This window comes from Magallana gigas, chromosome 6 (genome assembly GCF_963853765.1).
Source record: "Magallana gigas chromosome 6, xbMagGiga1.1, whole genome shotgun sequence".
Taxonomy (NCBI): Eukaryota; Metazoa; Mollusca; class Bivalvia; order Ostreida; family Ostreidae; genus Magallana; species Magallana gigas.
Genome location: NC_088858.1, coordinates 34,295,357 through 34,367,445, shown reverse-complemented (window position 1 = coordinate 34,367,445; position 72,089 = coordinate 34,295,357). Strand labels below are relative to the sequence as shown.

The window sequence follows — 72,089 nt, the reverse complement described above, 5'->3', positions numbered from 1 at the left end:
TTAAAAACTCTAGCATGTGTAACAGTACATAGGGTGGTATATACAAATTAAGTTCACTCATTTGTTTACTAGACTGTTGTTCTGGTATCAGTTCATGAATATAACACTTTTTATTGTCAAGTATAACATTCTTTGCTACAGCCTGTCTCTTCTTTGTAGACCAGGACTGTCCCCCTACAGCCTCAGTATACCTCTCTCTGTCTACATGGCTCTCGTACATCAGATATGGCTGTGCTAACTTGACCTTTGTAATCTCTATAACAGATAAAGCTTCCCTGTATCTGTGTGTCTTGTAATAATACATTGCAATGTAAAACATGTCAGAAACATACCCAAACTTAGCTGTTAATTTTAGCAAATGACAGGATATTTTGTCTGCAATATACATTTGTTTGTTGACATTCGTGTTTATGTACATGTTGTATTCGGATAATGTAAAAGCAATGTACTGAAAGAGGGTGGCTGTGTATTTTTGTAAACTTACAACTTGATACCGTGTCAAGGGAGAACCTATCAACTGTTCTACTGTTTGTAGGTACTCTATACAATACTGTAAGTCTGATGTATGTAATGAATCAGTAGCATTTATGTCAGCAAATAATTCTATATCAAACTTGGCCTCAGAGATCAGAGTGTGTTCATCAGTACACACCGTGAGTCTGGGATTACAGAGGACATCTATGATACAGGACCTGATGGAGGGACTGTGTAACAGCAATGTTATACCCTTCTCATACAACTCATACAGTCGCCTGAATAAACTTGTTTGTGAGTGGCCTTGGATTTTGCTTAGAAACATGTTGTTTTCTGGAATGAAAAAGTTTGGACAGATTCCGTCATACACCCATTTAAGAAGAAGTTTAAAGCAGACCCAGAAACCGGCCAGAAGATTTCGTGGACACCAGTGAGGTAGTGTTTTTTGCTGAATGACCCAAAAAACAGCTGTTTTCATGTGATAAGAACACAGTAGTTTATCTTCATTTCTTAATTCATTGTTAATTATTTCCTTCAAGAACAATTTCAGCATTCCATAAGTTAAGAATTGTGTGTGATTCATTGAGTACACAAGTTTGTATTCAGCCTGAGAGAAAGAAATTCTCCATTCGATTTCTTCATGGTTTCCCAGTTTGTGTCCAATTGCTACAAAGTGACATCCATTTCTTACAATGTCATTGACAACATGAGGTGAAGGCCATGAGTGACATCTGTCTATCCATGAGGAGGCAGAGGGGGGCCAAAAATCACTGATAAAACAATAAGCATTATCATTTTCTAATGGACCATTTGGGTTACTAATACATGGACCATGTATTGTAGAACCAGGTGTACATGAAGAATAATTCATCTCTCTGTACATGGAACTTGATATATAGAGTCTCCCATTCATCTTCACACAAGATAACCACACTTTCTGTTCAGCTCTTTCCAATGGTAACCAAAGTAATGTAAATCCTGGTGGACATTCAGAACTGTCACAGAGAATCAGTGCCTGTCTGTGTATGTTGTAAAACTCAGACTGTGAGAAGTCCCAGATTACTCGATGGTTAGTTGGCCACAACATATAATCTATGTCTGATCCACACAATCTGAATCCTTCTTTCATACTTCCACTCAAACTTAATATCACTAGCTCATATCGATTATCCAAAAACTCGATCATGTCCTTTATATCTCTCCTATAGGTCACCTGTTGAGGAGTCCCTATCTTGTTACACATCCCCACATACACTGACTCGGACATATTCTGGACTGCCATACCGCTTTAAAAATGTCTGAAGTCTGTGAATATATCAGTATTATAGATTTGTACAACATCTACAAGGCTGTTTTTGACTCCATTTTATAAAGAACATTTTTAAGGTGCTAAAAAAAGACCATTGAATTCCCAACTTTTTTGTTTCATTTTAAAACACTGTGGAATTTAAATCCTATAGTAATCGATTTTATCAACCGCCAAGATAGCTACGTTGAGATCATGCACTCATGTATTCAGGAGTCTTTGATAAAAATCCAGGTCTAAGTAGAGGACATCGCTGACCCCCATGTTTTATTATGTCAAAATGATACTGCATAATATCTCAGCAAACTGGATTAATCTTATAAAATTCTTGATATTCAAAATGTTTTTATTCCAAATCCAATTGTAACTATTATAGAAATTGTCTATTTTAAATGCAAAAAGGTCACAATAAGTTAGAGCAGCTTCGTACACAATATTTTTGTAATCCCTCTAGTATTCAGTGTGACCACTGTGTATAATTAAAAACAATATTTGAAGAAATAGGTTTGCTTCATCAAAAATACTGACAACAAATCCTAATCAGGCTGAAATTGCATTTTAGATGCAAAAAGGTCAAATTAAACGGGAATGAATACAGACCCCCCCCCCCCATTATCTTTGTATATTTTTTTGTATGTTTTGTCTACAGAATTCAATGATACACTGTCTTCTCAAGAAATTCTTGATACAATGTACAACATTGAGGAATGGAATACCTTAACGACACACTCCTTTTTTTTTTTACTTATCTAGATAATATTTATTTTAATCAAAAATATTTCGATATTTGATATCTGATACTGAATGCATTTTTTTTTTATAAAAACGTTTTAATCTGGTATATATCGATATTAATCTTTTTATTTGTTTCACTCAAACTCTTGAGTAGGATGTGAAGCGCTCTGAAAGTGCAGTTTTAATTACATTTAATATAACAATAATTCATTTCTTTCAAAACCACATCTTTCACATCTACAAAATAAAATTACAAATTTTAGACAGTGCATACATCTATATATTATATAATACGATCGAATCAATGGGCGGGTGGGTTGGACTTATATGACTGCACGAAAAAGAGCCTCGAATGGTTTTACTAGTACACAATAACTTTCACGGTCATTCATAGCTCGGGCTATGAATATCAATGTCACCTGACTAGGTGACATTAATAACAACCAACAGATGTAAAGAATAATAAACAAACACTACCACGTGTTTAAGTAACATTAATTTTACTAATTCTTCTTTAGCTTCGTACTCCCATGCTTGGACAGTTTTTAAAGATTTTGCCGAGAAATATGAGTTTCCAGTGAAGCAACACATATTGGTATATTATGTTGCCTACCTATTTTCAAAGGACTATGCTGCAACAACTATTTCATCATATCTCTCAGCTATTATTATAGTTACATCCATAAGCTCAACAGTTTTGGGGATCCATGCTCGTCCTTTTTAATACAAAAATTGCTCTTATCAACACGCAAACACCTTCACAAGATGTTAGAATACCTATTACAAAAAATATTTTGCATCAAATTTGTGTCTTTTTACCAGTTACAGTTTCCAATGCATTTGAAAAGGCCTTATTTAAAGCAATGTTTTTGTTGGCCTTTTATGGATTCTTGAGAGTTGGGGAACTAACATCATGTCAAAAGGTAATTAACAAAAATTTAATTCGGTTTAATCAAATTTCCAGGCAGCAAGTTCATTTAATTATCAAATTTGTTACATATAAACATCACATGGGCAAACCATTTTTTCTCACTATTCACTCTGCAACATGTAACAAAAACTATTGTCCAGTTCAATGCCTAGAAGACTACATTAAGTTAAGAGGAGTACAAAATGGGCCACTTTTTTGTTATGTACCAAATATTCCAGTTTCCAGGGGTAAACTTTCGGCGGTATTAAAAAACTGTCTATCATTTGCAAAGTTGGATATGAGTCGCATTACTAGCCATTCTTTCCGGATAGGCATGGCGTCGCACTGTGCTGACATTGGCATGAGTGACAGCAAAATTAGACTAGCTGTTAGGTCGATGGAAATCAGATGCATTCAAAAGTTATATTAGACCAGTTAATCTAGTATAGAGAGAGCAAAGACTGACTGTGAACTTATGGATATACACTGTTATTCAGGAACATATGTATATTTCTTGATAACTTATAATGCGTTAAAATAATTTGAAATAGGCTATAAGTTGTTATTTTCATGTCAAAGCTTTGAATGGGCTGGACATATGTATGTTCCTACCTATGATTACTATATATTACAAGTATTAGGTTACATTGTACATCTTTATGGGTGGGGCATATGTATATCCTTACCCATGCATGAATAGTATTTGTATGTGTTTGCATGTATATGGGACTAAGGTTTGTAAGGCATATGTATATATATCCTGGCAAATATTAGTCCATTTTAAAGGTATAGGAATGCACTTTGCCACTTAAAATTTTCTCCCTCCCTCCTTGGGGTCTGAACTTGATTTAATTAGAATTAATCAAGTACATGGCGCTTTCAGACCACAAGGATTATGTTTTTCATAAATTATCTAATCAATCACATCATTGATTACATCAGTAATTGGAGTTATGGATTATTTCAGTTGTAAAATATTATGGGTAAAGAATTAAATATTCATAATTTTATGATTAATTTCATGAACTTATTAATTTTTGTTATATAATCATCTATTGTCATTTTCCTGATTATTTCAAACCAAATTTGGTTAACAATAAAGTCACAAAAGTGGCAGAGTGCAACATACCTATGTGTTATGTGATGTTTTACTGTACAAAGATGAAGGGCTCAGGTGGTTCAATTTCGAGCGGATAGAGGTTAATTATTTCATGAGTGAGAAATAATGCTATATGCAGTAATGGTCTATTTTGAAAATTATCAATTATGGATAAATGATTTTTAAGATTTCTTAAAATATTTTATGCATATTGATGATTTCTGTTAAGTTCGCGAGAGTTATCTTTCCTGCGGTATTGTCAAAGTTATACAGCATCTTCATATATGGACACAAAATCAACGTCGCCGGGGGTAACCAATGAATTTATTCCGCGGTAAAATCTTGGGAGCGTCATTTTAATAGCGTGGGTTCTCACTTCTTTCAGGACGCCGATAGCTAAGCATCGAACATTTTCAAAGCGATCTATAAACCACCTCCACCCCTCCACCTTCCTTTTTTATGAACATGTTTGAAAAACGAAAAATTCTTGTGTATTTTCTTTTTTCTTTATTAAGCATGGCGCTTTCAGACCACAAGGATTATGTTTTTCATAAATTATCTAATCAATCACATCATTGATTACATCAGTAATTGGAGTTATGGATTATTTCAGTTGTAAAATATTATGGGTAAAGAATTAAATATTCATAATTTTATGATTAATTTCATGAACTTATTAATTATTGTTATATAATCATCTATTGTCATTTTCCTGATTATTTCAAACCAAATTTGGTTAACAATAAAGTCACAGAAGTGGCAGAGTGCAACATACCTATGTGTTATGTGATGTTTTACTGTACAAAGATGAAGGGCTCAGGTGGTTCAATTTCGAGCGGATAGAGGTTAATTATTTCATGAGTGAGAAATAATGCTATATGCAGTAATGGTCTATTTTGAAAATTATCAATTATGGATAAATACATTTATGTTTTTATTCGTTTCACTCAAGCGAACATTAAATATTTATAAAATAAACACAAACTCGTGATTAGGATATGAAGCGCTCTGAAAGTGCAGTTTTAATTAATTCGAAGATAAAGAAGATAAAAAAAAACCTCGCTAAATGCCAAGATTTTTTTGTGACTGACAGTTTCTAAGATAAATTTTCTTTGACGTGCATATAGCCATCTTTTGCCCTATCCGACCTCCACCGCCCATGCTTTTTAAACAGTCTATCACAAACCCCTGCAGATGCTGCAGAAGTAGCACCGCCCGATCTTAAACTACGATATGTACTCGTATGTACACCAAAGTTGGACTTGTCTAAACCAATCTTTTATATTTTTTGAATTTTCAAAAATATTATATGTTATAACTTGTAAATGGTGCTTCATGCTACCAGAATGTACTATTTTCTCACAAACTTTGGTTATCAGTAAACCACTCCACTGTCGTTTCTTGTGATTCATATTTTCTTAAAAGATGCCATGACTCTCTCCATGTCGAACTCATATTTTCCTCATCATCTTTCCTCATCAGATGGAACACCTCATAATTAACTTTAACTGTATATGCACTTGATGCTGAGTTGCTTGCATCTGAATAAATGATAACATTTGTTTTTCTTAACTAACAGAATGTAGAAATCTTGTATTATTACAAGGAATACATTTTACCCAGAAATTCAATTCTTCAAAAACTAGATCTCTATGTTGAATAACAATTTTGAATCCCATAATTCTTTTGTAGCTATTTCCATAGGAGAAAATCGTGTCATTATATTACACCCATTACTGGTGTCATGGAAATGATTTTTCCAACTACTTGTGCCAATTCTCTCGCTGTTATATCTGGGAAACGATCAATTACTTTCTTCAAACAACAAACAGCGTCTTCTATTCGTCTCACCGGAACTGAAATGAAAATGAATTTGAATTCCATGTTAAATCTAACCATTCAATAATTTGCGTTGGAATAAACTGTGATATGTCTATATTGACCACCTGTCCAGTTTCTGACAATGTTCTCTGAATGAAATTAGAATCTAACATACATTGACCCTCAGTTGAAGCAAATGCTAACCCATCATCTAGACAAAATACAATCATTATACATAAATAAGGCACAGAAGAACTAAGCTGGGCTGCCGAGCCTGTCGCCGCCGCTGGGGAGACTTGCAGGTGCCATGTGGGTGAAAACGCCTGTTCTGCCATTGTTTTTTTTTGTCGGAGGGTGCGATTTTCCGCACTTCGAATTTTCTTCTCGTCATCTAGTGTAGCGGATAGTGGATGAAATATTTCACTTGTGGAGACAAGCACCAAATTTTGCATGAAGGTTCCTTGAACATTACTTGATCAAAAAATATCGTTGGCCATTCAAATTTTGGTCATTTTCAAGATGGCCGCCTCTTATTTTAAAATGGCGTCATTTTTCATAATGTTTTCAAGATATTTTAAATATTTCTGGGTAATGTTTCTATTTTCTGTGAAATTATGAAGAAGAATTTGTTGTATGATATAATGTGATGTTCATTTCATATATTAAGACTCTGCGCATGCGTTAAAAAACATGCTGTAGCTCATTTTTGAATGTACATGATCTAATCGTCTAAGCAGTTGCTCTGCAAAGAGCAGTGCAAAATAATTCGGATTTGAAAAATTTGCATTCCCCAGAACAACTTATATTACATCAACATTTCAGTAGTTCTTAACATGAAACCGCCATTGGTGGTAAAGATGTCCAGTGTGAAATCCGAAAACCGTAATCTTTATCCCATCCCCAGCTGGAAGGGGATGGCGAGTTTTGTCACTTGTATTAGTGACTGACCCAATGGATGTTTAGCTTGCAATACAGATCTCTTAATATGCTCTACAAGAGCAGCTCCTGAGGGATCAAGGGGTGCCATTGTACGGACGCTGCTTACGAGCAAAGAGGTCAAGGTGCGTGTCATTTACTCTATTGGCAGTCTGGACCGAACGTACATTATGTGTACAAATTGATTATATGTTCTGTCACACTGTCACAAGGAGAACTTAAGAATCCGAATACCCCTCTGCAACGCTCTTAAACACATTTCAGCCTGCCTTGCTGTCATTTTACATGTCCCATCAAATACGGACTCTGTATCACAATCCGTGAATGCATGAAAGAATTAAAGTGCTTTTCATCTTGTACCCACTGATCAAACATCATGATCATGAACAACAATCTGTATCCGAACTTGAATTGATACTACCCAAGGCTGCATGTTTTGTATGTAGGAACATACAAGTGTCAGCTTCTTCATGATTTCAAGATGATACAAAGTCTGTATCTATAGCTCTGTTACTGACAACATTTTTTCCTTTTTACAACTATCGTAGTTTCTGTCATTATAGTTGCAGATACGATTTTGTTTGCTAAAAACCCAATAGTTCAGTTTTTTCTCGATACACCGAAGAAAAGAGTTCCAAGTCTAGTGTATCCAGTTACCTACCCTCTAGATTTTTTGACAGTTAGCAATATCGCACCATAATCACCTTTTACAATGGCACTGTTCTGGTCATGGGCTTGTGCAATGGCTATGCTTGAAAAATTCAGTGATTCAATTTTTCTAATGGTAAAGTTTCCAAACAAAAAGCTGATTCTTCAAAGACATAGTTAGCAAATTTAGAAGTGATTATAGCCTGTTATCTAGACTTTTATTTCCTGTCAGAGCAATGTGATTAACAAGAATTTTTGGAATATGAAAATCAGAAATCCCCCCCCCCCCTTCGCTTTCTCAAAATATTTTTTTTGAATACTGGTGTGAAATCTCAGTCGATGCCTATGTTGGAAGCTAGTCAAGTATTGCCAAACAGTGTACCGACTGTTCCCTCACTTGTTATTGACGACCCATCATTAGTCAATTCAAAACAACAGAACAATGTCAAACCTTTGATAACTATGCCAATGACATTATCCTAACGCACATCACTTCACTTGCGCAAGGCCATTGGAGAGTAGATATTGTATTCGATGTTTACAAAGATGATAGTCATAAAGGTGAAACTAGAAGGAAACGAGGCATACGATCTAGACGGAAGATAACTAGAAACACTAGACTGCCAAACTCTTGGAACACTTTTCCTCGGTGTAACGAGAACAAAACAAGACCATCTGGATATAAGCAGACCAAATCGTCTAGACCACGTGTTTAAGTAACATTAATAAATACATGAACAATTCTAGTTCAGTCATATACATGCAACTATAAGTTTATGCCCAGTTTGCATGAGATGTACTCTTAATGTATACTGTTATATTTACAAAAAAAATTAGCTAAAACAAAGAAGTTGGAAATTGAAGTTGCTTAAAAGTCGGAAAAGTCAACTCAACTCAACAACTTTAAAATTGAAAAATCAACTCAACTCAACAACTTTAAAGTTGAAAAAAAAATCAACTTTAAAGTATGAAATTCCAAGATTAAAGTTGTAAATTCCAACTTTAAAGTTGCAGGTCCTGAGTTCGAATGAAGCAGTGACTTTTGTTTTTATGAAAAGCAATACATGTTTAAAAGTTGATTTTTCCTCAAGTTTGAACTTTTCCCCCGTCATTTTCATGTCAAAAGCATGCGTGAATTTCATATCTCTAAGGAATATAAAAAATCGGACTCGTATTATAAAATTTCCCAGAGGGCTTGGAAGACCCTTTTAAAAACCGCTGCATGGAATTTTGTGTAATTTTGTAGGCATTTAGGACACAATATGTACATGAAGGTTTACATATCCCAGGAAATCCCGATTATTTTTCTGGGAATTTTGGTACTTTTGAATTTAGATTTTGTTTTGGTTAAAGGCAAAGAAATAGATATCCATGTTTCCAGTGAAGATTTTTTTGCGAGTTATATGCCTTTTATTTAATTATTTTGTGTATTTAATGCATACCTTGCTATGCATGAGCAGCATTGTCGAGTAAAGGTGGAGCATTCATTTGGATATGTGAGCTTGATCACGTTCTCTTTCATTTTTTGTGATAAATGATTAGAAATAAATCATTAACGAGTACATTAAGATTTGTACGTATGGCCATAGATCTAGAAAAAGTCCCTTAAAACCATGATCTTCTATTTTATTTTCAAAAGAATGAATAATTATTGTAAATAAGGTGAAAGTTACCGGCGAATTTCATTTTCAGTTTTCTTTTAATCCTATTAAATAACAACCAAATACGTCTAGTAACAGTGACTTATGATTTTGAATTTATGAAAGAATGAATGAATATTTAACGAAGGAATTCTATATATTTAATTATTTATGTTTATTTTAGCTGAAGAGAACTGGACACCAGAACCTATCAAGAATAACCAGCCCAAAGAATTTATCCTAATAGGATTGTTCAAAATAGAAGTTAATTCATAACACTCGAAATGCAACTGCTTGTGTTTGATTTCTTTGAGGCATTAAGAGACGTCTTAATTGCATTCCATTGAATTCCAGAAAAATTATAGACCCAAAGAAGAGAAATTCTTGCTACTTATAAAATTTGTGCGCATATAAACATTCTTCCGTATTTTAATCGATTTCCAATGGAACTTAGAAAGTAATCCATGATTGGCCTAAATGATGGAAGGTTTTTTTTTAATTTACATGCATGAATTTACTCATTTGAGGTTTTATTAATAAAATTCTTTGGTGTGTTGTTTTTTTCTTTGGAATAGGAAATGAGTGAGTGGAAGATCAGGGAGAAGTTAAATTAGTAAAGCACTCTTTCGCTTATATCAGTCTCTCCATCTCTTAAACTTTTTTCCTATCACTAACAAACCTACTGTCCTAGTGGAGTGAGAGGGTAACGTGGGTGAGATGAAAATAAAGAGTGAGACAGGGGAAAGAGTGAAACGGTAAAAAAAAAAATGGAGTGAAAGAGAGAAAGGAGAGTGATGTAAGAGACAGAGAGTAGGGCGAGTAAGACAGCGAAGAGAGTGGGATTAGGGAAAGAGAAGTGAGAGTGGGGCGAGAGATAGAAAGAGAGAGTGGGACCGGAGAGTAAGAGTGGGACGAGATAGAGAGTGAAGTGGGCAAGAGAGAGTGTGAGAGTGGGACGAGACAGAGAGAGGAGGGTGAGAGTGGGGCGAAAGAGAGGGTTAGAGTTGGGCCAGAGAGAGTGAAAATGGGACAAGAGAGAATGAGAGTGGGGAGAGAGAGAGAGAGAGTGTTGCAAGGGAACAGGGAGAGTGGGACGAGAGAGAAAGAGAGAGAGTGGGGAATGAGTGAGAAGAGTAAGAGAGAGAGTTTGTTTAGAGATGCATGGTGGGGAGAGAGAGAGTGTGGGGGGGGGGGGGGGTAAAAGGATAGAAAAAGGTTAAGTGAGAGAAGAAAAGTGAAACTCAGAAATGGCGGGAGGAAAAAGAAAAAGAGAGGATTGAAAGGGGATAATGAAAGTGAAGCAAAAGGAAGAGATTGCAGTGAGTCTGTTTCCCCAAGCTGTCGACATCCTTAAGCACATAAATCCTATGAAGGCCGAGACCAACCAACCAATTTCCAAACGTCTAGACCGAAGTCAAATGCATGGTCGTTCCACCCAAAATCAGACAAAAAATCGTAAGCTTTTCCCGTGTGCTAACAGAATTATTAATAAGACCCTGTTTTACACCTGTCTCTTGTTTTTATTAGAATCAAACTGTAAACCATTGATGTCTCCGCCTTTCCTTTAATCAAACAGCGGGGCCAGAAAGTCGTACGGATGGATTTGGGGATATGACTTATTCGAGATATGGCCGTCAATCAACACGATAATTTTTTTCATTGAATTTATTATACACTGTACACGTACGATTATGCATTCATGTACATAATTTATCTCTGCATGACACTAGTATCGTGTACCAAATTACTCGGATGTGTCGGTCAGTTTTTGGGATTTAATTTTTATCAACTCTCCTATGCGGTTACTCTTGCAAAACGGAAGTGGAAAAATGTTTGGACCTAAGCACAAAACATGGGTGGAAAACTATCAGCACTGACCAGACTTATTACTTGAAAATAATCGATAAATTTAATGTAATGTATTTAGATACATAGTTTTTCAAGGAAACTTATTTATGAATTCCTTGAAAATGCTAATTGTCAGATTTTTACAGTAAGAATAATTTAGAAATTTTCCTACGCCAGAGTTCAATAAGACTAGTTCGCTGTCATTGATTACCATAAAAATATTTATGATAACCGCCTTTCCTTTGTTCCAAATTAATATATCAAAAACGTGTTTGAGTTCGAAGCATTTGCAACCGACAGATATGAAATCAATACTTTCTATATGAACAAATAAATGTAAATGCATATTTCTTTGTTTTGATATACCGGTATTTGATCATACCTTAAATTGTTTCATATACATTTTATGTTTTACCTTAGCAAATAGACCAACTTTAATGGCGTAATAAACGATTTTTTTTTTTGGGGGGGGGGGGGAGTATAGCATCGAATCGAATAGCAGATAGGGCGTGATACAGCTTTATGTTTAAATTCATTATTTAAAGATGCTTATGTTTACAATTATTCAACCTTCATATGAAAATTGGGAAAGTCAGTTTTTTATGAAACAATATTTCATTTTGGCTTTGATAGAGCCACATGAATGTTGGTTTTATAAATTTGGAATCATGCATTAATAAATTAGTACTGGATTATGTTGCAAGTCACGATGTTGCTTTCCAAACAGTTTATGCGCATCGATTGTGTGGGTTTCATTTAATCTGAAAAGTTTGAAATCGCGATCGTGTCATTACAGTGAATAAATTACAAGCATCTATTATAGCAATGCCTCTCAGAGATCGATTTTAAAATAAAGAGAAACAATGTATGAATCATTTATTTATTAATAGGTAAGCAGTTGGTTTCAAAACTTTGTGCATTATACATAGTGGCTGTATTAAACATATATTAGTTTAGATGATTGATGGGAGTATTCGTCATTTTCGACCCAGTTTACGTTAATTAGGGGAGAGATTGAATTTTATGTTTGTGGTCAGCTGAATTTATAGTTGGGGAGGGGGGGGGGGGGGTCTTCGGAAATATGGAAACTTATGGTAATGCTATCTTAATTCGTACGACACCAATCATTTGGGATTAATACCAAAAAAATTCACAGTGGGTTTGAAACAAAAAATTTGAGAATTCATTATGTTCTAAGCGCATTAGTGTCACATTGAGACTTTTTTTTGGTATTTCACATTCTTATGTGCAGAATTTACATTATTCAATCGATCTTTATTTTACACACTTATCTGTAAAATATACCCGTAATTTTGTAAGTTTTGCAAGCATGCATGCTTCAACGCAATTACAGTGTTAAAATATTATCCTGTTTAATTTTCCTGTTGTATCAATATTTTTGTCCGAACCATTGAGGTAAGAGATTTCTTTAAATTTATGTTTATTGTTTTATTTACATCTTCTCAATCCAAGACTTTTCTGTTTATGAGGAGCAAGCGAGATGTGAAAACGAAGGTGTGAAAAAGTCTCAAATGTTGCAATAATCACTACACTTCCGTAGTCCTCATTCAATAATATTGTTACCAATTTTAAACCGGATCTATTCAGTAAAACAGTTTAAACTCAACTATGAACAATAGAAAGTTTTTGAGAAATATTAAAGAATGCATAATAATATATATTAATCCATGGTTTGGGATTCATATGAATGGTTTTATTTACAAGATTCCCCAGTCGCTCCCCTATTTGCGTCTCTGCCCCTTCTCAACACCAACCCCCCCCCCCCCCCCCCCCCAAAAAAAAAACAACAACTCAAATTCTTCCTCCTCTCCCAAACACACATAACCACTCAATTTCTTTCAATATTGATTTTTGCCTTATGTTAACATTATTATTCATTTCCCTTAGACGATACTCAAGATTATAAGAAATTCGCTTGATGCTATAGATATATGATATGGTAACCAAGCCTCAAAGAATCAAACTTACTTAAAATATTTTGTGTCTCTGCTGTTGTTTGATAAATAAATTCAAGACAGGATAATAATATTTTTCGCTTTCCTTAAAAAATTAAATCACGAATTCAAGGAAGGAGAGTAATTGAGATATATGAATAAGAGATTTTCTGCCTGTAGAAAAAGCATCCAAGCGATTTGATTGAAGAGAACTCCAGATCAAAATCTATGTTGTCTGAAGTCAACACAATGGTAGACCCTCTACTGAAGACTGTCCATGATGCATCGTGATTTTATTTTTAAAAAAAGGTTAAGTTAAAATTTTAGAATAACGGATTGGCAAGGCAAGGCATATGCAACATTAGATTCCTTTCGGTTAAATTCAATATGAATATTCATTTTAAGATTATCCAAATTCTTTTTTGTGCCTTTTCTCTTCCTACATTTCTTATTAAACATGTTGTGTTACACGTATACTCTTATTTCTGATTATCCAAAATAGTTCATTTTTTAATATTATTAAGGTGCAATCCTTTCCATACTATTATTTTAGCAAAACTATCGTTTCCTCCGAGAAATAAAATTGTTTGCTTGCAGAACTTTATCGATTCTGCGTATTTGATAACAGTAGTGTTCATTGTGCGCTTAAAACACAACATCAGGTTGCTTCAACCACTAATTCTATGACGTTTTTGTGTTTGGTTGTGGTCTCGTTTTACTTTTGTAGTCACGATCAAACTGCTTAAAAAGGCAACAAAACGAGTGAATGACAAATCTGAAAAAAAAAACCTCATAAAGAGATTAACATAGAATTTCAAAGGGTGTTTCAATTGGTTTTGTAAACCCCCTTAGATTGCGGATGCATTGGATATTGGAATAAACATCAATGCGAAACAGAGAAAATGTATCAAAACATCACATGCTTAATGGCCCGTTTCGTTTAGTCCCTTTTCTGGAAATTTAATAATTAATAATTTTAAAAATCCAGAACAAAATTATTTTTAGAGGAAAGTTACAAAAATAGATATCCCACATATAATGTACACCTAGCTATCCCACACATGCTATACACCATCCAGCAAAACTTGTCTTGCGGTAAATGTCACTAATTATTTCACCCAATGGCTGGCTAACATTGCAAAGACTCATGTATACGTCATCACCAGAATTAACCTCCACGACAGAAAAACCCGTTGATACTGCGTCACTTCCGTTGTTCCACAAGTACGTTTGTCCAACCACAACGTCATTGACAAAAAGAGAGAAACAAGCGTGGTTGTCAATGTTATTCATGGCTATAGTCCACGTGAAAGCGTATGCTCCTTTTAGCGGAACCTTGAAGACACCAGAATATATATCATATGCTTTGAACACATTGGTAATCGCCGTTTCAAACACGATTCTCTCGCCTTTTGCAAGATCTCGCTGATCTCGAGATTTAACTGCGTAGAAAGATGGAGTGGTTGTTTGTGGCCCTTAAAGGAAGAAAATTAAAATTGATAATAATTAAAATGATATTGCCTCGATATAACAATTAAATTGATTTTGTTTAAAAAGGCATATATTTACCTGACATTAAACTCTGCATATTGTGGCCATCCTTTGTTGTTGTTCCGGACTCCGTTTGATTTTGACCCGTGTTATCCTTCGTACAAGACATGGTTGACAATTGTTTCTCTAGTGCAGCAATCTGTCTGGACTGTTGGTCCATAATGCCTTGTTGTTTGGAGACGATGTGCAACACATGATCCAACTTGCAATCCATAGTGTCGCATGATTCTGGAATTAGAAAACTTAGCACGGGACCAAAACAGAGAAGCAGACATAACAACACTACCATTGTTATTGTGTTCGTAATGGCGAAGATAAGAGAAAAATTGACTTAATCAGTCATAACCTTGGCACGAAACGTTTGATATAAGATTCTACGTGTTTAAGATGATTATAGATAAGAAACACTACAGTAACTATGTATGTTTTCTTCTAAGAAACAAATCAGGAAAAAAAAACAAAAAAAAAGAAGAAGAAAAAACATCAATGAATATTATAATATTATTAGTACTTTGTATTTTGTTTGCTAACACTCGTTAAGACTTGCAATAAGTCATTGTTACACGCATAAAACTGAACCCAATCGAATGATTTCTCATCAGTTTATTCCATGTGTGTATCAATGCGAGGTTGAACAAAGACTGACAGAATTTCTTATACAATATCTTTTAAATAGAAATAAAATGTCAAATTCCCACGGACAGGACGGAGGTAATTAAAAGTTAAAACAGAGATTAATGTGAAAATGCCTAGCCTGTTTATAATCTAAAATTTAATTGGAACCAAATCTGCCAAGTCCCACGATTTGAGCGATAAGGTGTGAAAGATAGCGGGGAGAACTGTCAAAGCCTCTCCCCCATTCATAATTTACATCATTTGCTGACCTTACAAGAATTTGTAGATTTCTTACTACAATGAAATTAAGGTTACAATTTACTCTTAACACCTCCGTCCTTAAGATAAAAATTTAACTAGAAAAGTTGAATTTTTTCAAAATCAAAATTGTAAAGATAATTAAAATTAGGAAATAATACATATTTCAAAACAATAAAGTTCACTGTTTTACATTGAAAAAAAAATTGTCCATTAACAATCCATTAACAGATTACAGTCCAGAAGTCACAAATTATACTCAATGTAAAAGCAATAGCTAACAGTCCATATTTTTCAAATTCACTGTCACTATTCATAATACACTCGGATAGTTACTTTATATACGCGATAAACTGTCTGCATTTTGATTTTTACTGCCTCTGCGGTATCTTACTTCGAAATCAAACGGTTGTAATGAAAGGGCCCAACGTAAGAGTCTTTGATTTCTGTCTTTCATGCGATGAAGCCAGCTAAGTGGATTATGGTCTGTCTCCACAAAGAACTTCCTGCCGTCCAGGTAATAGGAGAAAGAACCGATGGCCCAAACAATTGCCAAAAGTTCCTTTTCAATTGTTGAGTAGTTTTGTTCTCGCGGCAATAGTTTTCTACTGATGTAGGATACTGGATGGTCACCATCTATCATTTCTTGGCTGAGAACGGCTCCTATTGCGTATTGACTTGCATCAGTTTGGACAATAAATGGGTTTTCAAATTTTGGTGTAATTAGGACTGGTGCTGTCATCAAGGCCTCCTTCAAGAGTTTGAATGCCTTCACTTGTTCCGAGTTCCACTTTAATTTTGTCGGTTCAGATTTCTTCAGCATGTTGGTTAGCAATACGGAAATTTCGGCGTATTTCGCTATGTATGCACGGTAGTAGCCCGTCAATCCCAAGAACGACTTCAGGTTTTTCTTCGTCACCGGAAGAGGAAAGTCCTGAATCGCCTGTACTTTAGATGGATCTGGTGTAACGCTTCCATTCCCGACAATGTGTCCCAGACATTTCAATTGTGTAGCTCCTATCTTACACTTTGAAGGGCGAACGGTCAAGTTAGCTTCCTGCAATTTCTTGACAACATTCTCGATATCCTCAAGGTGAGATTCCCAGGAATCTGAGAAAATCACTATATCATCAAAATATGTAACAACATTTTTCTCGTCATGTAACACCTTGTCCATTAGGCGTATGAATGTTGCAGGTGAGGTTTTCATTCCAAATGGCATAACTAAAAATTCGTAAAGTCCATATGGGGTCACAAAGGCTGATTTTTCTCTGGAATCTTCTGACAACGGAACTTGCCAGTATCCCTTGGTCAGATCGAAATGACTTAGAAATTTGGCATTTCCAACTTTTTCCAGGATGTCGCTGATTCTTGGGACTGGGTATGCATCTGACACTGTTATTTCATTGAGTTTTCGGTAGTCAATGCAGATTCTGATAGTTCCATCTGGTTTGTTTACAAGGACAACTGGCGAACTCCAAGGGCTATTTGATGGTTGAATTTGTCCCTGCTTCAACATTTCTTCGATTGCGTCCTTCACGGCTGCTTGTTTTGCTTCAGGAATTCTATATGGTCTTTGAAATATTGGTGTTTCTGTTGTTGTTCTGATGCTATGTTCCGTCAGGGTACAATGACCAGGTTTGTTGGTGAAAACATTTTCATATTTCAAGAATATTTTGCGGACTTCCTGTTTTTGACAATGGTCTAAATTTTCGCCAAAGTTTAAATCACTTATGGTTTCGTTGTTTTCAGTGCATGGAGTCGCTTCTTCTAGTCCATCAGTGTCTTCTGTTTTCTCAGCAACAAAGAGTATGGATCTTTTGTACTCTCTCAAAAGGTTTATATGGTACACTGCCACTCCGCGGCGTCCTCCTACGTTGACTTTGTAATTGACATCATTGATGCGTTCTGTCACACGGTAGGGTCCTTTCCACTGAGCCTCCATTCGTGATGATTCTGACGGTAACAGGATGAGAACTTCATCTCCAGGTTGGAATTCTCGCCTTGACGCTGTTTTGTCATACCATTTTTTAACGAATTCCTTCCTTTTTGTCAGGTTTTCTTTTACCACTGACGTAACGTCCTGTAACCTTTGTCGAATCTTGATTATGTGCTCGATGGTTGACATTTGGATTTCCTCTTCTCCTGCCATAAATTCTTTTATTACTTCCGTTGGTCCTCTGATTGGCCACCCGTAAAGTAGGTCAAATGGTGCGAATCCCGTCTGCTGATGAGGGACTTCGCGGTACGCAAACAATGCATATGGGAGTAGAGTATCCCACTCTAGCTCCTCAGTTGTGCAAAGCTTCTTTAATATCGATTTCAATGTCCCATTGAAACGTTCAGTTTTTCCATTTGCTTGAGGATGATATGGTGAAGTTGTCACTCCCTTCACTTTCAACAATGTGAATAACTCCTTGATGAGTTTACTCGTAAAGTTAGTTCCTTGATCAGTCAAGATAACTTTCGGAATGCCTACCCGGCTAAAGAGTTCAATGAGAGCGTTTGCCACACTCTCAGCATCACAGCTTTTCAATGCGAATGCTTCTGGGTAACGCGTTGCGTCATCAACAATGGTGAGAATGAATCTGTTTCCTTTCTTTGTTTTAGCCAAAGGGCCTACGATATCCATTGATATTTTGAAAAACGGAGTAGATATAATTGGCGTATTGATCATTGGGACTTTCACATTGGTTCTTTTTGCAACTTTCTGACATACGTCACATGAAGAACAGTAATCGCTGATTTCATGGAACATCCCTGGCCAATAGAAAGATTTCAAAATGCGTTCTTTTGTTTTCTCTGTTCCAAGGTGTCCTGCAAGTGGTTGGTTATGTGCAAGTTTTATGATCGATTGTCGGAGAGTTTTTGGTAGGACAATTTGATATCCCTGCTTTTGTTGGTTTGCCGATGTCCATTTTCGTTTTAAGATTCCATTTTCCCAATAAAATGCGAGTGGTATTGTGCAGGCTGTTTCTGTCGATACAGCCTTATCCCGACATGATTTTAACTTTGGGTCATTCCTCTGAAGTTCTGCAAGTTTTTCTGCATTGATTCCATGTAGGTTCTCGATGTTTACAGTCTCTGTTGTTTCACTGTCCTTAATTGCTTCAATCTCTTTTGGTTTTACATCAGATTCATTCATTTTTCGGTCAAACAATACTTCTTCATTTGTTTCTTGACGCACTTGTGCTCTCGTCACAACATTAACATTCTTCCTGCTAATGACATCATTTCCTAGTAGCGCATCTGCTACCAGAGAAGGAACAAGACCAACCTGTGCATGTCCTTTGAAGTACGGAGTGTCAAGTTTCACTATCCCAATTTTGGCCTCAAATGGCTGCCCGATGGCTGTGTACAGTGTGGTCTTCTGTCCCTCCAAAATGCATGAGGAATCTACAAGGTCCTCCTTGATTAAAGTCATTGACGCTCCCGTATCCTTCACAAAGGAAACTTCCCTGTCATTCACGTGTCCTGGAATGTAGATTAATCCATCACATTCATGTTTAATTATTTTAGACACTAATGAAATTTTAGGACATTTATTAGCAAAATGCCCTTTGCCATTGCATTTAAAACATATCACATCCTTCCTGTGATTTCCATGGTTTTGACCATTTCCTGGTCCCGATCCTTTGCCATTCCCAGTAAATCCCTGAGATGGTCCAGATCCTTTGCCATTCCCGGTAAACCCCTGGGATGGTCCAACTTCCCTTGGTCCTTTTGGTGGTATGTAGTCCTCGGCGGCTTCCACGACAGTAGATGATCCCTTGTTTCTTCTTACCCATTGTGCTTGTGCTGGCGGTAATGCTTTTAGAAAAAATTCTTCTCGCAAAATTTCTATTGGATCCTTGTCCTCAATGGATCTCCGTAGGTACTTATCTATTCTTGAAAACAACCCTCTGTACGTTTCATTTCCTTCACGTTTTACGTTTACGAGTTCATTAAAGTACTCATGTGGGCGTTTTCCATATCGATCAACAAGTGCCTTTCTTAAATCATCGAATGTAGATGATGACTGTGATGAAATTTGACGAGTCTCACCTGTTAAAAGAGTTCTTAATTGTAATACTTTTTGTTTCTCATTCCATTCAGCTTGCTCCCCGATAGCCTCAAATTCCGATAAAAATGTTAGTATGTCATCACATTTCGGGTCAAACGGTTGTAATTTGATCTTAAACGGCATAGCTTTTGTCGATGGTTCATTTTCCTGTTTTTGCAGTTGAATTTTTTCCCTTTCTAAAGCCAATCTTTCCATTTCTATCTTAAGTTTTTCGCGTTCCAAGGCAATTTTTTCTCTTTCCAACTCGATTTCCAAATTTTGATCCTTCTTTGTTGTTTTTTTCTTTAACGGCGGATTTTTAGGTTGCCTAAACAATTGCGGTTGTTCTTCTACAAGCTCATCTTCTGTAAACTCGATTAGTTTTTGGGTTGTAGCTCGCCTTGGCCTTCCTGTGTCATCAACCTCCGTGTCCGACATATTTAATAGGTATTGGTTCACTTTAACTAAAAATTGTTGTCCCACAATAATTAGTAAAATACACTTTTACTACAATCGTTACACCACGACTATGAGTGAAAGTATCCCGACGCTGCCACCAAATTGTTACACGCATAAAACTGAACCCAATCGAATGATTTCTCATCAGTTTATTCCATGTGTGTATCAATGCGAGGTTGAACAAAGACTGACAGAATTTCTTATACAATATCTTTTAAATAGAAATAAAATGTCAAATTCCCACGGACAGGACGGAGGTAATTAAAAGTTAAAACAGAGATTAATGTGAAAATGCCTAGCCTGTTTATAATCTAAAATTTAATTGGAACCAAATCTGCCAAGTCCCACGATTTGAGCGATAAGGTGTGAAAGATAGCGGGGAGAACTGTCAAAGCCTCTCCCCCATTCATAATTTACATCATTTGCTGACCTTACAAGAATTTGTAGATTTCTTACTACAATGAAATTAAGGTTACAATTTACTCTTAACAGTCATTATAGCAGTAGTAATTTTCAATAGATGGACGAGTGCATTCACAATTTAGAAGGACATTCAAGAAAAACACACTATGCTCTCCATTCTCCAGGTCATAAAAAGACGATGCTAATGAAATACAATATTGATATAGAAACTACATGTTTCCAATTCGAATACCATTACAAGTATGTTCAGTCATGCGGTTCAATAGAACCTGTTTCTTATATTGTACTAGTCAGTGGCGGATCCAGCACCGGCGCGCCGGGCGCGCGCCCCCCCGTTTGATTTTTTTTTTTTTTTTTTTTTGTGGATGATTTTTTTCTGATCATATAAAGTCATGCTTTACTTTAATATTAAATTCAATTTGTAAAATGAAAAATACAAAGATTTATAATTTGTAGGCATATTCATGTAGAAGTGTTATTTCATTCGATATAGTTTAGTAATTAAAGAAAAAATAGAAACGGCTCAACTTGTGTACGAGTGGACTTCTTGTGTAAGACTCGGTTTATGTACGACTGACTTTCGGCTGCAGCGTCTGCAAATTGAACATGAATAACATGGAAAATTTTGAATTACTTCGGCGGTCTGTCCTAGATCGTGACAAAAGTCAGTGTCAAGTCATTCATGCACAACTTATCAACGGTATTCGAGATATCATTAGAGATTGTCCCAAAATAGAAATGCTTCAGAGATTGAAAGAAGACACGCTGGCAAATGCACTTATTCCTGATGATAATTTGTGTTACGAAGCTAAAAAGGTTCCCGGTGACGGGAATTGTTTGTACAACTGCGTTTCCATCTTCATAACAGGTAATTTGTTTTAAAATTAATATTTATTAAAATCTGAAAACTTGCTATAGAAAATGAAATAATTAGAAGTGTTTGGAAATGAAATTAAACAAGTAAAAGCAAATTTTAGGCTAGATCTCCTGATCATTTTTTAGAAGCAAAAATTTTAATACCAGTACTATCAATTTATAATATCATATATATTTTTATAAGTTCAAAATGTGTGGCTTAAAAATTACCAGTGTTAAAAAATGCTTGAATTTTGATTGAGTTTCGACAGGACACAGTGCACTGTATGTATTGCTTTAACTACACATATAAAACATAAATAAATAATGCAGTCATAAATATTTAGAAAAAAATCATTTAATTTTGTTTAGGCGATACGAGTCTTTCCTGGAAGATAAGGATTATTGTTGCAGCTGAGTTGTTTATACGGGCCAGTGATTATGCTGATCATCCAATACTTGACGATGTTCTTGCCTGTAAAAAAATATTTACTGATCACTCTGACACTCTGTTCTCGCTAATATTATCTGATGATGGTGGTGCAAATTTTGATAGAACACGAAACAGGGAAGATGCTATTATATGTGAATCGGTGAAAACTTGTGAAGATAATTCATGGTCATCTATGGTACATTTACTCGGATTGTGTAGTGTGTTGGATGTTTGTTTCGAGTCTGTGTACCCTAATGCAAATGAAGGTTTGCGTCCACTATTTAATCGGACAATTTATCCTCTGGACAGAACAACTAACGACGAGAAACAGCCTGAGTTCGGCATTATATGGTCCCGGGATGGTAATTTAAACACTCAGCCCGGATTCTCATATGAACCTAATCATTTTGCCTTACTTGTTCCGAATTATGATGAGGGCAACAGTTATGAATTTGAAAAAGTGGAAGATAAAATGTCACAGCAGTCGATGTTGTCGTCATTTTTCACAGAAGGAACTCGGAGAAAAAAGTTATCTTCAGTGAGTACTGCAGACAAGAGTGAAATTGCTAGTACTGGTACGTTGGAGCCTGACTCAAATGAACCTCAGCCTAGCGTAGGTCATCATAAGAAATTTAAATCCATACCGTCATTGTCAAGAAAAAATGACTTGAACTGTGCATTTGATATTTCAAATTATATTGCCGAGGGTCCTGATCTTGATGATGCAACTAAAATTAACATTATTCAGAATAGAATTCCACCTGCCGGACACAACTTCCCAGCAACAACCTACAGGGATAAACGCAGAAAGAGCGGAGTATCAAGCAGACGTTGTAAGAGAGAATGGCTTGAAAAATACGAACATTTGAGCTATTCTCGAATACAGGATGGGCTGTATTGCATTGCGTGTATTTTGTTTCTTAGTGACATAAAGTATTACAAGGGAGAATCAATTTTCGTCAAGGCACCTTGTAAAGATTGGAAACATTTACTAGAGTACTGGCAACTACATGAAAAGTGTCAGTATCACCAGGTTTCAAAGGACAAGTTTGGCCGTTTTGTGCTTCGCTATAATGACCCTTCTCTTCGAATTGACGCAAAGATAACCGAGCAAGCTGGTGTGAACTTTGAAAAAAATGTAGCGACTTTGAATTCTATTATCAAGTGCTTGGAATTTTGCGGCAGACAAGGAATACCCATTAGAGGTCACAGAGATGATTCAACATCCTGCTCACTGAATAAAGGGAATTTCAATGCTTTACTTGATATGCGAATCGATGCAGGCGATGAAATTCTGAAAAGGCATCTATTAGAAGGCCCTAAAAATGCGTCCTACATCTCAAAAACTACACAGAATGATTTGTTGGAATGTATAGGAAGCTTCATTCAATCCCACATTGTGTCTGAAATAAAAAACCAAGAAGGACACAATTATTTTGCAATCGAAGCAGACGAAATTAGAGATATCTCCAACTTGGAGCAACTAGGAATAGCAGTACGATACATCAAGAACAATTGTGCAGTTGAGAGAATTTTACAATACGTTGATTGTGAATCAACAACCGGCGAACATATATGTAACGCTATCGTCAAGTGCCTTCAGGATTGTGGACTTGAAGTTAAAATGTGTAGAGCACAAACTTACGACGGTGCAGGGAATATGAGTGGCAGGTTAAAGGGGTGCAGGACCCTATTCCTGAATTTTGCACCAAGGGCACATTACTTCCACTGTGCTAGTCACATTTTAAATTTGGCCCTTAGTCAAAGTTGTGCACAGGTTGAAGTACAATGCATGATGTCAACAGTAAAAGAAGTTGCACTCTTTTTCAAGTATTCGCCAAAACGGCAGAGACTTCTAGAATCCTGTGTTCAGTCTGTCAATCATGATAGGACAGCGTCTGAAAAACCTAAGATTGCCAGTCAAAAGGTGAAACTTTTGTGTGAAACAAGATGGGTTGAGAGACATACATCGCTTGAGGAGTTTGAAGACACGTATGAAGCTGTTGTAGAATGCATGACAAGAATATGTGATCCGCAGTCAAAAGGTTCTTGGGATCCTAAGACTATTTCAGAAGCAAGAGGTTTGCTCACATCGATTGCAACACCAGGTTTTCTTTGTGCATTTGCCTCCAACCGTTATCTGTTCGGGTTTACTAAATCACTGAGTCTACTTCTGCAAGGATCGTATCAGGATGTTGTGACTGCTTATGAAGAAATTGGTCTGATCGTAACTGAACTGAAAGACATTCGTGAAAGAGCAGACGATGAATTCAGATCAAACATACTCCCTGTAATTGAAAAACTTGCTGTTCATACTGACACAATTATTTCAATTCCCAGAAGATGTAAACGCCAGACTCTTCGAGGAAATGTTGAAGCGAGTTCACCAGAAGAGTATTGGAGACGTACCATTTTTATTCCACTGATAGACCACCTAGTTGCTGAACTCACAGATCGATTCCAAAATCTTTCTAAGTGTGCTGTTCGTGGATTGTGTTTATTACCACGATCTCTCCCATCTTTGAACGACCAGATTGTTGCGGACATAAAAGACTTCTTCTCTGATGACATGCCAGCCCAAACAAATTTCGATCAAGAGTTAAAACTCTGGAAAAGGAAATGGCTGAATATTGAAGAAGCCCCCACAACATTGTCTACTCTCATACAGGCAACAAATGCAAAAATGTTCCCAAATATTCACAGAATAATTACTCTTCTATTACTTATTCCTGTGTCGAGTGCTACTGTTGAACGAGGAAACTCAGCAATAAAACGTATTAAATCGTCCCAGAGAAGTACTATGGGACAGGACCGGTTAAACGCCCTTACTCTTCTCCAAATTCACAGAGATATTCCCCTAGACTACAAGAAAATTGTCGACATCTTCATTAACAAAAACCCAAGAAGAATGGTGTCTAACAATCCATTTAAATAAAACAGCTATAAATGTGTACGATATTTTGAAGTATTTCTTGTTTTTATTTATTTTAATCATTTACGACCGACAAACTCATTGGTGCAAATTTTCTCCTGGACAATTATGACAAATTACAATATTATTGAGTAAAATTGCAAAAGCCTACAAAATGAACAAAATTTAGTTAAAAGTCTTATCCCAGATATAATGAAATAAATACTTCTTATTTGTAAGAGCTCAATTGAAACTTTCTGCAGCTTTTGTTACTTCAAAATTAAATGTCTCATAACATTTTGGTAACATTTCTAGTGACTAAAATGACGGGAAAATAAGTAAAAATTGGCCCTCCAGACAACATAATTTTGCCTTTCAAAATATCTAGATTTCAGGAGCTTCTGGGGGCTTCGCCCCCTGGACCCCCACCAGGGCTTCGCCCCAGACCCCCTGCCTTTAACTGCGCCCCCCCCCCGTTTTCAAATTCCTGGATCCGCCACTGCTAGTAGTATGTTAAAGCCAGTTTAGGACGACACGTAGAGCTGGAAACACGTATAAAATCTGAATAATTTTCAGATTGATGAGTCCAACTTATAACATCATATTTATATTTAATGGTGCATGTATCTGTTTATACATAAAAGCTGCCGCATGTCGTTGCTAGTCCATTTAATGTGTTGTTGTTTTATTACTGATCTCGTATCAGAAATGAGTTTTAAAGGAGAAATACATGTTTTCTTTCTACAGTTCAGTTTAATTAAGTGTTTTTAGAACACTGTAGAAAGTCACTTTCAACAGCTGTGCCCTTAAACACTTACCATGTTAAGCAAACAAAAAAAAAACCCCAAAAACGCATGCACTCTTTACAAGCAAGAAACATGGATTACTCCTCCTTTATTGTGTAAGATAAAAGAAAAACGATCACAGAAGACCCACAAGAAACAATTGTTGTTCTTGATGTATCTTAGATAAATTATGGATCATGATTCACTATTTTTTTATTTGCTATATATAGAGCTTAGTTTGACGCACACAATGGAAATTAAAAATGTTTAAAAATGGCATGAAAGATAAACTTCTGTCAATCGCATATTTTTGTAGGAAAATTTTTAAAGAACCCGATTGAAGAGTCTTGTAAAAAAAAGTTTGACTTCCTTTAAATTGCCGTATATATTCCACTGTGTAGAAAAATAAATCCATGAATCGCATTTTATGATAAAAAAATATTTCATAAAGATTACATAAACATGAACGTGCAGAGAAATCTCAGTGTTTTTACGAAAAAGAATATAACTTTACTTATATCGCTTTCACAAACCAGAAAATTGATCTTTTGAAATATATATAAAAATACATCTACTCATATAAATTTAAAGGCTTTTATGTTTGAAAAAAAAAGCTTTGTATAATCAATAATTCAGATGGAATTGACAAGGTTTGAAGAGTCTTCTTTTGCATTGATCGGACATTTCCTGCTGCTAAAAGATTAAATACCAAGCAAATCCCAATTAAAACAAACTTTCAATATGTATCTCGTGTTTCTTCAACTAAACCAGCATCAGTTATATTACCGTAAGTACTAGTGTTATTAAAAAATAATCAATATATTTCAACTCTCTTTAATAAGTACTAATATAAAATTTTTTATTATATTGCAAATCAGTGAGATCTTTTAAAAAGTAGTTTTAAAAAAGCCTTCTAAACAAAAATTAGCATCACCATACGAGGGAAATCGCGAAGAATTTTTATTGATCCAGAATTCATTTTTTTTTTTAGACATCTGGGAATATAACAAGATTCCCATTCAACATACAATGATACTGCATACACGTTAAAGGGTCATGGTTACGATTTTGGTCAAATTCTATTTTTCTGTTTTTATTATGTACAATGATTTAGGAATGCATTTCCAATGACCAAATGAAATTGAGAGTCAGTAGTGAAGTTATAAGGAAGATCGATAAAGGACTCACAATTCTTTGTCATGTAAACAAGACTCGTGCCCTGCTTTTGTTTACATTAGTTTAATATACCGGAAAAAGTACTTTTTCAAGCTGATTTTTCCATCTTCTTATTCAATTCAAGCATGAGCAAGAAATCATATTGACGCAAGCGTCAAATGGGCCGCAAAAATATACTGGTTGTATCATTGTTTGATTACATGAAAAATACACCACAAACAATAACGAGTTGGTTGTACTAATTCTAATGGTAAATTTTTAATATATTTTTTAGCTACACGTTTTGAAGTTTACCCTTTTACTATAACAAAATGTATTATTAAGAAACGAGTTCGTTATTGTAAGCATTTCTAATGGTAATTCTATGATAATTGCTATAGTATGAAGTAAAGGAGAACACATTGATTTGTCCATTATTCTAATACAAAGTTCAAGACATCATTATTCTCTTGGATATTGTGTATTTCAAATCATTTTGATTTCTTTTGTTGCATTGTATTGAATTAAAACTAAATACATTAGTTTATATGATTTCAAAGGACCACATAATAAAATAGAAAGGGATTATTTTAAAGGTTCATGTAAGATCATCTCATCCGGAAGAATCTGCACAATTTAAGAATTAAAAAATATGCCGGATATTTTTTTCTCCTATTTTATTAGACGCAGCAGATAGAAATTCAAATATATCATCTATATAAAAGTTCATGACATTCAGGTCTTTAGTATTTAAGGTCTTTAGTATGTCCCTTATACCGGTACGTTGTTTTGAAACGAACAAAAAACTCCGAAATTTTCCGAATCGATTATATTCTCGAAAAAAAAAACCCGTGCCCAACATTACAGTCTATGACCTACTTTACATTTACGAGTAAAACAAAAAAAAATTTGTATTATTTCTTAAAAGGCATCAAACATTTTTCTACAAGCAAATTTCCTTTTAGTTCATATAAAAGGCATACTATTAATTCTATTTTAAAAAAAAGACCTATCTCGCAGAAACGCAGTGACAATACCTAACTGTATATCAAATAACGGACCGTTATAAACAGATCTTATTCACTTAAACATTCAAAATGTAAACAAACGCTTTGTTAACATAGCAAACAATTGTAAGCTCCGTAGATCGCTTTTAACTCTACGTATGACACTTAAACTTATATTTTGGTAGCTTATTAAAATGACCTCACTGAAGAATTGTAAACATTAAAATCGGGAAAATAATTATTGATCAAAATCGTGACCATGCCCCTTTAAACTTAATGACACCTGGGAATACATGTATAACGAGATTCCCATTCAACATGCAATGACAGTGCATGCACGTTAAACTTAGTGCAATTCATTCCAAACAGAGTCTCTGCACGTTTTTTTTCTTCTTCCAGTCCATGGTATTCATCACACTTTATATGCACTGTTCGCTTATTTACTGTTATGTTAATTATTCATCTTAAAGAACTTAGTTTCATATTGAATTGTGATCGTATCCCTTAGCTAGTTTTGGTAATTGAATTATAGTTCAAGTACCAGCTAGGACCTTGTTTGTCGATAGAACAAACTTAAAAATAAAGATATAACTTATTCAAAAGTTACATTATTTTAAAATTACCACCGGGGATTAAATAGTAATAGATCTTTGATTTAATTATTCACAAGAGTATTATACACTAATTAACTATTGCGCTTACACGAGATTTTTATTTAGGCCTTTTCAAAAATGTAGTTTAATATGCATACGCATTGACAAAAACATTAAAAAACGTTAAAAGAAAAATAGACAAATATATTTTCCCAAGTTGGACATTTTGAAATTGGCATTGCTCAAGATGACTCAAGAAGGCTGAATGCCATTGATCTTATATGAACTCATGCACCACAGGACCACATTTGTGTACGTTAAAAATAATTACTTTAATTAACAAAACTAAACCATTTTCCGGATCTGCATCAATTATTCATCATTTTTTTTACGATGTTCTTATCTTTGTTATCCATATTGTATGATTATAAAATGTCCATCTTCGGAATGTTCAAAATAAAGTGTTTTTATGTTTTCCTATCATTGCGGTCTATTTTTAACAATTTTATCAAAAATATAGCTAATACATAATACTAACTACTGCACAATCCATTAATCTTTTTGTCAGTTCAAGAACATAAGGATCACCACAGTTTTAATTAAGAATTTTGCATGTGAAAAAAGGGAAATAACAAAGACATTAAATCGATTTCATTGCGCTTGCGCAAACCTTGATCAAGTAGTGTTAATGATAAATAGTTAAATAAGCCCCAACTTAGAGTACATTAAATATCTATCTTCTAATTTTATGAAGATACAGTGTAACATTGACAGTAAACTTGCTTGAGATGATCAATTTTACAATGCTCTTACTTTTATTCGTGATTAATAACGTTGAGTCAGGAAGAAGACTCATTGGTTTTAATTTCAAATCTTTGAGTCCAACAGGACACAAGCAGTGCTTGAAAATGTGTATTGCTTATGCTGAATGTCTCTCGGTCAATTTCAGCAGAAATCGACTGTTGTGTGAGCTGAATTCTCAACATGAAACCGAAACTGATCAAGTCACGGTAAATACCAGCGAAACGGAGGATTTTATTTATATTCCTAGAATATCTTTCTCAAAGGTACGTTCGAAATGTTTTTAATTGCCTTAAATGAAATATATCTTAGACATGACGATATGTATAACTTTAAATTTCCCTTAAAAGATTGCACGCTGTACAACAAACACAATGTTCCTGATGTTTTACAATTGAATTTTTCATTGTCAAGCATAAAAAATGATATGAATCTATATTAAAAACGTTTTAGATACTACTCTGCCTTGTTCTTTAATGAAACTTTGATATTAAACTATACCACACAGATTAACTTTGATAAAATATGTGCATTGTAAAACACTTTTTGAGAAAAACGTTGCAAAGTTAGCTTATCAAAAAAGCACCCTGTTTAGAAATAAAGGTAGTTCTCTACTTCTCAAAAATATCATTTATATTGTAGATAAAATTACATGTATTTGTTCGTATTGGAAAATATAGACTAACAAATCTTTTATCTATTGTGTATGTCATATGATGACTTTTGAAAGCATTGTATCCATGAATATTTGGTATTTCTAGTGTTTAATGAATTTAAATACACATTCCAAATCTTAAAGGGACATAATCACGATTAAAGATGAATTCTAAAAAAAATTATTTATAAAATGGTTTACTTGTGATTTTGAATGTTGTTATGTAAACAAAGTTCGAGTCTTATATTTATTAAAATAATGTAAAATTCAGAAACTACCATTTCTTTGACAAAATAAACTAGTTAAATGTGTTCATAAATAATTTGATCAGCAAAAGAAGGCAGAAATAGATTTAAACCTTCAGCAGTACATAATGTACTACAAATATATTAACAAAAAGAAGACTCGATTTTTGTTTAAGATACAAAGAACTCTTACCTTTGTAAAAAAAAAAACCTCCAAATTGACCATTCTAGATAATTAAAATGACAAATAAATTTTGAAAAATTTGAGCTCAAATCGTGTCTAGGTCCCTTTCAAACATTTCTAGGATACCGATGTACAAGCAGAGAGGTGTAACAACGTGACATGTCCAATAGGAAAGATGTGTATTCGACATTCATCGAGCAAGACGTCTTGTGCGATTGCACGTGAGCTTGCAGACTTTTTATTTATTGTTACATAACTCTCTCTCTCTCTCTCTCTCTCTCTCTCTCTCTCTCTCTCTCTCTAAATGCTGAATTATGAAATAAATAATAAATGAATAATGAAAAAAACTGTATATGGAGACAGGTCCTCGAAAGACACTGCATTTGCAGGAAAGAATTATTCGGCTTGTGACATTATTGTTTTTTAGAGTTACTGTTCTTATTCAACGGAAGTTCTAAATATAACTATTGATATCCCCAATAACAGGCTGTATCCAACCAATGCCACAACCGTACATCGGATCCAGCGCCGAGTTACAAGTAGATCTGTCCGCCTTTACTGGCAATAGAAAAGGGGGTAACGTTGGAGAAAACGTATACTTCACCTGTCCCCCAAGGACGGTTGTAATGGGTTCTCCCACTATAAAGTGTCTAGCAAATGGTCAGTGGGAAACCCGACCAAGATGCCAAGGTTCAAATAACTATACATGATATCACTGAAAAGTCTACCTTGTCAATTTAAAATTACCTAAAATGTAAATCAAACCTTTAGTTTATCTAATGAGTACAAAAATCAATAATTTTTAAAGGTGTGTTTTATTTTTTTTCCCATTGCTGTTGCATTTATGTAAAAGATGTTTGAGAATTAAACTGTCTTAATTGGAGCATATCCCATTGTAGTATGCCTCGAGGCGTCAGATCCTAGCGGAGCACGTTACTGGGGAACCAAAAGCGTAACCAGTACCGGGAAAACTTGTCAGAGCTGGAGCTCGCAGTCTCCGCACGGTCACAGCTACTCAGAATACACAGTAAGTTTGACTTGTAGATACACGTTTTCATGATACTTAGAATATAAGATATACCCATGTATAAAGGTAAGAAAAATTCTTTTAAAAGTAAGTTTTAAAAAACACTAGAAACTCTCAAATAAAACAAAATAAAATAAACACAGACAAGTTACATTAGTATAATGCCAAATCGTGTGATCAATGTGCAGAGAGACGACCAAATGTTAATGCTTTATTTAGACAGAATAATTAAGAAAATTCAAGTAAAAACATGCCTTGATTAAAAAACGGTCTCATTAACTTACTTCACTTTTTTTTTCTTGGTGAGGGGAGGGGGTACACAAAAAAGTTAGCGCGGAATTTTCAAAAAAGCACACTTTAAAGTTTCCACCAAGCAAACACTCTTCAGTATTCTAGAAAAGAACCACTCTTTATCCATAAAAAGAAAAAAAGGATTAAAACAAAAAAACGAAAAAAAACCAAAAGAAGCAACTGAGTATCAGCCATCTGCCACAACTCCAAATAAAAAAAAACTTTTAAAATTTCCATCTTTAATATTTCATCTTGTTATTTGACAACAAAAATAAAAGATCAATGGTATTCATAATAACCGCTTTAATAAGCGTGCGTGTATAATGTGGAGACATTTCTTATCATTTTCTTTTATAATATTTCCAAATCGATTTGTTAATTTTTGACGTTTTCATCGATTTGGACTGTAAATTTATTTCTTTATTTTCAGGGGAACTACTGTAGAAATAATAGAAACGACAACCCTAAGCCATGGTGTTACACGACCAACCCCAGCGTAAGATGGGAAAGCTGTGACATTCCTAATTGTTAATCAATCATCAGACAAAATCACGGAACATCGTACTAGTATCTTAATTCTCGCCATCCACTGAATCTTATCTGTTGAAGTATCATAAAGACACTTTACAGTTAATTTGAATAAAAAAATTTTAATATTAATTAAATATTGCTATTTTTAATGCCTCCTCAGAATTGAAATTCAAATACTGAGTTGCAAGCAAGATACATAGTTTAACATTATTAATTGGTAAACATAGAATGAGTTTTGTCATTATTTATATGTGTGTTTTAATGGTACATGTATAAGTTTCAACCAAATGTTTTTTGCTGGTTGATAATATTATTTTTGAACGCATTGAATCAGTTGATATAATAGAGAACACAATCCTGTTTCCTGTTATTCTAAGTTGATATATCACTCATATTTTCATAAAAAGTATAAGTCATACAGTAAATTGTCTTCCCACAGATGTTTATCCAAAAATATAATTTTATTTTTAGATAAACATTTATGGGAAGACAAAATGTTGGTTTGTTGGTCTTCTTGACAAGTTTGTGTATTCCCTTAACAACTGTCAAAAATGGGGGAGGGGAGGGGGAACAAGAACTTGAAACAACCTATGAACTGAAGAGGGCTTGATGGTCTGATGGTCTTGGTCATGTTGAGGCCAATTTCTCCTCCTTTAGATAAAATCTTTGTATTTAAAATACAGGAAAAATGCTCAAATTTTAAAATATGATAGTTTATGGCCAAAGATATTGTGTCAAAGCTTAAAGCGGTTCTGAAAGGTAAGTTGTTGACCTTAAGTTCCTTAAATACCATTAAACATATTTGCAGTTTTGTAATATAGGTTTAAAAATAAATCAAAATATTATATAATTTGAGTTTGTCTGGTGATGCTTTTTTTTAGCTGTGTGACATTACATCAAATGAGTCTGGGTATTGGTGTACTTTATGTACCTTTTTTCAGGATTTTGCAATTAATTATTATAACCTACTTATTTTGGGGGTTTTTTTTAACGAGAAACGCTACGTGTATCAACAGAATTGTCGTCATGTTTAAGATTTGAGTCTGGCATCTATACTTATGAATTCAAACTTTTCGCCAATAAACTACAAAACGCCTGCACCAGAGTAACTGCTTATACTCTTGGTAATTCAACACGTGTAATGTCCGTAAGTTATAATTAAATTTCATCTGTTAAATAATTTTTGAGAAATAAATTAAAAATTTACTTTTATTTTCGATAAACAAGCCCGAAATAGCAAAAATGAGAGTGTGGTGGTGGACACGCTTTGGCGGATCCAAGTCAGGGATAGTCTCGATCAAAATATACTTGTAATGAAATAATAATTAATACTTACTTAAAGAATGAATATATTTACTAAGAACTTATTTAGGGTCTAAATAGAGATTTGACAAATGTTGAATAATGAGCCATTTTAGTTTTGATGGATAGACGCTTGCGAATCACGACCTCTGGTGAGAAACTTTCCAGACCGAGGTAACCAAGGACGCGGGTTGACAGGAGAAGTTGGTCTTGTATCACAGACTGATAAATTGGAACGGCAATCTATAGTTTAAAAAAATTAATAAATAAATTGGATTAATTTGATACGACTTTAGTTTTGACAGAAATAGTTTTTTCAGAACGCGTGCCGAGGAACGCGGTTAGACGTGAGCGTCATAGCAGACAAGGAAGGGCGAGTTAACTATTGGGCAGATACTTTATTTATATTTGACAACCCTGGTTTAGAATATGCAAATAAATATGCATACACTAGTGGTTTTTATTTTATTTCATACATTTTATAACACAACAGATTGGAAGTGACCCTTAAACATTAATTTGTAAACCATGAACATAGTTTATGTTGTCCGTCTGTATCATGTGTATTTATAAATGATGTATTCATAAAACGAGGAATTTGAATGGGGAAGGGCATTTATTTCAGTATTTTATCTGAAATTATTATTACTGTTATCAAGAACAAAATTAACGAATAAGGCGCACTAAATATACCAAATTACTGGTTTGAAATCAAATAAAAAAGTTTGCCATATTTTCCAGTCAGCCGCAACACATACATGGATAGATTATCTATTTTAGGTTCTATTTTTCATCCCTGACCGCTCCTCTCAATATCAAAAAATGCTGTTTTTTATTTTAATTTTAAAGAATATGTTAAAAGGAATTAAAAATAAATTTGGACACAGAATATACAAAACTGAAGAAAAAATATGGTGTTATATATTAAGCATTGTATCATTTAAATGTGTTAAGTGTTAATTCCTGCGCTTGCGCGGGATATCATCTACATACATTTCGTGCAGTCCGTAATTTTTCTCAGAGTAGATATTCTGACGAGCATCAAGGGACAATATTTTATACGGAAGACCCTAGCACAAGATTAGATGACTGCTAAAATCCAAGTCTTTTAGAATAAATCATTCTAAGACAAAGTACGGGGAATTCATGTCGTTATATTTGTCTATTTTTGCTGAGGAAGTTCAATTACGTCCTTTGGATTATCTAATTGTTTATCATGCTTTTACAGAAGGTAGAAAAATGGCTACATTAGATTTGTTATGCTTTTAAATTAATGTAACGCAAACGCATCTTCTTTTATTGATGAATATTAACATGGCTATCAGAATTTTAATTTTTAAAGTTTACTTTACATGTAAACGTTGGCTCTTAAATTAGCATGTTATAGATAAATTAATTTATCATTGGTAGAATTACATTTAATTTAATCGAACTGTAATCAATTAAGTTGATGCATTTGTAACTTTTACCATTTTTAGCTGGATCTTCTTGCTTTGTATCACCATTGTCAACATCTGATTCAGCTACATTCTGGACTGGTGTCGCATTTGCAACCAAATGCAGTTGCTTGCTATTTTCTAATGGGTTGTAGTTGTCTTCATTAAAGGATATGGTGCATGTTGGTGTTTGGACGAAACAAATTTGGATCAACTGACTGCTGACTGCACAAGTGTAAGAGGTAAATGAATGGTTTCCTGGACTGGAGAAGGTAACTGAAAAGGAAGATTCAAATCGTATTTAAGTGATAGGGGAAAGGATAAAACTTTATTGAAAGTGGGAGGAGGGAATGGTGGATTTTAATACGGATTTTCCAATTTAGCAATTAGGGGTTGTGTTTTATTCGTGTCAAATTGTTAATCTGATGTTAGCTCAGAATTATTATTCGTCCACTCGTTTTCCTGGTTGATGGACCTTTCTATGACACATGCACCTTCTTCAGAATCATTTCCTAAGTGTTTTTTTTCTTTTTCTGAACAATTACGTAAGAATTAAGAGGGGTTTGATTTCTTCAGATGTTCGCACATAACTGACGCAAAGAAATTTATATTTGTTTGATAGGATTTTTGCATACCCCTCCCCGCCTTATTTTTCCACCCGTCTTTTTTCCTGTCCAAAGCCGTTATGGAGGCGCTCTTGTCCAAATTTAAAGTAGTACATTTCTCATTTTGGCAAAGTTTTTCTTTTTACCAGAGTTACTTTCAGCTTTGTGGCAAATTCTATGTCAATTTGAACATCTTAATACTCCGATACCACATGGTTCTTGTCCAGTAACTGGTGCCGATAAATTCTCATACAACTTTTGTTTTTCGGCTAGTTCAGGAGATAACTTCAGATTACATGCGTATAATGTATACATAAAAATATAAATTTTCTAATAATACATAGTAACTTTTGCTTATTCAAATGACACTAGATAATATCCCGCGGGAATTAATACTCACACATTAATATGCTTCAATGCTTAATATGTTGAACGAAATTTATTTTTGTACATACAGTGTCCGAAACGTTTCTTTATTGTTTTCTAAACATATTCTTTAAATTAAAATTGAAAATCTGCATGGCTGGATATTTAGAGGAGCGGGGAGAGTTGAAAAATCATAACTGAAATGGGTGACATATATATGTAAGTGGTTGCATAGACTGGGAAAAAACCCCAATAAACTTGTTGATTTTATTTCAAACCAGTGAATGGGCATTAAGTGCGCTGTATATGTTTGTTATTTAGGTCAAAGATTGCTTTGTTTTTATTACTGTTCTAAATAAGAATTTCAGATAAAGGACTGTTTTGAAAAAAAAACAATTGGAGAGGGGGGAGCGCCCCCCCCCCCCCATTATCTTTCCCGTGTTATGCATACATCAATACATCATTTATTCATATAGACAGAGAACACAATCTGTTGATTGTTTACAAATCAATGATAATTAATGTTTACTACCAATCTGTCATGGTATGAAAATTTATGAAATTAAAACACGCTATTGTATGCATACTTATATGCATTCTTCGTCCTACACTTTCTGCCATGGTGTTAATTAGTCAAACCGCTTTCCTTGGAACCCAAAATGTTCCATTTTATGTATTAACCAAAGATGTCCAATACAAGGTATCTGCCCCGATGCATGATGAACTCGTCCAACAATTTTCGCCAAGACGTTAATTAGTCAGACAGTGTTCTTGGTTACCCAAGTTTGGAATTCTCGTACCAGAGGTCGTGTTCTATACATCGACTAAAATCGCACATCCATGGATAAATTGTCTTATTTTCATTATTAAACGTTTGTCAAATTTGAATTTTTAGTGTAATCTAAATATATCCACTTACGTAAATATCCAATATTTTTTTCATTGACTGAATATTTAACTGATGCAAACTATCCACTGACTTGAAGTCAACAAAGCGTGTCCACCACCTTACTCTTATTTTATGAAAGTAGGTATTTAGATATTTTAGAATAATTATTTTTCAGCTGAAATTCAATTGTATCGGACATCATATCACACGTTTTTAAATACCAAAGGTGTAAGCAGTTACTCTAATTCGGGAATTTTTTTTAGTTTATATACAAATTTGTCTTAATTTATAAGTAAAGATTCATTGAATCACAATTAGATATACTAGGTAAAATATGTCCATCCATAGGAAGGCCAAACTTTTCAATTTGACAATTTATAACCTCTCTACTTGAAAAGTCATGTAAATAAGTAAATTATTTAAATATCTTTAAATACCTTTTGTTTTGTCATAAAACAATATATATATAGATAAAATACCACAGTGAGGCAAAGATGTTCTTGCTATTCACATGTAACTATTATATTTACTGCCTTACTTTCACTTTACATCTATTCCAAGGAAGGTATATGCTATGGAAATTATTTAATGCATAGGAAATGTCAGTCTTAGGTATGTAAGGTGTTGTCAGATCTGCATACATGTACACAACTGCCAAAATCAAGATCATAAGAAAGTGGCCGCAAAAAAAATATGATGAGGAGGTGTTAAAAAAAGGCAAAAAAACTCGCTTCACAAATAACTCTAAACTGCAACATCCTGATTCTCCTAAATTGGTCCTACATTAGCAAAAACGAGTAAAAAAGACAATATCCTTGCATAAAACGTTTATTAATAAAATAAAAGATTTTTGCCTAAAAAGAAAGAACAACAATTTTGTAATTTTAGATGTACGTTTATGTACATGTTCATGTATAGATAGTAAACCTGCGTTGCAATGTCTTTAAAAAAATCAGGGCTCCATCACATTTAAGCGTGGGTTTCTTAGTTCTATTGTTATTTATCACCCTAATTTTTTTCTATGCAATACTTCACATATAGTTCTCCGCTACATGCTCTGGCATGCTTGCTAAGTAATGTTTGAAGGGAGTATTTATTTCTCATAAATCTCATTGATTGATGGAGAATTAGAGGTCCTAATCTTAGTCACAGATTTTGTTCTTGGTTTTAATAATCCATTGTTTTAAATTATATTTTTGAAATCAATAGATGTGTAGATGTGTTTTGTTATCTTGTGATAGCTGCAAACTTAAGATCATTGAGGGTATGATGATTTATTGGTTATGCTAGTGTTTGAAATAGAAGAAAATTCACGATAATGATATAGTCGCTGTCTTAAAGTCTTTAAATCGTGAAAGCAGATAAATTATAAAAAAGAGGAATTATGCAACAAACTAATTAAAAGAAATTATACATGACACAGACTTGAAATAAAGATGTTTACTTTCGTCATTAGTAGAAACAACAATAATGATGAATTTTTCAAAAGCAATTTGTTTTCAGTTAATCACAGTAACGAAAAAAAAAATCTGTGCCTACAATCATAACAATTTTGGAAAATATGTACATGTATATGTCAGATAAAGAAAATTTTCAATGTTAGATATATCAACAATAAAAGAGATTATCATTTAGTGTATCATCAAACTGGGAAAACTGCATTCTATGATAGCTCTTGCGTAAATCGAGGGCATAATGATCCATGTATGGAAATCACATAATTTTTACACTTTAATAATTGTCATACTATTCATTGGCATATCTTGCAATTGCAATTGTTTCATACTTGTCTGTTCTGGACTTTAAATTATGAATAAATGTTCTGTTCTGTTCTAAAACCATAGAGGTTGATGTGGTCAAAACTATAGATATGGGGAAAAGATTAAAAAAAAAAAAATGAAAAATAAGAAAATAAATTCTTTTGAACTTTATAACTTTAAAAAAATGAAATAGCTTTTGTAAATTGAATGTTTTTGTAAACGATAAAATGCATTAGGTGGACATTGAAATCTTTTATAACCAATGAGGGCTTAAAAAGATTTTTTTTTAAAAATTCAGATTACTATTCAAACACGCCCACTTTTAAGAACTGTGCAATCAGGATAAGAACAATTAATCAAAATCACATCTAAAATCTCTAACATGCGCATGCGCACGACTTTATAAAGTATATAATAAAGAAAGAAACTAAATGTGAGTGCATTCTTACTTTCATTGATTAAGATGTATGGAATTAGTTTACAAATTATGTATTTACTATATGCGGTGATTAATTCAGTGGAATCAGGAAGAAAGCTTATTGGTTTTAATTTCAAAGATGTGAGTCCAACAGGATACAAGCAATGTTTGAAGTTGTGTATCGGTCATGGAGATTGTCTCTCGGTCAATTTCAGCAGAAATCGACTGTTGTGTGAGCTGAACTCACAACAGGAGACGGAAACTGTCAAAGTCACGGAAAATACCGAAGAGACGGAAGATTTCATCTTTATCTCCAGAGCATCTTTCCTAAACGTGAGCTTTAAAGAAAGATTTCTCCTACCTGTTTAAATGATTAATAAAGAAAAATCTGAAATAGTCTAAATGTAGTTAGCTATTAGCAATTTATACAAATATTTATTAATATATTATTATATCTTGAATTTTATGAGGAAAATTGCATGTTTTTGCTGTTGTTGCCAGAAATGTTTAAGCAAATAAAATTTTATTTAGTATATTAATAATGTGTTATTATAATTGTGATTAGTCGAGTCTATAGTAATAGCCTTGGTCGTAGAGATCTGGCTTTATCTGTTAATTCGTCACATTTTACAATTTTATCAGAAAATATTACAATATCTGAAGTCAAATTTGAACAAAATGTCTTATTGCAACTAACATCTTCAGAGGTAATGAAATATGGTTTATAAACTTCTGTTATTCTTAATGCATAGGATGAGCTAATAAGAGGCTTTGAGATTGAAACTGAAATAATGTGTCAAAAAATAATTTCCTTTTGTTTTGCAATAGCTTTTACTTCATTATTTTAATTTTAAAAAATGTACGAAAAATCTTTCTGCCAATTGTTTAAGTCATGTGAAAGTTATAGGCAGAACTATTGCTATATCAAGTTTTGTTTTTGAAAATAAAGTTTGTCTTAAACGAAAGTAAAAGAATATTTAGAAAATGGATGTTTTTTTTTAAATAGTACACAAGATAAAAGTCTCTTTGGTAAACGTAATTTAAAACTTTTGTTATTCTCCATGCAATGATATAAATTTTCTAATTATACCTGAACACAATTATTATTATCATTCTTAATGATAATTAATTATGTAATAATTCCCCAAGTATTTGTAGTATAAGTTTCCACCTCTGTGTGACAGAAAGTACACGCATTTTTAAATTACTTTTTTTAAGTTTAAAAAAACGAACTCGTAGTTAATATCTATTTTAAATGGGAACCTCTTGTTGTTTAAAGTTTTAGTTTTTATTCATTTTGATGGGCAGTTTGTGGATTATGCTCCAATTCATATTAGCTGTAACTGATATTTCACTCTATGTTGTTTAATAGTTGTCCAAGAAAATGTCATCACATCTTATACTAGCAAATGTAAAATTTCTCCTTTTCAAAAATTTTCGTATCTCATTATAGGATATCGCCCAGCCCCAAGGAGAACTGAAGAATTTAGCGTGCCCCAAAGGTCAAATGCGTGTTTCACGTTCAGCTCATGAGGGTACCTGCGTCATATCACGTAAGATGAATTACTGTTCTCGTGTGGTTTTTACTGAGTATCTATTGTAATACATGTAGTATCAATGCATGTAGTTTTTTGTGATCAGGTACATTATATCGCAATGGATACTTTTAAATAACCGCACGGTGTGTTTTTTTTACTGACTATCTATTTTCAAGCAAAAACACACTGTGATATACCTCATTCTTATTCAATCCAAAATGTGTACTATTTAGAGCTGAATTTTAATCATCCAAAGAATTTCTTTAGTAGTACTATATGGTATATTAAGTCAGAGTGAAAATAGCAAAAAAAAAATAAAACGTCATTATGACGAGTTAAAATTGTTTTTTACGACATATAAAAGTTGTTATTCTGATATTTTAAAATTCGGAATTATGAAAATTGATATACACAAGCTACATGTATTATTTGTTTAAATCACACATTAACTGAATTTAAAATCACGCATTGTTGGCTTAAACTGCTAAAAAATGCCGCAATGTAGTGGAACAATGAATCATAAGTTTGCAAGTTTACATTGTATATGAATATCAACAGGATGTGTTGAGGAGGTACCTCCACCTTACATCGAATACAGTACCGATATCATATATCCAGCTGTTTTCATGGTGACCGCAGACAAAACATGGGGTAACGTTGGAGAAAGCAGGAACTTCACCTGTCCCCCAGGAACAGTTGCAATGGGCAAACAGAATGTAACGTGTCTTGCGAACGGACAGTGGGAAACTCCGAGATGCCAAGGTTTATCTATTCTTAATTTTTTTCTTGGGGAAAGGAGTGAACTTAGACAGAATTATCACCAATTACATTTCTTCTTTTCCAGATATATGTAGATTTGGTTACATTGCGCGTGTCTTTGTGCATTCTTGTAAAATACCATGTATTTACAGATTTCTTTTATCCTATTAATGAAATTGAACACAATTAACAAACTAGCATTAGCATTTTTTTGGATCTTCATTATAATTTTATATTTTCGACGATTTTCCCGTTGTTCGAGAGGTAACGCCACCATTTAGATTTATGACATAAAATAAAATATGCTAGTATTTAAAAATTTGATTATCGAGTGCAAAAAATTTAACGACGTGACAAATATGGGCACGTTTTGTGAATTATGAGTGTCCGTTGGAACTGTTCTATTTAAAATTTATAACATGTATTCAATAATAAAGTCACGGGGAATGAAAATCACTTCCCCATAAGCGTAAATTCAAAATAAGCATATTCGTTATAAAACAAAAAGTTTACTGGCGTGCGACCAGTTCTCGCCGAGTACCATTTCTCGCCAGTACATTGTGACGTCATTTTATCAACACATAAAATTATAGACGAAAAATGACGTCACAATGTACTGGCGAGAAATGGTACTCGGCGAGAACTGGTCGCACGCCAGTAATGTTTTAGCGTAAAAAATATTTTTTATTGATTTTTTTTTTCATAGCAGGTACAAATATTGATTATTTTTATGAATTTATTCTAAATTATCTCTTCTCTTATTGGGTTGAGAAAAATTAAATTCGTTTGTTTTGTTTAAAAGATAGCAGCATAGTTTTGAAATGCGTAAACCGACAAAGATGTGCATGTTACCATAGATTTCATTGAAATGGCGTTGCTTGATTTCATTAGGGATACTGTGTTTAATTTGAAACATGATAACATCTTAACCATGCAGTCGAATTTCAAATAATTTTCAGAAATAAACTTTGTGTATGTTAAAAATAGTTTAAATAAAGAAAGCGTTTTCTAACGTAGTTTTTACCCAAAAAAGTTAAAGAGAAGTAATTAAGTGATTTTGTACACATACATTGTATCTCATTGTAGTATGCATATAATTACATGAAAGTGTTTGTGCACATATTTCATTGTAGTACTAGAATGCATAGAGTTGACCGATCCTTTTGGAAAAAAATACTTGGGGCGCAAAAACATGACAACATCCGGTACAACGTGTCAGCGCTGGGATTCACAGACACCGCAAAGCCACTCCTACCCAAACAATCCGGTATGGTCTACATGTTGCTTTTAAACACTGTATTACTTATACATGGATGAAATACCTGTTAAATGCTCGAATTTGTTTTTTTATGAACCAATTACTGGTATTGTTAATGAATAAATGATTCGATCCTTGCATCAAGGTCCGTTACTACATTTCTACCAGAAAGTTTTCATAACAAGATACCCCTTCTTTTAAACAAATTCTAATGAAAATATTTTTGTCTTTATATTGTTATGTAAGATAGCATATTCTACTGAGATCTTTTAATCATACGCCGATCCGTAGTTTCAGACTGTAGTGTATCAGCTCATGGGCTTTCATTGTATATCAGTAACTTCTGGTTAAAAGTATTTAAAAAAGTGTTTAGATTTTATTCTAGGCTCAGTAATTTACGTTGATTTATTTATACGTAGGTGTTCATGATCATGAGGTTTGATATTGAACTTGTCAAAGAAAACAAAAAGTGTTTCAATTGGTAAACACTGTATGGTAATTGCAGGCTTAATGTTTACATTTTGAAAATCAATCATGATAATAGAGTAATAAATATTGTTCAAAGGAAAGTACCAATGGCTTGATTGAGTCGATTGACAAGTGGTTGATCTGGCACTAATTAAAAGTCCCTGTTCAATTTAAATTCATGGAGTGTGTCGAAACTATGGATATCATCTACATCTACAAATATATCAGTTGTTCAATAATTCAAGTCAATCGGTTAATTACCATTGTTTATTACAATATTTGAGTTTGGCTCTACGTAGGCTGGATGGCCAACAAGTTAACAACACTTGTTAGATTTACCTTGAAAATTATATAAGATTTTGTATGGTTTCAGTAATATTTATGGGAATCAATTATGTGAGTATATTGAAAATCACAATTTCTAGTATACACGGTAATTTGTGGTCAATGATCCTAAAAATACAATGTATATTGGGTGCTGCACTTCAATGAACATTTTTAAAATTCGTTGATCAACTGAAAAACGAAATTTGAGATTATTTCAAAACGTCATCTTTTTTTTTAAAATAATACATTGACTGCAGGTTTATCACGAACGAATTGCTAGTTTGATTTCCACAATTTAATTTATTTACACATGCATAGCTTAATTTTTTTATGTCCAGGAAAACTACTGTAGAAATCCTACCAGGGAGCTTTGGCCGTGGTGCTATACAACAGACCCGAACCAACGATGGGATTACTGTTCAATTCCGTACTGTGAATTCATTTATAAATAAAATTAGAAAAAATGTCCTATTATACATGATATACATGATACCAATTGGTGTATATACGTTATATACGTCCATTTGTTCGCTAAATAACTTCAAATCTCTCTCTCTCTCTCTCTCTCTCTCTCTCTCTCTCATATATAGAATATCATAGTTGTTGCTGTTGCTCTTGTACAGATGATAGAACAATGACTTCGTCAGGTTCGTACTATTTCTAAGATAACGGAACACGAACTTCTCAATAATTGTATATGTACATTGAAATGTAGATTATAATCTTTTTCAATGATTCATTTCTAATTTTAAGCAAGTAAAATATTTTTCGTGAACTGCCTGTCAATTTTTATAATCATGATGTGCTACAAAGCACCCAGATAAAGTATATGAAATAAACATATGAATGTTGATTTTAGTTGGTTTAATAATTAATCTTTGGTGTGTGTACCTTTATAAGGCACTCTTGAATAAAACAAGAGGGTGGATAAGGCGTGTAAATGCTTATACAAGGAGGCATAAGATACTGAAAAATTAAAATATCAACAAAACTAATTAATATTTTGTAAAGAAACATTCAAAACGATGTATATTTTAAATAACATCGATTTGTAACCCTTAAATGTGTTAAATGTTGGAATTTGTCGATTTAAACTGACGTATGCATATGAAAAAATCCAAATAGTGTCATTTTTTGGAGCTTGAACGCCTTTTCTCTTATGGGTTGGGATTATGTTCCATATTTTCGTCATACTCTAAGGTTCAATGGAAAACAAACCGATTTCAATCAACAATGCGTAGAGATACATGTACGACCCACTATACATTAATTCTATTTATTTTGTATCCACCAGTAAAACGTTTCATAAAAATAATACAAGTCCGTAAATTCGTAGCCAAAGTCACATGTTAGGTCGTGGGTACCATCAAAACCCAATGCAACATTTTTTTCTTATCGTTTGACGCATGACGATCGCATGAATCATCAAAAAAAGTATTTTATTGTTTGTAACTACTTTTTCTTTAAACAAATTAATGAATTGGTCTAAAAAGTAAGTAAAGGTAACTAAGTTATTCCTATGTACATTAGTGCGTTAGATAACAGAGCTAGAATATACTTGTCAGGTTGTAAATTTTGAATTTACCGGGTGGCAGTAAATACAAAAATTTTGTTGTCATGTTGTAAATTTTGTATTTACTGCCACCCAGTAAATTTAAAATTTACAACATGACATACTCTTTATATAATAGTGTTGTGCATGTTCTATGCTTAAATAGTAGTCAGGGTTTGATACATGGTGCACGAGCCGGACACAAAACGCTAACTGTTGTATACGAATGTGTACTGATGTGCCTCGCAATAAGTAGCTGTAACATTAAAGTGTTGTGTAGTCCCTAAAAATAATCATCGGAAAAACAAACGTTTGCTTTTTAATATTAATTAAAACCATTGAATTTTTTTCTTGTACATTCTTTATCATGAGTCATTTAAAAAAGCGTTTTCGTGATTCTCATGTACAATTTCTTTGCAAAATGGTTAATCAATTTGTTAAAAAAATTAAGACAAATTTTATCTCTAAAAATCCCGTAATAATTAGGAGATTTTGGAAAAATTAATCAATTTAATTGCTTGATATCAATTGTATGTATCTACGTTTTATATTGATGAGGCGTAACGGTATAGTAGCGCGTTAGTATAATAGACATTATGATTTTGGAATCGTGAGTTCGGAACCTGCAGTCGGCGCTTGTAAGGTTTTCGTTGAAAACATTTGGCGTGTTGTATTTCGGCATAGTATGTTTACGCTATATAAATCCTTTGTATACTATGCGAAAATAGATGAATAGTGACTGTTATGTTATTGCATTATAATTTGTTTATTGACATAAGCGACAGTCTGTATCAGATGGTTATCTGTGATGTAAGCATCTTGTCACGTGATGATATTCAGTAAAGAGTTTGAACACCATTATTGAGTGTTGTGACTTTACATGGTGTCAGAAGTTCGAAGCTGCAAGGATTATGGAGCAACTGAAGCCTCCAGGCCATTTATCGATGGAAGGAAATCTTGCAGAAAATTGGAAGGAGTGGATCCAAGGCTTCGATATATATCTTACGGCTACAGGAATCGGAGAGAAGGACGAAAAAATACAGGTAGCTACATTTTTGCACGTGGCCGGCATTGAAGCACGCCGAGTGTATAACACTTTCGGGATCTCAGCCGACGATGCTGATAAGATTGATGTTTTGAAAACTAGATTCAAAGAATACTGTGAGCCACGTAAGAACTTAACATACATAAGACATGTGTTTTTCACGCGGAACCAGGGTCCGGATGAACCCATAGACAATTACGTGACGGATTTGAAAACCAAAGCGCAGCCGTGTGAATTTGGAAATTTATCTGACGGACTAATCAGAGATAGAATAGTGTGTGGAATCCATCATGAAGCGTGTCGTGCACGTTTACTCAGAGAATCGGATTTGACATTGGCGAAAGCTATCGATGTGTGTAGGGCTCAGGAAATGAGTACAAAACAGTTAAAGTCCCTGAAAGGTAGTGAAGAACAAACAGTAGCGGCGATAAGTCAGTCTAAAAGTGGACGAAAGGTCAGCTCGCAAAATTATAGTAAATATACAAAACATGCAAAACAAAGAACTGGAAATCAAAGGCCTGACAGTACTGATGGGAGGTCATGTCGTAATTGTGGAAGAAGACACATGAAAGATTCATGTCCTGCATTTGGAAAAACGTGTCATCGTTGTCATAATAAGAATCATTTTGCGAAATACTGTTTGACAGAACCATCGTACAATTCAAAGAAAATTCACGCTGTTGGAGTACCAGACGATGAAGACTCGTACGAGGATACAGAACTTTTCATTGGAACCGTACAGATTAACACAGTGAATCAAGACCAGAGTGATTGGATTGAAACCTTGACCATTAATGACCACCATATAGACTTTAAGTTGGACACAGGTGCCCAAGCTAACATTATTCCGAAACATGTCTTTGACAAGTTAAAGTTGCATGACCAACACCTCACAAAGACAAGCGTCAAGTTGGTTACATATGGCGGAACTGAAATTACACCGAAGGGTATCAAGACTTTGGAGTGTTCTGTGCGAGGTGAAAAGTATGACTTGTCATTTTTCATAGTGGATGCGAATACTCAAGCGATTCTGGGAAAGAATGCCTGCACAGAAATTGGATCTATTGTGCGCGTACACTCTGTGAGCAAGGACTTGTCAAAGGAAAACCTACTGAAATCATATGAAGATGTTTTCAAGGGACTGGGTGAACTTCCTGGAAAGCACCACATCAACATTGACGACACCGTTACTCCAGTCATTCATCCACCGAGGAAGGTCCCTGTAGCACTCCGTGATAAAGTGAAAACGGAACTTCTGAGAATGGAACAGTTAGGAGTTATCGCGAGACAAGACGAGCCCACCGATTGGGTACACAGTCTAGTTACAGTCCGTAAACCCAACAAGATAAGACTTTGCATTGATCCAAAGGACTTGAATCGTGCAATTAAGAGAGAGCATTACCACTTAAAAACAGTCGACGAAGTGATTGAAAACCTTCCGCAAGCCAAAGTGTTTTCGAAGTTCGACGCAACCCATGGATTTTGGCACATTAAACTTGATGAACCCAGTTCAAAGCTGTTGACATTCAATACCCCATTTGGTCGGTACAGATACTTGCGTTTACCATTTGGAGTAAGCTCTGCACCAGAAGTGTTTTCTAAACGAGTTCAAGAGATGTTTCCGGACATAAAGGGCGTAGAGTGCATAGTAGACGACATCCTAGTATGGGGAGAGACCATTGCTGAACACGATTCCCGGGTACAACAGATGCTACAAAGATGTCGCGAAATGAACTTTAAGTTGAACAAAAGCAAAGTGGAGTTCCGTGTACCCGAAGTGAGGTATGTCGGACATTTGATTACGAACAGTGGTATTAAGGTAGACCCTGAGAAAGTACGAGCGATAGTAGACATGCCAGCACCAAAGGACGTGTCAGGAGTCAAGCGCATTTTGGGCGTCGTACAATATGTAGCTAAGTTCATTCCGAACTTGTCTGATGTGACGGCACCACTTCGTACACTCCTGCAACAAGACGTCGAATGGCATTGGGATGCACCTCAGCAGGAAAGTTTCGACAGACTGAAACAATTAGTCTCAAGCACACCAGTACTCAGTATATATGATGTGCACAAGCCTGTTACCATTTCCGGTGACGCAAGCTCCAAGGGACTTGGCGTAGTCCTCCTCCAAGATGGACATCCGGTGGCATACGGTTCGAGGGCTTTAACAGAGACACAGAAGAGGTATGCTCAGATTGAACGTGAAATGCTAGCTATTGTATATGGATGCGAGAAGTTTCATCACTACATTTATGGCCGAAAGGTGACCGTGGAGACGGATCATAAACCCCTTGTCGCGATCTACAACAAACCACTGTATCGAGCGACGCCTAGACTTCAAAGAATGCTTATGAAGTTACAACGCTGACCTGAAGTTACTGTATGTACCGGGAAAGGATATGCATATTTCAGATGCATTGAGTCGATCTTACCTGCAAGAGACTCCTGAGATTCTAGTCGACGATGAGATCGACGTTGATTCAATTGAGGCACAACTTCCTGTGTCTCCAGCAAAACTACAGCAACTCAAAGAGGCGACTGCTGCTGATGAGACATTACAAACGCTGAAAAATACCGTTTTGATTGGTTGGCCAGTCGACAGATCAAGTGTTCCATTGAACATCTTACAGTATTGGAACTACCGTGATGAAATCACTGCCATCGATGGACTTTTATACAAAGGCCAACGACTCATGGTGCCAATCAGCTTGAAAAAGGAAATGCTCAATAAGTTACATGAAGCACACATGGGCATAGTGAAAACACAGACAAGAGCACGAGAGCTGTTGTTTTGGCCTAAAATGAACCAGGACATTGAAGACTTTATAGGACAATGTGCAGTTTGTAACAAGTACAGGAATTCCAACTGCAAGGAACCTTTGATATCACAGGAGATGCCCTCACGTCCATGGTCAAAAGTCGCTGCAGATATGTTCCAGTTTAAAGGCTCTGAATACCTCCTGTGTGTTGACTACTACTCCAAATTTCCAGAAATTGTCCGTATGTCGCCAACTACCAGTGCACAAACAATCACATGTTTCAAATCTCTGTTTGCTCGTCATGGCATTCCGACAGAACTATTTACGGATAATGGACCTCAGTTTTCGAGTTATGCATTCAAGAAATTCGCAACTGAGTGGGATTTCATTCACACCACTTCAAGTCCCAGATACCCGCAATCGAATGGCCAGGCGGAGAGATGTGTTCAGACTGTCAAGAACCTGCTCAGAAAAGCTGACGAATCCGGAGGCGACATCTACACCAGTCTTATGAACTACCGCGCATCACCGATTGACGGAATAGGACTATCACCATCGCAGCTACTCATGAACAGACAGTTGCGTACAAAGTTACCAATCACAGCTGACTTGTTGAATTCGAAAGCTGTTGAATCCTGCAAACCTCAACTTATTGCCCGCCAGGAGAAACAAAAGTACTACTATGATCGTCATTCAGCAACGTTACCCAACGTCAACAAAGGTGAAATAGTTCGCGTACAGAAAGATTCGAAACAGTGGGAGCCAGCCATAGTAGACCAGAAACTTGCAGACAGATCTTACGTAGTCCGCATGGGTGACAATCAACTATACCGCAGAAATCGCAGACAACTTCTGAAGACCAGAGAAACCACTTTGCCGTCTGACGTCTCTGATCATTCTGAAGCAATGTATGACGCACCACCACAGAGTCATTCAGAACCCGATCCGCCAAACACCACACCTGCGAAACCCAACCTGCATGAAAATGCTGCCACTCCACACAGAGAACCCAGACCACAGCGAACACTGAGACGACCAAAACATCTGGAGGATTTCATTTGTAAATAAACTGTTAAATGGTTGATTCATACATGTTTATAAATGGACATGTTTTTGTTTTTTTAGTTCAATATTAGTAATCTTTTCAGGAATGGAAAAGATTTTTTGAAAGGGGAGATGTTATGTTATTGCATTATAATTTGTTTATTGACATAAGCGACAGTCTGTATCAGATGGTTATCTGTGATGTAAGCATCTTGTCACGTGATGATATTCAGTAAAGAGTTTGAACACCATTATTGAGTGTTGTGACTTTACAGTGACAATAGAGAGACAATCTCACAGGAGGCATTATAAGTAGTAGATATGAATGCATTTTTATGTCATGTATATTCGAACCGTACCTACGACCCAAATTCCAACATAGGAATATGTATCCTGTCTAACTCTCGGGTGATGTACATATATTTGTACATTGTTGGCATAATTCGATCAAGCACAATTCGGGGGAGGGGGGGGGGGTAGAGAAGGCCGGGGACCCACCCTGGAAAATTAAAACTCCAGTATGTCCCAAATTTTTGCTTCCATTACTTTTTGATTATTTTTAATAAAAATACACATACCTGTGAAAGAAGTACAGTTGAAATCGATGAAATGGAAAATATCCAAGATATCTTCATTGAAAAATTATCCCTTTTCAATCATTAATGTTTACAGGAACGAAAACAAATTTCTTACGGAGATCTATAATGGTAAATGTTTACATCTTTTCTCCATTCGGAAGTACTCGGGACACCTCGCGCAATTTTCAACGTTATCATCGGGGCTTATTAATGGCTGATGTAATGCAAAATCCCCGTAGACTTTCTATTTTGGTATGTGTATTGAAACCTGAAGCGGTAAAGGAGGTGTTTCAAAACAGATGATCTGGACAGTTTTCATATTAGTGGATGAACGTAGTTTGAGTACAAAGGTATTTGTTATTATCGAAATATCAAGCGAAAAGTGATGGAAGCAAAAACTCGAGACAGAGTATAATTAAATACACATAAAATAACTAATGATAGGCCTCGGATCCTCCGGCAAACCAAAGTATCGATATCACTCCGACGTAATTTTCTTTTCTAGCTGGATCCACGTACTGTTACTATGTACAAGCAAGTTAATCTAACGTAGGTTTATAATTTTAAAAAGTTCAAGGGAAGGATGAAAGGCCAATTACATAGGAATAAAACTTACAATACATGTGATGTTAGAATGACATTGATTAAAAGATTTTTTTAAAACTGTAACCCCCCCTCCCCGTGTCAGCGACCCAGAAAAGGTGCATATGTATACAGCAATTGATAAGCTCTTAGTTTTTTTTTTATTTATATGCATGCAGTGATGTACTAAAATTTTTCTTTATGTAAATAAAAAATCATATGTGGGTAGTTTCAATCTTGTAATAAATATTAACACGTCTTTAACTTGTTCATATTTTAAAAAAAGAACAACTTCAAATTATTACAAAAATCCAGTCTATACTTAGAATTCCTGTGTGTATGGAGGCACATTGACATTAAATTTTCATAGAAAAGATTATATGTCAAGTCACAACACTCTGTGGGGAATGTGACATACATCTCTATAGCAGCTTCATTGTACACGTATACAGTGTATCTCTTGCCGACTGATACACATAGAATATCACGCAGTTGCTTTGATCTTGGCCCTGGTATCAGACCGAGCGGTTGGTATCGGCTATTTTAAGAATAGGGTTCCCTGTTTTGAGACAAAGCTACAACAGTACAACTCAAATTTGCAAGGTTTAACCTTGTGCAACGAATGGTTGTAAATATTTTAAATATTATTTTTAAAGATTTTTTTTAAATCTGCAGCGGCGCAGTTTTAAATGTTCTGTACCTGTATGCGCAATATGCATATACAGTACCGATCAGACCAAACCTAACAGAAGGTAAACCCAGACTAAACACTGGGTTTACTTTCTGGATTTACGCTGGGTTTACTCAGGGTTTACTCCAAGTTTACTAGAGTGGACCCAGAGTAAATCTAGAGTAAACCCAAAATAAATCCAGAGTGGACACAGAGAGTATACCCCGATCAATATGCATATAAATTTTATTTAAAAAACATACATTTACTGCTTTTGTATCTTTTGACAACTGTTTTGATCAGTTTATGGCATGATTAAGTCAGTTAATTTTTTTTTACATTTTTGGCCCGCATGTGACTTGATTGTTGAATAAAGATTGTGTATAAGACTCCCTCAACAGGTGGAGTCAGACATATATACTAGCTTCAGCAAATTAAGTGTTTAGTAAACACCCCCTTACTGGAATGAACTACATGTAACGAAGAAATAAAAATGAAAGAGTGCCTTAGAAAATAACTACAGTAGTAAGATGTGTCATTGTACCTAACATGAAAAATATCACAGCTCTTCCACAAATAGCATAAATAACGCGCTCTTGCGAAGAGTGACAGAGTTACTGCCCTTTGAAAACTCTTTTTGATTGAAAAGCACTTGTTGACTTTTGTTGACGACGAGAAAGGTTTCTCGGGTTCATAACAATTTTGTGTTCTTTTAAAGGATGAACATGTGGCAAATGCGTGCAATTTATTTAGATTTAAGGGTAATGTCGGCTCAGGTAGAAAATACCGGCGTAAAGCATGCCGTGGAAAGACTTTTGGTGATTTTCTTCAGGTCCAGTACAATCACTTTATTTAACCATGCATGCATCTTGGTTTACTTAAATAGCTTTATTAACCTACCTGAAGCGTTTCAAACATAGTTTTGTCCTAAACAGGTACAGCAATAATATTCAACTTTAGACTAATCGGAAAACAATTCATGAAAATATCACACTTGAAAATGTTACTCTGCTTGCGCAAATGCAGTAAATTTTAGAAGTTTTGGGGCTATGTAAAACTTTGTATGTGTTACCAAACAGTTACTTCGTGAATGGAATAACAATGAAGAACAGTTCTGGTTAATTTGTTAATTGATTGGTAAAAATTCAGCACAATGTAATCTATGGCACGACAAATTCACAAAAATGAGCGAATCATAGTTTTACAGTCGATAAACTACATTTAACGGTTGTAAACTATAGTTTATGGACAGAAAACTATAGTTTATAACGACGATAATCTATATGTTACATCTGTAAACCATCGTTAACGCAATCACCTATGTTTTAGAAGTGTAAAACTAGAATCAACACTTAAAACAACCATTTGCGATTGAAAAACATAGTTTATCTGATAAATATAGTTTCAGGAGTGTGAAACTACATGTACTTTTAACAACTCTTAATCATAGTGAACGAATGCAAATTATAGTTTACAGATGTGAATCTATATTTATCAGCAAAATCGATCGTTAACGTTATTTGCAGACGGATAAACTTAGATTATCGTTAACAGCAGTTAAATGTGGTTTTGCAGATCAAAACTATAGCTAACGGATCGTTTATTATAGTTTACGAATAATTAACTATAGTTTACGGTTTATAAACTATAGTTAACAATAAACTATTGTTAACTATAGTTTAGCGTCTGTAAACTATAATTTACAGTCGATAAACCTAGTTTATCATCTGTGAAACTCTATGGAATGCCGTCAATCTATATTTCACATATGTGAACCATAGTTAACGCGATCATTTATGTGTCAGAAGTGTAAAACTAAAATAGTTAACAGTCGATAAACCTAATTTATCAAGTGTGAAACTATGTCTAGCTAATTTTTGTGAATTTTGCGTGTCACAGTAATCGCTCATACCCATGTTCAGGTAGGTAAATAAAGTTTGAGCAGTGTAGGTAAATCAAACTACGTAGCTAACTCTAGTGATTGTACTAGATCTGTTCTCAAAAAAGTTCATCCGTTGCCTTCAGGCCTATTGCATCATGCATACGCAAAACATTAGACACAGCTATTGTTATACATGTATTTCTCAAATTTGCATAAATTAAAATTGATAGCAATTTCTAAGTTACTACTAGTCCTAACTTCACCAAACTTGCATGGATGGTGCGTTTTGTGATACTGATGCACCTGACAGGCTTGAATGCTGAATCTGATCAATAGATTTCGGATTCTGGGTGAGGTTAAGATTTTTAGAGCTGCTAAAGTTTTTGGAGCAGATGCCCTCTGATGTTTATATCTTAGTAATTACTGGTACTAATTTCACAAAACTTTCATGGATGGTGCGTCTTATGATCTGACCCACAGGTGTCGGATGCTGGAGGAGATTAAGGTTTTAAGTGTGGGTTTAAGTTTTTGGAGCAGGTGCTCTCTGATGATTTTACTTAGTTATCATGGTTTTGCTGTTCCTTACTTCACCAAACTTGCATAGATGATGTGTCTCATGGTACTGATGCACCTGTCAGGCTTGAATGCTGAATCTGAGCTATAGCATTCGCCTGCTGAATGAGGTTTAGTTTTTGAAACAGGTAACATCTTTTATAGATAATAGCTTGCATTGTTGATTTAACTATAAAATAAATGAATGGCAGTGGTAGCTTCAGATGCAGAACCTGATTTCCATTATGAAGGATGTTAAAAAAAGCTCCATCCTCACTCAAACCTGCTTGATAGATTTGTTTATTGTTAAATGATAAAACATGATTCCTATGATATAGTATCGTTAATATGAAACATTGTTTTATTGGTTCAATATTATATCATATATTATACTGTAAAAAAAAGTTATATGATATGATATTGTATCTTTTTTTTTCTCATTATGATATGATATTGTATATGATAATGTTATGAATAATATTGTTTATTACGATACAATATTGTATGATATGATATTGTATTATATAGTATTTTATCACAGGTTATTGTTTAATATGACATTGCAAAATATTTTATCAAATTATATTGTATCATATGATACAATATCATAGTATGTATCAAATATGATACACTATCATTATACTATATTATACAATATAATATCATTTGTTAAAATATTGTGATATAATATGATATATGATATTGTATCATAATACTATTTTGTATCATATATTATGATATTGAATTATGTGATCAAATACAATAATGTATAACAAGATACAATGTCATATCATAATTATGTTACAATATCATATTGCATCATTATTTATTACAGCATTTTATTGTGTAATATGATATATATTTTATGCATCATAGGATGCAATTTCGTATTTTATATTATTGTATTGATAAACATTGATCTTATACTGAAAACATATTATATTTGGCGTGTACGATATTTGGTGGAAAATAGTTTTTGAGCAAATAAGCGTTGAAATGAATTAGTGTAATCCTGAACGTGACTATTCTCATACATATATGCATGGCATTTAGCGATGTACTTGATTTAGCGGAAGCAGCATTCCGCATAAAACGCTTAATAGAATACATAGCCAAATGAAATATGTTTACAGTAATACCGTATGAAATGAACAAATGATTATCATACAATTTTGTTAACATATGATATAGTAATACGATATTGTCAAAACAGTATCCATATATACCCAAGATCTTTAACTATGATTTCATATAATAAAATAAAGGTGGTCCCATAAAGGTGATGCTTCATATAGGTGATGTTTCGTCTCGGTGAGCTTTGTAATCTGTGATTACGTATGTTTTGATATTGTCAACAATCTCAAACGTGCTAGGGGTAGTCATGTATGGGTAAAAACATACTCAATTATATTGTTAAACTAGATAAATACCTTTTTAAAAATCTGCAGTGCATTAATTCTACTGCATGTGTTACCAAAATGTTAATAATTAATGTTCGTTGTGAAATGTGATTTGAAAGACATGTTTTGGTATAAAAAGTGTAAACAAGTGTATTATAGTCAGTTTTTCCACATATTGGTAACAAGTATATGTTTAAAAAATTGTATATTTTTCCTAGAATATTTTTTAAAAGGTTTTTTTTTTGTTTTTGTGTCAATCATGCCTTCAGTCATTTCCATACAGAATTTCCTCGACACGTACATTCAGTTTTGATACATGTATCTCTTTTAAACTGTTAAATTTTTGTCTTAATTATAAATTAACGATGAGAGTGTTTATGAATCAAGGGTCTGCGTTTGTTATATAAGTATGACATTATACAATGGAGAGTATGAGAGAGAGAGAGGGGGAGAGAGAGAGATTGGTAATACAGTGTAATTATTATTGATTGCCTTACTTCCATGAACCATATATATATTTCAATAATGCAATAGCAATGTTGCTGACAAAGATGTTGAGAGAGAGAAAAAGAGAGAGAGAAAGAGAGAGACCATGAAGGCCATTACAAATTTTATAGTTATAAGTCATTACCCACTTAATGATTTGTTATGGCTGTTGTCATGTTAATGTTTTGACCTATGTCTCAGATACCGCATATGCCCCATAAGAAAGTATAATCTGGGACACACCTTTTGTTTTCACAATGACAGCATTTGGCTTTGTAATGATATTGTCTAATCTCCAGGTTTACCTGCTGTCTCCAGATGATCTGAAGATCACGAATATAAAAAATATTAAAATATTGTCAATTTGATACTGCTAATGACCCAGTTAAATCTGTTGAAGCCCAGAAGGTACTTCTTTGTCATGTTTTTAACTTACAACTTGTCCTCAATATGTAGATATATTTAGTATAAGCTGATTGAAAGCCAAGCAAGGTCATTGTATGGGCATCTTGTTGCAACATGGATTATCGGTATTTGAAGTGGAGGAAACCTCCGAAAGGAATGCCAGGAGTTCGAAAATTTAATTAACATAACGAAATGTCTTTTACACTCTCTGAGAGAAAGGGTTTGCAGAAATTCCATGAATTTTTTATGCTTTCAGATTAGTTTTTGTTATTGACTCAGTCTTATTTTGGTGTTCATAGAATGTTGATAATTAGATAGATAGAGAGAAAGGGTTTGCAGAAATTCCATGAATTTTTTATGCTTTCAGATTAGTTTTTGTTATTGACTCAATCTTATTTAAGTGTTCATAGAATGTTGATAGTTGCAACTCATACAGACATTAATGTGTTTCATAAGTGTTTCTGACTTTGACCTTGTTCAATATAATTGAAATCTTTCTGTCCATTGGAAAACTGAATGTCTTTGAAGTTACACCAGTTGGTAACAAAGACAGACGGTTTCTGGTGATTCTGTTTGAACTATTCGATTCATTAAATTTTTACGTGTGTGCAGATTGATTGACCCAGGTTTCCTGATTTTGTTGTGTAAGTTATATTGCTTTAAAAAGCAATATCACGTTTGACTTACTGCTGTATTAGTACATATTTTAATTGTAAAATCATTTGAAAAATTTGAAGTGTTTTGTAAGACTGAAATTTTTGGTGGTTTTTAAAATTGCTGAAAGTACATGCTTATGATGCAACTGTTTTTTTACCTTGTATATATAACAAAAAGATAAACTGCGAGCTGGGTTCAAAATTAGTGGCAAAATAATGTCATATATACAATATTAGGATAGATTACATCGTCAGGATCACTTTATAGCACATTCTTAAAATAACTGCATTGAATATATAAGTGTGTAATGAATGCACAATTTTATGCGAAAGTTGATTAAGAGAATCAAAAGAATAAACATAAAGTGTTAAGAGAACGCTTTATGTTTAATTTTATTTTAGTTTTCAGACCATGACATTAATGAATATTTCTTGAATGGAATGAATAAGGATTAGGATGGAACCTTATTCTGCCTTTTTAGCAACTCACAGTGCCATCTTTTAAAGATATATGGAGCCAATCACAGAATGATTTGTTCTAAACACATCATTCATAACATTCTAATTTATGTTACATAAAAAAGATATGGGCATGTTAAATGTTACTGGATGAATTGTTTTAACATTAAGTGTTTACTAGATAATAAATACCAGCAAACATTTTATTGAGTGCACTCGCAGAGGTTGCACGTACTGAAATGGGATTTAGAATACTGATTAATCATAATAATATCTAGCTCAATTTTGATTTTTGGTACGATCGAGAAATATTAGACAGCCCCTTTCACTTTAAAAAATTCTACTCATTTGCAGATTCCGTTCATTTTCTTTGCGGAGATTGCACATATTGAAATGAAATTTGGTATACAGATCAATCATAATAATGTCTAGGTCAAGTTAGATTTTGATTACAATCAAGCAATTTCGACAGAGCTATGCCCCTTTGATTTAGAAATATTCTAATTATTTTCTGTTCATTATCTTTTTAGCTCACCTGAGCTGAAAGCTCAAGTGAGCTATTCTGATCACATTTTGTCTGTCGTCCGTCTGTCTGTCTGTCCGTCTGTCCGTCCGTAAACTTTTCACATTTTCGACATCTTCTCAAGAACTACTAGGCCAATTTAAACCAAACTTGGCACAAATCATCCTTAGGCAAAGGGGATTCAAAGTTGTGAAAATTAAGGACCACATCCGTTTTCAAGGGGAGATAATTAGAAATTAATGAAAAATTTCGAGAAATTTTAAAAAATCTTCTTCTCAAGAACCAGAAAGCCAGGAAAGCTGAAACTTGTGTGGAAGCATCCTCAGGTAGTGTAGATTCAAAGTTGTGAAATTCATGACCCCCGGGGTAGGGTGGGGCCACAACTGGGGGTCGAAGTTTTACATAGGAATATACAGAGTAAATCTTTAAAAATCTTCTTCTCAGAAACTAAACAGCCAGGAAAGCTGAAACTTGTGTGGAAGCATCCTCAGGTAGTGTAGATTCAAAGTTGTGAAAATCATGACCCCGGGGGGTAGGGTGGGGCCACAATGGGGGGTCGAAATTTTACATAGGAATATACAGAGTAAATCTTTAAAAATCTTCTTCTCAGAAACTAATCAGCCAGAAAAGCTGAAACTTGTGTGGAAATATCCTCAGGTAGTGTAGATTCAAAGTTGTGAAAATCATGATCCCTGGGGGTAGGGTGGGGCACAATGGGGGGTCAAAATTTTACATAGGAATATATAGAGTAAATATTTATAAATCTTCTTCTCAGAAACTAATCAGCCAGGAAAACTGAAACTTGTGTGGAAGTGTCCTCAGGTAGTGTAGATTCAAAGTTGTGAAAATCATGATCCCTGGGGGTAGGGTGAGGCCACATGGGGGGGGGGGTGTTAAAGTTTTACATAGGAATATATAGAGTAAATCTTTAAAAATCTTCTTCTCAGAAACTAATCAGCAAGATGATTCTTTATAATTGTTAAGACTTTGGCCCCAGGACAATTCTTTGGCCTCACAAGAAGGTTCAGAGTTTGATGTAGCTAAATATCCCATATATAAACAATTGTAAAGGATCTTTTTGAGAACTGCAATACTCAACATTTGATATGACTATAAAATTGAAGCTGGCAGCTATTTTTTCATTAGAATCTTTTTGTATTACTGTATTGAGTTATTGCCCTTGATTTATTGATTTTTGGTTATTTTAATTAATGCATCCACTGTTAACCAATTATTGTGATGATTATTTTTATACAATAATAAAAATTCAATGTATATAAATTGTTCTGCATAAGAAGTTTTGGGTTAGGCCGGATTAGTTTGTTTATTTTTTATTTCCAATTTTTAGATACTATGAATTATTTTAGGCCGGCACATATATAGGGACAGTGTCTATAGCATTATGATGAGCGACTGTTTGGGGTTAAATTTGAACAGGTACTAATAGATTGAGTGTGTGGACATCCCTGCTCTATCTAATCTTCGATACAGAGTGTGCGGTCATTCCTGCCCTGTATCGCATTAATACAAGTGTGCAGTCATACCTGCTTGTATTGGTGGTGGTTGCGGCGGTGGTGCTTTGTATGGTCATCCCTGCTGGTGTTCAGGCCTTTCTAGCACAAGTGTGTGGCACTCCCTGCTTGTGTTAGGTTGAGCTGTTGGCGCAAGTGTTCGGTCATCCCTGCTTGCATTAACGTTGGTACCTGTTGAGTTGCGTAGGTGTGCGGTCATCCCTCCCTGCGTAACATTGAGTCCCTATATATGTGCAGGAGCGGTGATTAAAGTCTGCTCTTGTAAATATTGGCAGCAATCAGGGCTATCCGAGTTCCAAGGGGGAAAAATGAATTTTATTTATACAGGATCTACATGTATTATTGTACATTGTCCAGATTGTTTGTATTAAGACTCCATTAAGCTGACTTTATCATACCTATTGTTCCTCAGGTGAGCGATGTGGCCCATGGGCCTCTTGTTTGATGTTTCCATTGGAGAGGGGCATAAATGTTTCAAAAACATCTCTTGTTTTATATAACATATCTATATACATGCAACATTTTTTGAAACAGTTATCTTAATTTAATTGAAATTTAGCACTACTATTTTATACAAGTTTTTAAATATACTCTTGTATACAAACAAACAAAAATACTCAGTTACAAAGGGAAGCTTAAGTTGACATAATATATATAAATTAATCTTAAAGAGTGATGATAAATGTAAAGGTCTTATTCATGAACAGAAGAAATTTAAAGAAAAATATTCAAATATTTATATTTTTAAAGAATATAATTTAAATTTAGTTAAAAAAGAAATAAAAATATAATAGTTATTTTCCTTTATTCAAATGATTGGAAACAAATGAAAAAATGACAATAACAAACCGTCAACCATCGCAATAATTCATAAAACGAAATACAAATTCAAAGCAGAGCAACACGGACCTCCAAATAGATAGAGGTAGAATCATGTGCCTAGGAGGAGTAAGCATCCTCTGCTGACCGTTCACACCCGCCGTGTGCTTTTTTTCGTAATCGGGCGAAAAAACGGACGGTAAACTCCGTAGACAATTAGGTGATTAATTATGGTCTAGCAATTACATAGTATGAAAAACGTCAGTCAGCATGCGACCCAGTGTAAGATTGTGTTTGGTGACAAGGTCGTTGTATTGACCATAGAACTTACGAAAAGATGACTTCAAAAGAGACAGTTGATGGTCCTGTTTTATCAACTTGTTTGTCAGTAGCTTGCTTTGCCTAAAAACTGTTCATACGAAGAGCATGCCCTTGTGCATCGAATCAACTGAGACTAAAACACCATATTTAGTTGATGAAGGAATATTGCAATATAAGTAAGGAAAGTTAACCATAGAAAAATTGAAGTCATAACGTTTATCATAAACTTTTGTTGTAAGGTTACCATCAATGTCCATTTCCAGTAAAATATCCAAATATGAAACAGATGACGCAGACTCTGGAGTATCTTTTATTTCAAGTTCACTGGGATATATCGAGTCGACGTAAGTATGGAAATAACAATTGTAAATTGTTAATTCGTCGTCGATATACCTTAATGTTGAGTTGAAGGCCACAGCGAGTGATTTGATATTTTCATTTATTTTTTAATAAATTCTGCTTCATAAGAATACAAAAATAGATCTGTTAACAATGGGACACAATTGGTATCCATGGGAATGTCAACAGATTGTTGGAAGACTTGATTTCCAAAAACTACATAGATGTTGTCTATCAGAAACTTAAACATCTTTTGATGTCAACTTCAGAGTACTTGTATGTGCAATCAGATTGATTTTTAACAAAATATTCTTTTAGATTTCCAATCCATTGAATTTTTTTTACCGTTTACATCTAAAACTGCTATACTATATAATGATCCTATCGATCCCTGTTATTTATCACTTTAATTTTCTTTAACAGCATGTCTGGTTTTTTTCTCAGAATGATGTATGTAGGGTCATTAATTTATTTTCATTATATGAAACTAGATACAAATAGGCCCTCTGCAACCTTCTCATTTTTTAAATGGTATGGAGTTTTTTAAACGAGTCTAGTGATCTTTAGTTAATTATCTTTCATATGAAAAATGACATTCATTTATATCCTAAATTGCTGTGCAGTATAGTATATCCCTTTATTATATTAATTGATGTTGAACTGCATGTCTATAACTTTTGATATTTTTTAATGATATATGCAATGTCATTATTTTCTAATTCATTTAAAAAAAAGAACTCTTACAACCTGTGTATTTTTTTCAATTTACATAATACAGTGTATTAATGGTATGTAGTTGTGTAGATTTTTACATGTACTTAAAAACAATATGCACTTAATATTTCCAGCCTATCAAATTTTATCATGTACTTCTTTCATGCATTTTCTTGCCTTTTACTTATTGTTATATTTATTATGTATAATTTAAATAATTTTAAAACTTTTCTTAATATATTTATCTTTATCAATAAGACTAAGAAACGAAGTATATTCAATGCACGTTTTCAAGAGTCGTCTCTCTTGCGGACAAAAATGAATGCTCCCCAGGGTTCATGAACCTAAATATTGAGTAGACTGTGAGGTGTGCATGCAAAAACGGTCCTTATGGCATTATTTTACACATTTTGATATTTTTAAAGAATTGAATTAAACACATTTAAAAGTTGTCAAATCTGAAATTTTATGGTAATTAACCAGCTCTAAGTTGACTTTTTCTCTATTTTTAGTCAAGCTTTTTCAAAGGGAAAAATTGTGACGTCGTGTTATGCACATGCAATGTCAAAACAATTTTTATGTAAAAGAGACCGTGTCTTTGAACCGTAATAAATGTAAACCACAGCACTCTGTAATTTCATCTATTTATGGACTGCTTTGTATGTTGATAGGTAGTTATAAAGACCCATATCAAGTGATATTGGATAAAGCTATATAGACTTAGCTTGCGAGGTCAATATCACTTTCCTGCGTCTTCGGTCGATGTCACTTGACATGGGTCCTTATAGCCACACATTTATTGTACAATGATGTCCATAATAGTTATATTATATAATCATCCGATTTGACAGTCATATTTAAAATTACTAGTAAATGTAATACATTAGCTACATGTATTCTCAGACATTCAGATTTCCTGAGCTCTTTGTGTAATTATTCAAGGCAGAATAATTGTTTTATATAAGTTAGTAACGTACTAATGTGTTTTAATAGTATATACAGTGCAGAGATAAAGTAACTTAATCAATGTTGTAACAATAGCTGACTCATACAGTAATATATAGAGTACGTTAATAAATTATATAATATTTATTTATTAAAAATACATATACAATGTATGATGAAATGTCAGTTTCACTTATAGCTTATAAATGGTCACCGAGTATCTGTTTACGCACTTTGAAAATTTTTTAAAGTGCGTTAATTTTTTTGGACCAAGTCTATGCACTTTGATTTTTTTTCAAACTGCGTTGGTATCGTAGATATTAACACACAAAATGAAGTGATTCTTAAGGATCGGTGCTTGAATTACGTCGTTATAAAAATAATTACATGTACATTGACAAACATTAAATTATTATAGACTTAAAAATAAGTATTAGGGTGTGAGTTTTTCTTCTGCACTGATCCTTAAAAAAAAATGTGCTGTGTGCCAGAAACGAAAATTATTTAATTTTTTTTATTGATAATGGAGATATGGAGATAATGTATAACATATCTCAACTGTCTTAAATTGCATATGCTTTTAAACAAACATGATGTGAGATAAAAGGATACATTAGTTATTGTAATAAAAAACAATATGATCTTTTAAAGGATCAGTGCAGAAAAAAAACCTCACATCCTAATGCTTATTTTTAAGTTTATAATATTTTGATGTTTGTCAACGTACATTTTTATAATGAAGTGATTAATTTGATTAGCATTTGAAATGAGGGACTATGTTGAAACACTTATGGATTGTTTAACATACCATTGGAGAAATTATTGATTGACCAGCTCATTTTTTTCCCATATCTCTGTACTTAATTTACAACAAAGCGTATTTTTCGTGATTTTATACATTTATTCTAAGCTGCTGAATATCATATATGTTTTGGAAGGAAAAAAGAGGGGTAGGGGACATTTTTCCTGTAATCAATAAAATGAAGTACATTGTATTGGTAATTAAGGTCTTCCGTTTTCCAACGGAAGACCTTATTGTTTTCGTTCGGTTTCTTTTTCCCTATTATTATTATTTTTTTTTTCTTACAAAATTTGTGCAGGCGATTTCTCGGAAATGGCTGAACCGATTTTCGTGAAACTTTCAGATCTAATAGATATTAGTCCGAACTTAATATACATTTTTTTATTTTGATGACGTCATTTCCGTTCTTGAGAAAATGACGTTTTAGCGATTTTCAGAGGGTCGGCTTGTCCAGGGATCTCCTCCTAAACGGTAAAAGATATTGAATTCAAACTTTCAGGGATTGTAGACAAGAGATTGTAGATGTGCAATTTGGCATTTATATTTGTTATGCTCAAAAGGCGTTAAAGCTCGACTGGTCCCGAAAATTGAGACTAAAAAAACGTCGTAATTTTTCATGGTTTTCTTAGTTTATCTCTTTTCTGAAAAATATTTTGTTAACACATGTAATGCAAAAAAGTGTATATTTACAAGACCTTTCATTTGATATCAAGAAAAAGGGACTGGCCCCTAATATTAGGGGACTAAAGGGCTCTAAAGTCTTTCATCTGTAGCTCTTTACTGAGGGGTATTTTGTGAACAGTTATAGAAGCAAATATGTTTATTTTACAGTTATGTATATAAGCAATGTAATGATGTTATCATGTGTTACGTAATTAGGGGTTTTTAGGGGCCAAAAGTCCAGAATTTTGATCACTTATATCACAGAAAGGAAAAATATTTTAAAATGCAGTATAGAAGAAAAGATGCTCAGAATGATGAACTTAATCAGATGCAATTTTCAAAATGTCGTTAAATGGCCCCTATAAGGAGTTAAGGGATCGGCCCCTAAAATGTTCTTTCCCATATATCTCAAGAACGGTAACGAATTTCTAAACAGTTGTTGAACAAAATGTGTTGAGATTTAAATGACCTTTTTTTTTATATCAAGAAAAAGGGGCTGACCCCTAAAATTAGGGGACCAAAGGGCTCTAAAGTCTTTTATTTGTAGCCCTTTACTGAGGGATATTTTGTGAACGGTTATAGAAGCAAATATGATTATCTCACAGTTCTGTATCCAAGTACTGTAATGATTTATTCATGTGTTATGGAATAAGGATTTTTTAGGGGTGATGAGTCCATAAACTATGACAAGCTATATCTCAAAAAGGAAAATATTTTGAAATGCAGTGTAGAAGAAAAGATGCTCAAAATAATGTACTATACAAAACGCAACCTTCAAAATTTGGTTCAGCGACTCCAATAAGGAGGTAAGGGACTGGCCCCTAAAAAATTTTTTTCTCAGATATCTCAAGAACGGTAACGAATTTCTAAACACTTTTTGAACAAAGCTCTTATCCCTGAAACAAAATAGTATCTGGCCCTTAGAATGTAGACCCCGTTTTTCTATTCTAAATCATGTTTAGCTGTTAAATAGCAAAATCAAGATCGAACATGTATCTCAAATTCTAAAATCAGACGGAAGACCTCCTCGTTGCTCGCAACGAGATCGTGTCTAGTTGACCTGTATCTTTGGTTCACCCCCACCCCTATCTCTGTTTTTAAAAACGGTAAATTAGATTCATTAGTGTTAACAAATCATCATGCCATTAACAAATAAGGAATTTAATTCCAGAATTTGTAATTTAAACATATTTTTTCAAAGTTTGTTAAGTGTCTCAATACTAAAAAATGTTGATGTACCTTCATGACGCACTCTTTAAAAAAATTTGTCCAATTATTTTTTTCAAAGTGCGTTGAGAAGTCGTTTAAAATATTCATACCGTAATGTACCATTTCGTTTTCATCAATCGAAATCAATTTCCAATTATGTTTTCTTTATTAGATAATAATTTCATACGACGCCGGCGTACCATTCCATGTAAATCAAAAAGATGAAAGAATTGCAATGAGTATTTTTTTTTCAAAATTTTTACTGTTGTACCTTTCCATTAAATCATCACAGTTGTTGCAGGAGATTGTAATTAAGAATCATCGAAATTTTAAGTAAAACACAATGTTTTTCTCTCTAAAATATTCATGCCATAATGTACCATTCCGTGTCAATTAATCTAAATTGGTGCAGGGAGTAGCAATATAAGAATTGCCTGAATTTTTAGTGAAAAAGATAAGATTTTTGTATGAAATATTAATTTCAAATGTACCAGTCCGTGTAAATCGTTCAAAATTGGTCCCAAATGATGGAGATGTCTGTAATGAAAAATTCTCGGAATTTTTAGATATCAGAGTTTTCTAAACTTTTAGTAAAATAAGATATGTTTTTTGTACAAAATATTAATTTCAAATGTACCAGTCCGTGTAAATCAATCAAAATTAATCCCAAATGATGTAGATGACAGTAATGAAAAATTCTCGGAATTTTAGATATCAGAGAGTTTTCTAAACTTTTAGTAAATTAAGATATGTTTTTGTATGAAATATTGATTTCAAATGTACCAGTCCACGTAAATCAATCACAATTAATCCCAAATGATGTAGATGACTGTAATGAAAAATTCTCGGAATTTTAGATAAAACAGCAATCTTTTCCTGCATATTGGAAACAGCATGATTTAGATTAAAAAGATTTCCAGAAGTTGACCATTTTACATATTTTCTTTAGATTTTGTGATTTCCTACTTAAAATGAAAGCTTGATAATAAAGCAATATAAAATCAGTGATTACTGCTGCAGTTTAATACAGCATAGACTTTACGGTTAGAACAAAGTCAAATTCAATTGTCAAATTTGTACGTACAAAATACCAACGACTAATAACGTTTTTGCCGAGGAAAGTAAAGATATGATACCAATCACAATACATTTCATATGATTGAGATATTTCAATTACTTCTTTACTCAAATGAATTTGTACGTGACATCATGTAGCATAACATAATCTTAGAAGGTCTTTCAACTTGAAGTTCATTGCTAGGCCAAGAAGTTAATATGTTCTCACTTAATATGGGCAGAATCATCATCGTTTCCCTAGCAGGGGTTCAATTATCCTAAAACATAGCAAGCCACGGAAATTTGCCCGCACAGAACTAAATATAGTACTGTATAGTTACGTAGAATGATACTTTGTAGTCAGTATATTTTTGTGTGGTTCAAAATGTCAGGAATTTACACTATTTGGATTTTCTGACTACCGAACCTTTTGAATTTATCTAATTAATAATAATAGATTCAAACTATGAATCGGGGTACTTTTGAACCTTCGGATAACTTGGCCATCAGGATAATCATCCTTCAGACTTTAGCTACGTTTATTAGAGCATGAACGTTTCGATACCATAAGTACGCGAGAACATTAAAGGTCAGATTAATTACAATGTGTACACACTCTACCAAAAAAAAAGATTGTTGCACTTTTTCAGGATAAAAACAAATCTTAAACATTGTATTTCTAAACATACATCGTTCTAATCAACTCTTAGATTGTATCCAATGTTCTCTTTTATTTTCATAAAGAGGGAAATATGAGTGAAGACTGTGTGCTTCTGAGCTTGATCAATCAGGTATTTTTCAGGTACCTTCTATTGTTCAGTAATCCATCAAATACTGATTCAAAACATTAGTGAATTTATAATGTGCGCAACATACCTTTGAGTTTATGCATAGTTGAAAACAATAACATCAACAGTCGTTGCTAAAGAATGATAATATTTGTTAGGTCCCGCATTTCCTTTTTTCTATCAGATGCTCTGAATAATTTAGCCATATGCATTGCTGTTTATGAATATCGATATGATGTAACTGAAAGAATCACTTATACATGTACACGTACACCAAAATTAATAACAACACATTTCCACAACTATTACTCATAGCCAATATTTGAACCAGCACATTTAGATAAATCTAACATAAAATGAGAGAAAAATAAAGAGTAAACCCCAAATAACGTGTGGAATTAATAAAATTCAAGTCAAATATACTACACTTTATAAAAGTAACGCGCTTTATATATGCTTTCCGCTTTTCAGACAACGTTATGAAATATCATTAGACTATATCAATTTTTACAATTATAGAAAATAAATATGAAACAAAACAGAAAAATCTTCAATGCAAGACAGATCAACAATGAAAGAGATTAAAAATTTTTCATGTAATCGTCTATCATCAACTTAGAAAATTACATTCATGATAGCATATATACTAGGCATATTGTTCCGTGTATGTAGATCACATATAGACCTAATGATTGTTGTGGTAAAAACTGTTGATATATCTATTTAGACACGAATCAGGCATCTTTGAAAACAGGAATTAACAAAAATTAAATTCTTTGGTCTCTTTAACAATATAATGATATAACAATGTCTTTAACGACATAAATGTCTTCTATCCTTTGAACTTCTCTGTAAACTAAAATGTTACTTTAAACCACTATAAAATGCATCGGGTGAACATTTGCACATTTTCGTAGCAATGAGGTCTTGAATTGCATGTTTTTCTTCGAAATGTTCTATATTCATATTTCTTATAAAACACAACCCACTTTTCAGAATCATGCAATCAGGATATGAATAACTTATTAAAATCACATCATTTTCCCTTGTAACATGCGCATGCGCATGCCTTTATTTAGTATTGATGATAAGGAAAGAAACTCAAAATCTGAGTGCATTTCTTACTTTCACTGATCAAGATGTTTGGAATAAGTTTACATAATATGTTTTTACTATACGCGGTGATTAATTCAGTAAAAGCAGGAAGAAAGCTCATTGGTTTTAATTTTAAAGATGTCAGTCCAACAGGATACAAGCAATGTTTGAAGTTGTGTATTGGTTATGCAGATTGTCTCTCGGTCAATTTTAGCAGAAATCGACTGTTGTGTGAGCTGAACTCACAACAGGAGACCGAAACTGTCCCAGTCACGGAGAATACCGAAGAGACGGAAGATTTCATCTATATCTCCAGAACATATTTCCCAAACGTGAGTTTTTTAAAGAAAATGTTCTTGTACCTTCATAAATGATTTCTATAGAGATATCTAAATGAAGTTTGCTATTACAAACTGATATAAATATACTAGTAGATAAATTATCATAAGACAAAAAATATGTCAGTGTTTTGCTGTTGTTGCTAGAAATGTTTAAGGGAATAAAAACTACTATAGTATACTATTTAAAACGTGTTATTATATTTATAATTGGCCCAGTCTTTGGTAATAGCATAGCACGTATAAGATCTGGCTCTATTTATTATTTCGTTACACTTTAAATTTAATCCAAACAAAATTAAATCTGATGTCGAATTTTGACAAAACGTTTATTGTTGAGATGCAGTTTACAACTTCAGAGGTTGAAGAATATGATTGTTTGCAGTTTTTAAGTAATTGTGATGGGTAGTCTGTGGATAATATATATTCTAATCCATATCACCTGTATCTAATAATTCACTTCAACTTGTTTCGGAAAATATTATTGCATCTTTTACTAGCAAATACAAATTTCTCATTCTGAAAAAGTGTCGTTCCTCATTCTAGGATTTAGCCCCACCCCAAGGAGAACTCAAGAATTCGGCGTGCCCCAAAGGACAAATGCACGTCTCTCGTTCAACAAATGAGGCTACCTGTGTCATATCACGTGAGATAAAAAAAAACTGTCCTTATATGATTTTTACTAAGTATCTCTTGTAATAGTATCCATACATGATCTGAGGTACACAATATTGTGATGAATACTTTAAATAACTGCAAAGTGTAATTTTTCTCACTGGTTATTTATTTTTTAGCAAAAATATTATACAACATTATTCGTTAAATCTAAAATTTGAAGTATATAGAGCTGATTTGGATTTATCAAAAGAATTTCTTTAGTAGTATTGTATGGTATAAAGTTAAGTCGAATTAAAAATATCGACAAAATTATAAAAATGTTATGACGAGATAAAACTGGTTTTTACGACATATAGAAGTCGTTATCCTGAGATAAAAAAAAAATCGAAATTACTAAAATTGAAATGCGAAAGCTGTTTTAGTTATATCACACATTAACTGAATTTAATATAGTGGAATTGTATTTTTTGTTTAGAGTTATCTCTCTTGGTTCTTGGACGAAGTGCGCGGTTGTCATTTTTGACAATCGGTGCTATCGTATGGGAACCGGGCGTTTCCTCTCCGCTCCCTGGAGCATTCGGTTGTTTGTCCTCTTTGGTAACGGACGTCTTTAGGAGTTTGTCTCTTTTTTATCTATTTATTTAATCTAATTATTAACATTATAAAGTCAGCATCGTCGAATCTGTGCTAGGTAAATATATTTATAATCCACTACATTTCCCTTGCATTTTGTTGCTTACTTAAATTATTTTTGTTATTTGTTTTAATTCATTAAATATAATAAGATCAATCCAAGTCATTTTAACATCTGAAATATCGTTGCTGTTCGTTAATGATAATGATCTCTAGTATCTCGTGATAATCCGGGATAATTAGAGGGCCGAAATAACGACCACTGTTACATTAAAATCACGCATTGTTGTAGTGGAACAATGAGTCGTAAGTTTGCAAGTTTATATGAATATCAACAGGATGTGTTGGGAAGGTACCTCCACCTTACATCGAATACAGTACCGGTATCATATATCCAACTGTTTCCATGGACACCGCAGACGAAACACACGGTAACGTTGGAGAGAGCAGGAACTTCACCTGCCCCCAAGGAACAGTTGCAGTGGGCAAAAAGAATGTAACGTGCCTTGCAAACGGACAGTGGGAAACTCCGAGATGCGAAGGTTAATCTATTCTTAATATTTTTCTTGGGTCAAAGAGTAAACTTAGACAGATCTATCACCAATTATATTTCTTCTTTTTCTATATACATGTAGATTTGGTTACATTGCGCGTGTTTTTGTGCATTCTTGTAAAACACCGTGCATTTACAGATTTTTTTTATGCTATTCATGAAATTGAACACAATTAACAAACTAGTATTAGAACTTTTTTTGGATCTTCATTATAATTTTATGTTTTCGACAATATTCCTGTTGTTCGAGAGGTAACGTCGCATTTTGATTTATATAATAAAATAATATATTTCGAAAAGCCTACTAGTATATAAAAATATGATTATCGAGTGCTAAAAATTTTACGACGTGACAAATATGGACACGTTTTGTGAATTATGAGTGTCCGTTGGAACTGTTCTATTTAAAATTTATATCATTTATTCACTAATAAAGTCACGAAGAATTAAAATCACTTCACCATAAGCGTAAATTCATAAGCGTATTCGTTATAACCGTGTTTTGCTCTATGTCATTATTTTATCAAAAACATTTCTTTAAATTATGGCGTTGCGCTAACGTATCATGTAACGTCATAACAAAAAATTTAATGTTTTAGCGTAAAAAATATTTTTATTGATTCTTTTCAATACCAGGTACAAATATTGATTATTTTTATGATTTTATTCTAAATTATCTCTTCTCTTATTGTGTTGAGAAAAATTGAATTCGTTTGTTTCGTTGAAAAGATAGCAGCATAGTTTTGAAATGCGTAAACCGACAAAGATGTACATGTCACCATAGATTTTATTGAAATGGCGATGCTTGATTTCATCAGGGATACTGTGGTTAATTTGAAACATGATAACATCTTAACCATGCAGTCGAATTTCGAAATAAAACTTTGAAACCAATGGATCAAGCAGACAAATTTTATTATTATACTTTAATGTTAAATACTGAAATCTGATTGGTTTAGACGCAGTTGATAATCCGTTCTATTACCCTCTGCGTTAGCAACACACTTAGCAACGGGTAACACAACGAATTGTTACATGCGCGTAAATTATGCGCATACGGTTCGTGCGTACGAATTCACGTCATTTTTATATAAAAGCAGTAAAAATATTCTCTAAAATTAAGATATTCAGTATAATAAAATAAATAGTGCCTGTTTGGGAGGGTAACAGTTGAAATTGATACCCCTCGAAAACCATTGTCAACCTTCGCTTCGCGTCGGTTGACAATAGTTTCCCCGGGGTGTCAATTTCAACTGTTACCCTCCCAAACAGGCACTATTTATATATTGTTATACTTTCATGTTAAATACTGAAATCTGATTGGTTAAGACGCAGTTCATAATCCGTTCTATTACCCTCAGCGTTAGCAACGCACTTAGCAACGGGTAAAATTACAAATTGTTACATGCGCGAAAATTATGCGCGTACGGTTCGCTGTAGAATTCACGTTATTCCTATATACAAGCAATAAAATTTTCTTAAAAATTAAGACATTCAGTATAACAAAATAAATAGTGGTTGTTTTGGAGGATAACAGTTGAAATTGACACCCCTCGAAAACCATTGTCAACCTCCGCTTCGCGTCGGTTGACAATGGTTTTCTCGGGGTGTCAATTTCAACTGTTACCCTCCAAAACAGGCACTATTTATATAATATAGGTATTCTCACATGCAGTAATCCCGCGATCGAGCAACCTAAGAATTTATCCTGCTACAAGTTTATCATATAGTAACTTTTAATCTGCTTCAAAG

The 72,089-nt window shown here is 33.9% G+C and overlaps 4 protein-coding genes and 1 long non-coding RNA gene across 5 annotated transcripts in view; 4 read left to right on the top strand and 1 right to left on the bottom strand.

Annotated features, from left to right (window-relative positions):
- Positions 1–16,133: 16,133 nt before the first annotated feature.
- Positions 16,134–20,276, bottom strand: LOC136276373 (uncharacterized). Its single transcript, XM_066088262.1, has one exon. The coding sequence runs from the start codon at positions 20,274–20,276 to the stop codon at positions 16,134–16,136; it is 4,143 nt and encodes a 1,380-aa protein (XP_065944334.1).
- A 1,064-nt stretch (positions 20,277–21,340) lies between these two features.
- On the top strand, positions 21,341–24,992 carry LOC117687194 (52 kDa repressor of the inhibitor of the protein kinase-like). The gene is made up of 2 exons (XM_034463438.2): positions 21,341–21,588; positions 21,948–24,992. Exons 1-2 carry the CDS (start codon positions 21,459–21,461, stop codon positions 24,941–24,943), a joined length of 3,126 nt encoding a protein of 1,041 aa, XP_034319329.2. The 5' UTR covers positions 21,341–21,458; the 3' UTR covers positions 24,944–24,992.
- Positions 24,993–29,145: 4,153 nt separating this feature from the next.
- On the top strand, positions 29,146–32,350 carry LOC105345651 (uncharacterized). The gene is made up of 5 exons (XM_011453869.4): positions 29,146–29,526; positions 30,466–30,565; positions 30,831–31,034; positions 31,244–31,371; positions 32,093–32,350. The coding sequence occupies exons 1-5, from the start codon at positions 29,248–29,250 to the stop codon at positions 32,192–32,194; spliced, it is 813 nt and encodes a 270-aa protein (XP_011452171.3). The 5' UTR covers positions 29,146–29,247; the 3' UTR covers positions 32,195–32,350.
- Positions 32,351–39,007: 6,657 nt separating this feature from the next.
- Positions 39,008–41,524, top strand: LOC117689251 (uncharacterized). The gene is made up of 3 exons (XR_010714878.1): positions 39,008–39,302; positions 40,423–40,522; positions 41,066–41,524. It is a non-coding gene; the product is annotated as an uncharacterized lncRNA (long non-coding RNA).
- Positions 41,525–68,201: 26,677 nt separating this feature from the next.
- The window catches only part of LOC105345642 (uncharacterized), a 6,602-nt gene continuing 2,714 nt past the window's right edge, over positions 68,202–72,089 (top strand). The window contains exons 1-3 of the mRNA XM_066088414.1: positions 68,202–68,527; positions 69,080–69,179; positions 70,123–70,326. Of these exons, the coding sequence (XP_065944486.1) occupies positions 68,240–68,527; positions 69,080–69,179; positions 70,123–70,326 (592 nt within the window). The 5' untranslated portion in view covers positions 68,202–68,239. The remainder of the gene's footprint in view (positions 68,528–69,079; positions 69,180–70,122; positions 70,327–72,089) is intronic.

Bases quoted from the DNA above. Each gene is read 5' to 3' on its own strand.
- LOC136276373 (XM_066088262.1), bottom strand. From the start codon at position 20,276: ATGTCGGACACGGAGGTTGATGACACAGGAAGGCCAAGGCGAGCTACA.
- LOC117687194 (XM_034463438.2), top strand. From the start codon at position 21,459: ATGCTTCAGAGATTGAAAGAAGACACGCTGGCAAATGCACTTATTCCT. The intron at 21,589-21,947 runs GTAATTTGTTTT...AATTTTGTTTAG, and splicing joins CGTTTCCATCTTCATAACAG to GCGATACGAGTCTTTCCTGG.
- LOC105345651 (XM_011453869.4), top strand. From the start codon at position 29,248: ATGATCAATTTTACAATGCTCTTACTTTTATTCGTGATTAATAACGTT. The intron at 29,527-30,465 runs GTACGTTCGAAA...AAACATTTCTAG, and splicing joins CTAGAATATCTTTCTCAAAG to GATACCGATGTACAAGCAGA. The intron at 31,372-32,092 runs GTAAGTTTGACT...CTTTATTTTCAG, and splicing joins ACAGCTACTCAGAATACACA to GGGAACTACTGTAGAAATAA.